This window comes from Girardinichthys multiradiatus, chromosome 11 (genome assembly GCF_021462225.1).
Source record: "Girardinichthys multiradiatus isolate DD_20200921_A chromosome 11, DD_fGirMul_XY1, whole genome shotgun sequence".
NCBI classification, from domain to species: Eukaryota; Metazoa; Chordata; class Actinopteri; order Cyprinodontiformes; family Goodeidae; genus Girardinichthys; species Girardinichthys multiradiatus.
Genome location: NC_061804.1, coordinates 27,152,670 through 27,204,961, shown reverse-complemented (window position 1 = coordinate 27,204,961; position 52,292 = coordinate 27,152,670). Strand labels below are relative to the sequence as shown.

The following is a 52,292-nucleotide window of genomic DNA, read 5'->3' as shown; positions in this document are numbered from 1 at the left end:
AAGCTGATTATTATGATACAATATTTTTGAGGATCTGTCTTCTAAAAATGTTACGATGCTTGACGGGTAGAACTCGAAATCCGGAGAGAATCCATAAGAGTCAAAAAAGCTGGATTGACCATTCTCATCCAATGTCAGAGCTAGCCAGTGTTCCCCCGGCATGTGTGAAGGATGTGTGTTCACAATAAAGTAGCCCGGCCCTGGGAATTTGTCAGCTAGCAGCGGCAGCTGGTCGCACAGCCACACACCGCAAAACAAATCTCCCAGCAGATGACGCATCAGGTTCTCAATTTCATGATTATTCATGCCTGATTAGATTAATAATAATCCACCAGCACACTCCTCTTTGAATCAATCTCTAAAATAGAATCATAACAAGCGTAGATGATCAGCGTGGTGGTATATGGCAACGGGTTTCTGAAGCGCATTTCCAATCTTAAATTCCCACTGGAAACTGGAGATAGAGCATCTGTGTCCTCGCCCGGGTTAAGATTAAATGTGAATAGAGAGTATCCTTGATTAAATTCCTGACGTGTTATACTCAGTGGAAGATCTTTTAGATGTCGTCCTGTAGCTGTACCTTGGTTAAAATTTGGCTGGAAGGCTTTAGCAGGAATTTGTCTGCCATCCTTACACAAAGCTAAATATTCCATATCAAAATGATTAAAGTCAAACGGATTGAGATTGCGTGTTCCTGTAAAAGCGTCATGATCCAGTAACGCAATCACCACATACTTGGGAAAGACGCCTAAGAAAAGATTCTCTTGGTTGCATACCCTTGAATTTTCAGGGATGGAATATGTTTTTACATTCACACGTGAAAGTGGATACAGAGCATTTGCCTTCATTAAAGCTGAAGCGTGCCCCAGTCGTACAGCTGGAGAGACAGTAACTTTTTTGATAAAAAGAGATGCTCCAAATATCCTGAGTTTGTAAGTGGAGTCTCTTGCGGCCATGAGACAAAAGGCATCGTTGGCTCTTGTAAGTTTAATTTTAAGGTCAACAGAGTTTAAAAGAAGTCTCTCGCAGAAAAATATGTCTGCATGCAGGGGGCCTAGGAGATGTACCTCCCTGGAATTTGCCGTAAAGCCTGCTCTGCTGTTAAGACCTTGGTTAGGGCCGTTAGTTGTAACAATAGAGTTCAGAGCACCTGCAGTGTCTTTATAAAAAGACCAGAGCTAAACTGGGTTTTTAAAGAATCCTCAGAAAAGTTTAACAATGTCTCAATCATGGCTCTATATGGATGTGTAGCGCTGGATTGTGAAATCATTCGATCTCCGAGAGTGACGTCACACTGACTGAAGATGGTGTTTAACGGGTAGTTGATGAGCCCTACAGGTGCATCATCTGGCAGGTTTGTTCCATTCTCGTTAGTAATTTTCACTCTGAGATGCAACAGCGTATCGTTGAGATCCAGATACTTTTCTCCGTCTCCCGGAATGAAAAACTCGATCGGCCCTCCATCAGTGATTGCTGATAAAGGCTGGATCTCGGTGTAAATTTTATCTTCGATCGATAGCTGTGTCATCGGGGCAGAAAATAAGTCCAACTCTGCCAGCGTGCACTCTGATGATTTGTTATGTAAAAGAGCCATTATTTAAATATATCAAAACTTGCGGATGACTTCCTTCCTCTTCGTTTGTCAGCTGCGACTGATCTCCTTTTTCGCGTTTGTCGTTGTTTTTTAACCGTCCTTAAACGATCACCAGGGGGTCTTGTTCTGGGTTTTTTGGATAAAACCATAATTCCTGAACCTTCTTGACCTTCGGTGCGTGTAGAACCACTCATTTTACTCACGGCTCTACCGATGACATCCGAAGCGATATTTGATGCAGCCGTTTTAAGATGGGGTTTTGCAATTGCAAATCCTTTTTTAACCAGAGGGGATACGAAGCGGAATAATTTTGAAAATAATGATCCAATTCCGCGTCCGTACATGACCGGGGCCCCATAAAACCCTGGCAGATTACCGCCTGATTGACTTACATAGTAATTTACAAAGCGATTTGGATCACGTCTCAGACTTAGCTGTGCCATGTTCTCTCTTGCCTGCTTGATGCAGTGTTGAATGACCAGCGTAATATGAATGATAACCAATCAATCTTAGAGGTTATATACATATCTCTGGAATAGTTTATACAAATAAAATTTATCTCAGGCTACGTTGTGATATCACCGGTCTGAAGTGTAGTCTTATGACGGTCTTTCCATAGACGAAATTTACAGAAACGTTTTGGTCCGATTTAATTTCTATATTGATATTTTCAATATGTCTTCTGGAGACTGGAAGGTAGTGGGCGGGGTTAAACGTCTGAGTAATCATATCACTGAATTTGCCTTGTACTTTGACGGTCCGCAGTAAAGGTGCAAAAGTGTCGCCTACTATTTGAGGGCTGACCACGTCACTGTAACAGTATAGGTGATAGAAACCAGCCTTTATATCCGCCGGAAAAGGAGCCAGTTTTGGTTCAGAAACATGAATCCATTCCCCAGGTTTCACGCCCATCATATAAGCTAGAGTGCTGAAGAAGCGTATTTCATACGGACTGTTTGCTTGAAATGCAAATCTCTTTTGAACTTTGCTGAATTTAATGCGTAAACCCGATTTCAATTTTTTGAAAAACATTTCCTTCTCTGTCTCGAGTTGAATAACGCTGTTATAGTAGCCACTTCTGATCCTTTGCGTATTGATCTCCACATCACCAACCTTCCTCCATTCAAAGTAGGCATCATAATCCGGTAAATTATGCCATGTATGAGGATATGAAATCTCGGCTAATGCAACCATCCATTGGCCTTCTAAATCAATATGTTGAGCTAAATTTACACGGAAACTTGAACTGGTATTATTTTTAAACACTTCCATGCTAGCATTAGATGGAAGAGTAACGTAAAAGCCATCATCCTCTACCTGACGGTTCATGATGCTGTGTCAACTGTGAGGTTTAGTGCAAACCTTTTTTATACGTTTCGAAGTTCATCAAACTTGATCCAACTGTTGAATTTCTCAGGCCAGTTTTTCCAACTTACAAAAACCTATTTGACTCCCTTGACCGTATGTCGTTTTAATATTTTTTCCACTTGATACATCTTGTCGTTAAATATTTTTACTTTTTGAAGTTCCTCAGCGTAAAAGGAACCCTCGATAGGTTCTCCATCCAAATCTTTGAGTTTGTATACAGGAGGAGAACGGGGTATCCGGTCATACACTGTAAACACTTCATCCGTAAAACTCTGTTCGTATTTTTTGTCAAACACTCCACGGACCATGGATATTCTGACAAGATCCCCTTGTTTAAACGTTGTCACTGAGTCCTTGCAATATCTGTTGGACTTGACATCATACAGATTCTGAAACACTTGAAAGGCATTTTCTGGGGTCACTTCCATAGGGCTCATTTTAATGCTGGAGTGGTAGGAATGGTTGTAGCTTCTAGCTAGGTTTTGCAGTACATCGACGTACCGCCGGGTATTGTTAGCTGTAAAATATCTCCACATCCTTGTTTTTAATGTGCGGTTAAATCTCTCGACCACTGAAGCTTTGCTTCACTCGCTGTGGCAAAATGTTCAATACCGTGTTTCTCCATTAAAACCTTAAATTTCTTGTTAAAAAATTCTTTACCGGCATCAGTCTGAAGTTTTTTGGGGATCTGACTTTCTGTAAAAACTGATTCAAATGCCTTTACCACCTCAGCGGCTGTTTTCCTCTTCAAAACTCGTACATACGCCCTTTTTGAAAAGATGTCAATGACTGTTAATAAATAATTATAACCATCATTTTCCATGGCCAGAGCTTGCATGTCACAGAGATCAGCCTGGAACTGCCTCAATGGTCTGGTGACAAAAACTCTGTTTCTCAGGAACTTTATTCTTGCAGGTTTATGTAGAGTATAGGTATCTTCTCCTGATAAAAAATCTTTAACTTTTTCAACCGCAACCTTCTTTCCCGTTTCATCTTGCATAACCCTCCTCAACCTATCTACACCCCCAAAACTTCCCGGATTTGAAGGGCTATAATATACTTTCTTCATCAGCCGTCTTCCTGCCATCTCTGCCTTATGCTCACTCTGCCGATTACTTGTTAAATAATGAGAAAAAACACACAGGAGGGTAGATTTATCCTTATTTTTTTATTATTATTTTTTTTGTATTTAATATAAACAAAAAACAACCAGAAAACAAAATCAGATAAAATGCAGATGAATTCAAACACTACTAGCTTTTAAACAACACTTTTGGGAAAGGTTACTATGTTCCTACTTTAATTGTATTTAATAGTAAAAAGAAAAAAGAAGAAAAATCATATAATGCAGATTAACTAAAGTACTGGAATACTAAAAAAAAAAATTATACAACAAGTCATCAAACATGTGAGATCAGTTTGTCAGTCCATAGCACTCTGAAACAGAGTTAAGTTGTTTGAGATGTTTCTCATCGACCATGCGATCATAAACGTGCGCTATTGCACTGTGGATGCCTTGTACCGATTTCAGTTCATATAAAACCGTCTTGGCAATCGTCTTCACTCTGAAGTCATCCGCTTGTATGCTTCGAAGTACCAGAAGATTCTGAATAGCAGGAACGAGTTTGGGGGTTACGAGTCGTAACCCCCAAACTCGTTGAAAAACTGCGTTGAAAGTTGACTTGGTAATAATCCTCCCCCAGTACCTCCAGGCAATGGTGTTGACGCTGGCTTGGGTGGTTCGTTATACATCCATAGCAGGTTTCTCTGAGATAGTTCAAAGAGGTTATGTTGAATAAATGAAGTATCGCTGTTTTCACCGTATTGATGAGGGTGGTTGAGAACCAACCGTCAATTTCGTCCTCCTGGTTACTCTCATCCTCTGCTGAAGGCTGAGGGTCCTCCATTGGTTCCAGGGTTTGTGTAGGGGCTTCGGTAGAGGGTGAGTAGCCGGTGGCTACCTCCTCCTCCACGACCACCTTCATGTCTTCAGGCAGGACATTCGCGTCTACAGACTCAGCCATGAATAGCGGTGATGGTGAGCAGAGGTCTGGAGAAAGCGGTGGATATTTCATGTTGTATCCTGTAGGTGATGCAGGACTGTAGTGGTTCTCTGAGAATGAGGATGTTGAGGTGGATGGTGAGAAGAGGTCAGGGGAAGGCGGATGATATGGTCCAATGTTGAAGCTTTCATCGTGCTCAGGAGAGAAGTGGATCTCTGCTCGGTGGTTGTAGAGATCCCTGTATGGTGTCGGTCCACTCATTCTCATGATACGATTCTCAGTGTCTGTGAGCTTGCAGTTATCCCCCCGTATATATATCATAGGAAGGGGCGTGTCCTCAGAAGAGGGTTCGTTCTAAACGTAAAACAGGAAACGTCAGCGTTTTTTTCACTGACATGACATCGATCCAACTTCGTGACTTTTGGAAAAGGTCGGAAAGACGATGTCCAATTTCACTCATCTTCTCTGCCCAAGCTTCAAACGGCAGAGCCAGCATTGTCTTGAATACGCCGCAGTCTTGATTGAAAGCCTCCAACACAAACAGATCTGAGGGACTCGTCCGGTTGTTCCTGCGTCTGCTTGCCCGAAAAGACCAGCGGCCATTTGCTGTGGTTTTTGACCCCCACACTGCGCTAAAGAGAGGTTCTCTCTCAGCTATTTCAACATCGGATGGTATATGAAACATTCTCGCCCGTTTTACAGGTCGAGGAGACAGTTCATTTTCTTCTTCTTCTTCTTCCTCCCTCTCCTGCCTTGAGACTGTTTCAGGGCTATCATTAAGGTGCGGGATTGCAAGCTTTAACATAGCCCAGTCGCTGTGGGTGAGTGTACACAGAGCCAGTGATCCATTAAATACCTCATCTTGATCCAATTGATACAGGCAAAGCTCTCCTATTTCATACATGAAAATATAACCCCAGCTGCCAACCAGGCCATATGGCTCCAAAGACCATTCTTCCTGCAGAGTCTTGAACGGGGGTCTTTGTACCCTGCAGATGTAGTATGTTGATTTCTTAGGAGCATTCAATTCACGGGATGAATACTGGTAGACGGTCACTGGGGTTTCGCACAGAACTGACATACCTCTTGGCTGAACCGAGGTCTGATTTTCAACCATGGTTGTTGAAGTTGAATTTGGATCCTCATCATCGGTAGAGTATGTCACGACGGGAATTCCGATAGGTATCTCCGTTGAGGAAGTATATGATGCAGTTGCTTGTTCATCATCATCATCTTGGCACGCGTTGCGTTTCTCCTCCGCTTGACGATAAACTCTCTTAACTCTAGCCATTGTTGAACGGGTGTTCTTTTTTTCCAACGAATGCTGCATGTAAAGTGCAGAGTTTTATCTCTGTATTTAAAGTAAACACTAAGGCACGCCCTATTGTTTTCATTGGGTTATTCAAGGTTTAACGATGCTTACAAACACACCCCCTCTATTTTTAATTGGTGCTGATGCCAAACAGTTTCCGATAATACCATATTTGTCTTGTTCTATTTATAACAAACACACCCCTGTGTTTTAATTGACTCATTTAAGGTATCGCCCCTAATGACGACAACCAATCAGCATCCACTGTTACGCCCCCCTTGGACACACCACCTGCTTGACCACGTGACCTCCTGCCCACATGGCAACCACATGGCGCCCACATGGCCCCCACCGGAAATCCCGCCCTCACCGGAAGTCCCACCCACCTGTTTGATGAAAGGGTGTACTTAAATTCTCTAACATGCACTGCGGTGTTAGAATATTTTACTCCGGGTGGAGGTTTAGTTAGCACAGTTCTACATGCCCCTGTATCACACAAACAGCTATATGCTTTGCCATTTATTATTATGTTTTTATATGGCAAATCTTGCATCCTTCTTAGTGCTATGAGTTCCAGTGCTGCTTGTATGTCAACGTCCTCCATTTCACTACTGTTTTTCTCTGCTAGTGGAGGAAGAGGTGGGGGCTGTGGCTGTAATTGTCAATTCTGGGTAGAGTTGGGGTTATACACCCGCTTTTCATTACATTCTGTTGCAAAATGTCCTGGCTCATTGCAGATCCAGCAGTTTTCATCTCTTGCGCCAGGGTTTTGTAAAATTGTTCTACATTCTCTAGCATAATGCCCTATTTTTCCACACTTCAGACACGCATTGCTCTGTGTGTAGGTGTGTCGTGGCCCTCCTCCTCTTCCTCTGTGACCTCTGAATCCTCTCCGTCCTCTTTGCCCGCTTGCCCCTGAGCGATGCAAAGCCATTAAACTGTCTTGCATTCCAAACGTATCTGTCTTCCTATCTCGCTGTGTTTTATGAGCGTGCTGCACGTATTCCAAAGCTTGTGTAACAGTTCCTGTATTTTGATGAACCCAGTGTTTGTCTATATACCGTCTGAGTTAATTTTTAAGGCCTTGCAAAAAGGCTCTCTTCAACTGTTGCTGATAGGCTCCTGCCTCTGCTTCATCATATGGTATAGCAGAGTTTGCTCTAAAAACACGTCTCATCCTATCCAAGAAATCTTGTGGGTCTTCTTCGTCCTTCTGTTTACATTGTGAGATTTTACCATAATCTGCTGTCTGTATATAAACTCTTCAAATTCTTTCAAAGAGTAAGCGTAAGGCGTTCCTTAAATCAGGTGAATTATGTGCTAATGTGTCACCATTGTCATCGCATCCAGTGAAACCTCCTGCTACTCTGCACCAGCGGTGGCCAAACAGCTGGGTAAAACACTGGAGCATTTCTCTGCTATTAAGATGGAAGCTTCCTCTGAGTTCTGTAATAGCTGATAAAAACTCCTCTACCCCTTCCTGTATTGGTGGGATACCTTTTAAAGCAGCAGTTCTGTCTTCCTGTGTCCATGGCCTATATACTAGAATAGTTGGCGGCTGTCGGTGATTAGCGTCACCTACATTTGGATTTGCTAACTCAACTAAAGGAAATGTGTCTTCCTCTAAATTTATTTCAGATGGATGAAATTTCTGTTCGTGAGCCATTAAGGCTTCGCCTGGGTATATGCTGGGAATTGTTTTCTTATATTTACTCCTAGTTCACGCTCCTGTGCACCCCCAGGAATTAGGAGACCAGGACTCACTAGAAGAGCTCTGTTCTTCTGGTTTAAAAGGATTGCTTAATTTTTCTTGCTTACTTTTAGGAGTTTTAGGAACTGCTACAGCTCCTTCTATCTCTCCCCCAATTTGTTGTGCTACAGCCTGGCCTGCTTCCTGCTCGGCAGGGGGCTGCATTCCTCGCTGTCTGGATGCGACCACTGTTTCCTCATGTGGGCGCACCAAGACCGCAGCTGTCAGCTTCTCCTTTCGTTTCTCCTTCTTATCTCGCCTCTGAATGTTTCTTAATTTACTTTGTTCCAGCCATTTGTCTGAGAATTTATACTCAACCTTTACGGCGGAACCACCTAGTTGTTTCTAACCTCCTTAGGGCGAGATCATTACCTACATTTATTGCTATTTCTTTGCGGCGAAATAAAACCTATCCAATGCAGTGTCCTTACGGCAACACACTACCAACGACTTTTAAGTACTTTTCTTCTTTTATTTATATAGCGCTTACTCTTATGTCATGTACTGTATTTTAAAACTGTCTCACCTCGGAGTTGACGTCTAGGTGACTCTGACGGACCCCCGGAGTCACCCGGCGTTGAGCAAGACAATAACCCACCGGCCAGATGCAAATGTCACACACCGGGACTTTCAGCCACCAGGCCTAGGTGCGGCTGTGCGGCAGCGCTTAACTCGACGTCAGGCTGTTCCCGGAGATCCGCCAGTCACTGCAAAGAAAGATAAAATCAGTTTAGTTCTTATAATCTCCGGCTCGAAGGACCAAATTAATGTTAGGTATTATTTAATCAACTCAGAGGTAAGGAACGACACAGAGTCAGATGTACTTGCAGCAAGGGTAACTCACACTTTGCAGTGCAAATCTACAAAGTATTAGCACCCCTCTCTCTTTATTTATACATGCTCGGTCACACACAGTTCAACAAACATTCAGGGTGTGTGTGTGTGTGTGTGTGGGTGTGTGTGTGTGTGTGGGGTCAGAAAGGTTAGGGTTCATTTGTCTTGATTATAACCAAACAGAGGAAGTGGGAAGTGGGGACCTGGTGAATAGCCCCCAGATGCTGCTAATAAAAGCATAAAAACATAAAAGCATAACTCATTCTTGTCCACATCTCCCTTCCTGTGACATGTAAGGAGGGAAAGGCACTTAGAGCAGACATGAGTGATAAACAATACAAAAGTTTTCAAACCCTAACAGTTCTAATAATGCCATGTAAGTTCAATGCTTTCTCTGCAAACCATACTGATGATAATAAACAGTTCGAGTGATTCAGCAATCTTTTATTTACTAGTTTCTTTGGGAAGCAGGTAATATTGAAATAACCCTAATAGTTTGTGAAGGTCCTGGGAAGTGGAATAACTTTAGCAAGCTTCATGTCAGAAGGTATCATGCCAGTTTCCATTGATTCAATTTAATTCAATTGAAAAATACTTTATTAATCCCAAAGGGAAATTAAATATTGTTGTAACTCATATGATGCAGGCTAATCTCACAGTGTCTTTTTACTCTGTACACCTCAGACTTCCAGTGCAAGACAGATACCTCTTATCTGCAAAAATACTCGGATGACTCTGCAGTCGTGGGGTGGATCAGAGATGGACAACAAGCTGAGTGCAGTGAGCTGATAGACCACTTAAAGTCATGGTGTGGAAACAATCATCTCAGTCATCTCTTGGATGTGAATACAACAAAGGGGCTGATTGTAGATTTCAGGAGGTTTCAGGAATAGGTCAAACAATGTTTCCATCATGTGAGAAGAAGTAGACGTGGTGGAGGTGTTCACCTTAATAATAGACTAGACTACAGACTCAACAGTTAGGCTGTCTACGAGAAGCAACAGAGCAGACCATACTTTTTGAGGAAGCTTAGGTCCGTCAGCATTTCAACAAGAAATTCTAGAATTGCGCCGCTCAAGGTGGCAGCAGGCTGGAGTAGCTCTGTTACTTTTGATTCTGATTTATTATTTTTTGGGAACTATTCTTCTTGTGGTGGATACAGTTGATTTTTGTTTTGGATGACTGTCCACTCCAGTTTCGGATGCTGTGCAGCTTGGAGGATTTTTCTTAATACTTTCTATTTTTGGACATTTGTTATGATGCATTGCCATGGCAACGGGGTTGTTTCTTACAACTGGGAGCGGGTGATTAATATCTCAAAAGCTCAAATAATACTTCAGCTACAACCCCAAATCCCTGATGAGTTGAAAAGGAGACGCCATGGATGCAGAGCAGGAGCTAAGAGAAGAGAGAGAAGGAGAAAGTTCAAACCATATCTTCCGTCGATTTTGATGGGCAATGTGAGATCGTTGGGAAACAAGTTGGATGAACTCCAAGCCCTACAAAGGACCCAGTCAGAGTACCGGGCATGCAGTATCATGTTTTACTGAGACATGGCTGCAGGATCATATCCCTGACTCCAGTGTCTCTCTGCCGGGCTTTTTAACCATACGAGAAGACAGAGATTTAAGGAGGAGCGGCAAATGTAAAGGAGGTGGACTGGCAGTACTTGTGAACAACAAATGGTGTAATCCAGGACATGTTACTGTGAAGTGTCATCTCTGCAGTTCAGATATTGAACTGTTGGCAGTAAGTTTTCGTCCATATTATTTACCCAGAGAGTTCACCAGTGTTATTTTGGCAACAGTTTACATTCCACCTTCCGCTGTTACCGACCCCGCATGTGATGCCATCAGCTCAGTTGTTGCTAAGCTACAGACACAAAACCCCAATGCTTTTGTGGAAATTTCTGGTGATTTTAACCATGCTTCACTCTCTGCTACACTTCCAACGTTTCAACAGTTTGTCAGCTGCACTACCAGAGAAAACAAAGCATTGGATTAGTTTTATGCAAATGTCAAGGACTTGTACATCTCTACAGCAAGACCTTCTCTAGGCAAATCAGATCACAATCTTGTTTTTCTCTGCTCGAAATATAAGCCCCTTGTTCAGAGGCAACCTGTAATAAAGAGGACTTTGAGAAAATGGTCACAGGAAGCTGAAGAAGCTCTGCAAGGTTGCTTTGAGGCTACAGACTGGGACGCACTGTGCCAGCCACATGGAGAGGACATCAATGCCATGACTGTGTGTAACCAACTATATAAACTTCTGTGTGGATAACATCATCCCCACCAGAACCGTGAGATGCTTCCCCAATAACAAACCTTGGGTCACCAGTGACCTGAAGAACCTGCTTAACAAGAAAAAAAAGAGCCTTCAGAGAAGGAGACAGAGAATTATTGAGGAGTTTACAGAAGCAACTTAAAGTCAAAATAAGAGACAGCAAGGAGGTGTACAAGAAGAAGCTGGAGAGCAAGCTCCAGCAAAACAATATCAGAGATGTATGGACAGGGATGAAGAAGATCACAGGCTTCAGGAATAGGACAGTTTGCGAGAAAATGATCAGTAGAGCCTCAGTAAAAACACTGATTTGATTGGCGGCGTCTCAGTCTTTCCTCTGGGGAAAGCTGAGTTCGCCCGATCTGCATAGGTTCAGCTCCAGAATTATGCGAGGCAGAAGTGGAGAGAATAGTTTCGGGTGTAGAGTTAGAGAGATGAGTCCTAACCGCACTCCGTTCTAAACGGGATTTCTTTCTCTCATTTGATTATCTAATCTGACAGCTAACTTGATTAACCCATTCAAAGTTTTAGGCTCGTCGACGAATGCTAACTCATCCTTTAATGCTTCATTTAAAGACTGGAAGAAAGCGGCTTTAAGAGCGCAGTCATTCCATCCAGAAGCTGCAGCCAGGGTGCGAAAATCAATGAGAACTCAGCAACAGACCGGTCTCTCTGTTCAATCGACCATAGACTTCGAGCGTTGGTGGTTAAGTCTTTCTCAATGGAGAAAACCTGTTGAAACTCCTCCTCAAATTCTGGAAAGGTGCAACCAAAGTCCAAACAATTAGAAAAACGGGCCTCTGCCCATCTCAAGGCCTTTCCAGAAAGTAACCCTAGAACAAAGGAAATCATAACTGAATTATGTGGAAAGGATTGTGGGGAGCGATTTAAAACTAGCGTGCATTATAGAAGGAAACCCTTACAATCTTCTTTCTCTGCAGAGAATTTTTCAGTATTCGGGGAAGTGACGACATGTGAGTGCGGAAGTTGCTGGGAAAATGGAGAGGCTGAAGCGCCCTCTACTGCCGGGGCGGAGAAATTACTCAAGGTGTGCTGAAACAAGGAGGCTAGTTGTTCAATCTGCTGATTGGTCTGTTTCTGCTGTTCAAACAGAGAACGGAGGGAAGAATCATGTGTTATGATTTGGTGGTGTTGTTCAGATAGAGTTCTCCTGAATGCTTCTGCTGGGTCTGGTTGGCCACAGTGTTCTGTCATATTGGTTTTAACAGATTTGACCCACATGCAAAAAGCAATTCAGGAGACAAAGTTTTTCGATAAAGTGTTTATTTACAGTGCAGTGGCGTGGACAGGGAAACTGGAACCGGGAAACCAACTGTAAAATAAACAGGATGGTAAGCAGGAAATACTCAGGGACAAAAACTACAAAATAATTATTTAGCCTTACTGGGTTAATGGAAAGATCCGCCAGGGGGTTAGAGGACAGAGAGACCAACAAGTTGTTTACCCGTGAGACAGATGAAGGTGGATAATGGAGTGCCAGGATGATTAGATGGTCCAGGGTTTTTACAGAAGTGGGTGCAGTGGAAGGAGGAGGGTGGACAGGGTTCTTGAATGGAATCCAAGGAGTGAAGAATTCAGGAGGCTGCCAACCGATGAGGTCCAAGAGATTTGAGCCTTTGTTCATGGAGCAAGATAGCTTCTTTCCAGAAGTGGTAAATCCAGGCAGAGTTCCACACAAAAAGACAAGGTCAGGTTCTGCTAATCCTGCAGGGTGACAAATACAAATTACTAGAAGTCAAGGCAAGGAACAAGACAAGGAAAATGTGGTTTGAGCTGTACCACTAAGGGACAACACTCTGGCAGTGAGTAGCTGGCAGCCTCCTCCTAATATACTCCTCAGCAGGTAATCAAGGGAATGATGAACACCTGTCACCTCTCCTCCAGGTTCCACGCCATCTAGGGGCTAAGCAAAGTAACAGCACCAAACAGACAAAGCACAGATCCTGACAAGTTCCTCATATATCCCCCTGAAGGTGGTGGCCCACTGGGGGATGTTGTCGCGTCTGTTGTTCGAGCTTTGCAGGGCCGCGTCCAGCAAGGAGTAACCTGCCCAACCGGTGCTTGCAAATAAGCTTCGACCCCAGGCATTGCTCCAAGGTGGGGCCCCAGCTCTGCCGTACCGGGCAACGTCTCCTTCCTCGTTTTTTTGGTTGTCATAAAAAGATCTGAACTGCTCTTTGTCTGGCCTGTCACCAAGAGCCTGTTGCCATGGGGGAGATGTGGGGGCTCTTTTGCGTTGTAGAACCCTCAGACAGGATGACAAAACCCAGCAGTTAGGAGGACCATAAGATGAAAATAAAAGGCAACAACAGGCTTCATCAGTATTCCAGAGCTCTGTGTTTTTTCATTTAATTTCTTTCATAAAAAATGTGCATTATCAGCTCACCAGTGCAGATTCTGGTACAGGTCTCTTACATCACAGGTCAGGCAGAAAAATAACTTTGGCACAACCCATCTCAACAAAGAAAACAAAAAAAACCACCCTACTCTGCAATCCTGCTTATAAATACAGGGATGCTAGCACTCTTCAAATTCAAGGGGGATTTCCCTTAAGCAAAACAGCTACATAAGCTATCAGAATTGCTCAGAAGTCATTTTAAACACATACACACACTTGACTAACAATTTATTTAAATATACAAGTCAACAAAAAAAAAGAGCAAATCAAAACAATAGCTTCAGTCCATTTCAACCCTCAGCTTCACCCAGTGGTCTGCCCCAATGAGATGGATGATTAGGGAAGTCCCTCCAGGTGAAGTCATTAGACTGCCATCATGTGTGCACTCCATGAAGCCAGTCCTCAAGAAGTGGACGTCAAAGAAAAAGAAGTTAATCAAAATAAAACATAACAATACCAACTTGCTATTAGTGTTTGTGTGTGCTTCACCTTTGTGAGGTAGATGCTTTCCAGCACCCTCACAGGAGACTACCAGGGGCATTTAACCCCAGACAACATAGCCTCTGGGGTAATCTGAGCACTCAAACCTGTCCAGCACAAGGGGTGGATGGGGGCACTGCGATAATTATTCATTAATTTATTATTATCTTTTTTTATGGTCACGGATTCCAGCACATCATAAATTAATTTTATCTGTCAGTCTTACAAATCGAAATCACTCAGCAGGACTAACACTACTATAAAAAAGGTGCTTGGTCTGCATTTGAGTTGCTGTGCAGGTTAACCAATCAGAGAAGAAGTAAAGAAGTAAAATTATCTAGAAATTGTTCAATCAAGGAAAACTCAAAAATCTATATACATAGTTGTCAGGTTTAACCAACCTAACAATATTTATAACAACACAAAAATAAAAGAGAGACAAAGTATTAGTTCCTTTTACTCGCTTTGCGAGGAGAGACGGTCAAGATTTGCTCAGTTACAGATCTCGCACCGCTCTGAAGCCTATCCGACCGCTTCCTCTTTTTATTGTCTTTCGGGGGTCCCTAGTTTACAAAAACATTGTTCTCTAAAGGATGGGGGGAAACAACAGCTGCATCGTAAACAGGTCATAAACAGCTTTATACATTAACAACACATTTCCACAGTCCCCTTCAACTGGTAGGGTCAGCTGTGACTTTTTGTCGAGTGTAATCAGCCTTCATCTTTATGACCTCCTCAACTGGACTGCTTCCTTCTCTGCTAGTTCAGCTCCATTTATGATCTTTGCCTGCAGACAAACTCACACATCCTTTCTCACACATACATCATGAAAGGTTATATAATCAAATAGTTAAGTTAAAGAATAGGAGAAAATATAAGATAAATCTATATTCAATTATTCCAACATTTCCCCCCTGTTTGTCTTATATGTGCTCATATTCTCATATCACTAAACAGCCACTTCTGTCAAATTTTGTAACTGTAAGTTTATCTTCATGAGTACAAAGACAAGAGGTACTTACTGACATTTAAATCACAGAATCATATAGAAATGGATCTGCATACAGGTCAGAAAATTGGTCAGTCCCATCCTCATCATCTTCATCATCCTTATGTTTAAATAACGGATAGAGTTGTGTAACTCTGCTTTCCATAGGAGAAATAGCTGTGGTGATAAGATGGTTAAGCAGAGTACAAAAGCAGGGCATTCAACAATATCCACACAATGTCAAAATTGCAGCAAACACTGCAAAGGAAATTATTACTCATGATACTAAAATGTTATACTTCCCAAACACATCCAGCCAGGAGTCCCACATCGAGGTGTCTACTCCATAATGCTCTTTCATTTTGCCATTTAGAGATCTCAAACCTTCTATGGCTTTCGTTAGGCTGCCATCAGCCAGCAGCAGTGTTGTTAGGTATGAATGTGCAACATTTTTCTCCAAAAATAGCACAAACTTCTCCTTTTTCAGCTAACAACATGTCCAAAGCAATTCTATTCTGGAATGCTATCAGGGAAGTTGAAGCCAATTAGTCATGGACAGTTCAAACCCGCTTTGTGTCCAATTTCCTCGTTTTTGTACATTGTAATGGATATAATTGATCCTGTCTACGTTTCTGTTCAACGTACACCACCAACAGATACTTGATTCAAATCTTGCAGCTACTTGATCAGTTAATTTATATTCATCTATAGCTTCTATGTATGTAGAGTCTCCCTCAATCTGCCAAGCTGCTTCTCTGCACTTCCTATCACACCAATCATGTGGATTTAACACTAAATAGTCCATCTGTTACTTCATCTACTAACATAGGATATAACCATAAAGTAATTAAGCACAGAGTCCTGTTACTTTTGAAGGTGATCAATCAAACAACCACCACCAAATGTCTCCTCTAGAGACTAGTTTAAAACACTTATTTACTTTTACAATTGTAATACACCATACTGCAATGAGATTTCCCAATTTATTACCTCTCTCTGTCATATTTATACAGGTATAGTTTCCAGTGGTGACTCGCTTATGGAAAACTGATTTATCCTTATCTGCTCTAATTACAGGAAAAACAGAATCCCAGTGTTGACACATTTCATTAGGATTAGTTTGATTCATTACTTCCATCACACAGAGTTGTGGTATCACAGCTGGAATTATTTATAATAAAAGCCTTGAACCCAAACACACAACACAATCTCTTTTAGTCATGTTAGCCTCTTGTTCTACCATCAATAATCAGTTATTATTTGTTCCTGATACTCCAGTAATAACCTGGAACTTAGTCATCTATGGTTAACTTTTCTAACATAATTTTCACTCTCTTCGCTCTGTTACCTGGATTACATTATCAGCTTTATGGAACTTAAACAACTTATTTTAATAACTAGCATAAGCAGTGGTGCTCACTCTGGTGTCCAATTATTTCCTTCATCAGCTACCATCATGGACCATGAGGTGTCTCTTCTGTCATTAGTTAAGTACCATTTATAACTTCTATAATCCTGTCCTTTCCTTCCTCATTTGGTCAAGCTAATGAGTGGGATCAGCACTACAGCTGTGGTTTTAGATTTCACGCACACTTGAATACCATAAGTATAAGAAGTTTATTTAGTGCACATAGTTAGGTTATCTTTCCTACCTTGATTTAGCGCTACTTGTTTCATATAACTCATAGCAGATGTTGTTACATTCTAATTCATCTTGACTGGTTCCCAGAAATACCAGAAAAATAAAAATCAATGTAAGAAAAGAAAAGAAAAAATATATATATATATAACCACCCAGCATTGGAAAGCATTGTTCATTTATCTAAAAGTCATTTTGGCTGAAATTTTCACTCCTCTAAATGGTTCCAGTGTCTTAATTGTCTTCACTGACTTTCGGATCTCTCCAGACTCTAAATGTCTGGGTCCACCCTATTATCAGTCTATAAATCACTTCCCCTGACGGAGCTTTCAACCGAAATGATCTTTTTACAATGTGTAAGGTGAATCCTGGTTGATCTCTCAGTTATTTTACTGCCCTGGCAGTGGTTAATAACACCTAATATGGATCCTCCCACTTAGGTGAATAACAATTGTTGGGAGTATGATTATTGATTGAATAATCTTGATCAATAATTATAATTACAAATCATAATCTGACAAAATCAATTTCTTAACCATAAATCCTCATTTACGAATCGAGACCAGAGAGGTTTCTGGTGTTGTAATTGTGGCTCAACGCCTCTGACAATTACAACCGTTAAATACTCCGTAATAGTTAATAACTATTGCCGGAGATGTCACTGTTTAATCGACCGTTTCTGCCGAAACGTGTGGAACTTGAACCTTATTTTGACTGACACATCACTTTTTGCACACAATGAAACACCAAACGCTCTCTCTTTATCTATGTGAATATTTATTAATTTTCACCTACTCAACATGCAAAATTCTACACACACAGGGGTAAACACATCTAAATAAGCAAAATCAACAAACGGTAGTGGGTATGTATTGAGTCAACCAGCAGTTTATGGCACAACAGAGGAAAGGAGAGGATATGAAAGGGGGGTGTGGTGATGACTGGTGGGGGGTTGGAGCGCAGCTTAGAGTGTCTTTTATGATCTTCTGATCATAAAACTTCCCCCTTTACTCCTGAACACAAAGGATTGATAACTTTTGGCGGCAAGTTAGCACAGTGAGATTGAAGACAAAGGTAAAATGGAGAATTTTACCATGAGGTCGTTTTAACAGTCCAGTTTTGCAACGCACCCGCGTTCAGATAGTAAACACAAACAGCTCTAGGAACACGGCGGATCCCGATATCAACATAACACATCAAAGTTTCAACAAGCAAGGTTACATGCACATATTATTCAGAACACATGAGATCCTAACCAGCGATTCTGATCGCTTCTACAACCTCTGACCCTGCCCAGGCCTTCTAATAAAGAAATAAAAAAAAGAAATGGGTTTTACTTGTGTCGTCTTCTTCCTGAGCGAGGGAATTCGAGCGAGGAAACGTGGGGTTGAGTTAATTGTGCGTCCACAATTAACTTCAGGGGAACGGTCAGTCTTTGTCCTTCGGTCTTCTTGACAAAAGGAAAAATATGATCTGACCATCAAAGTCGACTTGAAAATGAAACACGGTAGCGGTTTGTCTCTCCGAAGCTCCGTGTCTCCAGTTACGTGTTAACTCACGTCTTCGATCGGCAAAAGTGAAACCTGCGGCCTTCTTAGTCCACAGACTTCAGTTATGAATAGTTCGTTGTCCAACGAGAGAGAATGAATGAAACTCTTCACAGAGTTCTTCTCTTAAAGTGGCGCTCTTTAATCATTAGGTCGTTTCCAGCGGAAGACGGCTTTCCAAACATGAGCGCCTCCTATATAGCATCCTGTGACGTCAGACTGGGGACGCCCAGTCATATCAGTCGCAATGCTCGATGGGATATGTAGGAGCGGGCTGTCCTGGGTACAAAATGGCCGATGCCATTGGAGGGGCACGGTGACGTCCAACAACGTGCAGATAATCCAATACTCAGCAAACAAGTGGTCCAACACAATGCTTCTTCTTTACACTCCTTATTAACACCCAGTCTCCTGGTTTCACTAGTTAGTTTTCCTGCTGGGAAATAGAACATTCCTCATTAGTTTAAATTTATTTCTGTTGGTTTCTAACATACTCCTCATATAATCAACTAGGTTAGCTTCTTCATCTAACTCCCACTTATTTTTTAACTGTGGTAATCTGTATGGTCTTCCAAATAACATTTCATAGGGTGTTAGCCCTGAGGTGCTTGTAATGTTTAATTGGAAATAGTTCTATCCGTTTAGAAAATGCATCTATAATTACTAAACAGAACTTTTTCCCTTCACTGTGGTTTAACTCAATAAAATCCATATGAATTGTTTGAAAAGGGTATCTTAGTTTTGCAAATTGTCCCCTTCGTTGTCTTAAATTCCCTTGTGGATAATGTTTTACACATGCTAAACATGTTTTACACAAATTTTTAATAAGAATTTTAGAATTTAATCAATATGTTATATAATATTAATATATCTGTCCTACTATTCCCCCCTGTTGAGACATTATGAAACACGATGGCTCAAATATTGCTTCCATTTATAGGTTCTTTGGTAGGACAGGTTTATTATCTGGTCAAATATAGTTTTCATCTTTTAATGCAGCTCCATGTTTTTTCCACATTGCTATCTCCTGTAGTGAGCTTTGTTGTTGCATCTTTTCTAACACTATATCCATTGTCACCAATGCATATCCTGTTTGTGTCTTCTCCCTCTCATCTTTTTAGATAAATCATTCACATAAACTATTTTGTGATCCTGCAAATCACTTCTAATTTATTTCTTTCTTCTTTTTTTTCCTAATTCTGCAGTATTAATGCTGAAACTGAATGGGAAACTCTTAAGGTTAAAAGGTGAAACAACACTATTGCAGCAATTACAGCTCTCACACAATATAGTTGCGCACACACAACACTATCTAGTTTTGAAAAGAAATAGGCTTTTATTTTCATTTTATCTCCATGTTGTTGAACCAGAACTGAAGTCATAAAATGTCCCTTGCAATCTACCATCTGAACAAATGGTTTACTACAGTCTGGTAATGCTAAAGCAGTACTGGAAACTAGAACTTGTTTTATGTTGGTAAATGCTTCTTCAGCTTCTACACTCCATTTCAGTTCAGACGTCATTTTCAGCTCTTCCTCATACATTAATTTGTTGAATGGAGCTACTATTTCTGCATAATTTGGCACCCAGTTTCTACAATAATTAGTTAGTCCAAGGAAGGACATAATTTGCTTTTTTGTTACTGGTTTTAGAACTTGTAATATTGCAGTCTTTCTTTCTTCTACAATTGTGCGTCCCCCTGCGCTAAGATTATGACCTAAGTATTTAACCTCATTTTTACACAACTGAAGTTTGTTTTTACTAACTTTGTCCTTCTTCTGCTAAATGTTTTAATAATGCTATTGTATCATTTTTACAAGTCTCCTCATCAGGAGAGGCTAGTAGCACATCATCAACATATAATCAACCCTGACTACCTCCTGGAGGGTCAAACTTGGCCATACTTGCACTCATTTCCTGAAAGTATATAGTTGGACTTTCACAGTAACCTTGAGGTAGTCTGGTATAAGTATATCTTTGTCCCTCAAAGGTAAATGCAAACCAGAACTGCCTATCTTTCCTGTTGATGGAGCTTGTTTTTTAACTGGAAAAATGGAGGTGTTACATGGTGAATCCTCACATTTTATTATCACCCCTGCAGTTATTAAATCCTTTATTACTGGTTTTATTCCTTCATGAGCATCATATTTCAAAGGGTATTATTTATTGATATAAGATAAGATATGTGTGGAGGTGACCACATGTTGCAGAGCTTCCTAGTGTCTTTCTCTAACACTACTTCAGCAACTGAGGTACTCTTCCTTTCTGTATAAACATAAGTTACCATGACTTTTATAGGGGTTACTTTATTTAATACTTCTTCATAAATTTGATCTTGTCCAGGAGTATTTTTATACCACGTGGTAATATGTAGATCATCTGGTGTCATCTGATCTTATAGTTGAGTAATAACATTTCTTCCTTCTGTTAGTAAAGCTGTCCCTATGCCTAGGGGTGGCTTATTCAGAACATCCAGTTAATAGTGGTAATAAGGTGGTCCTACTCCTTTTAACATCAACACCCTGAGGTGCATTGTCTGTAATTTCCTCTGCTCACTCCTCTCTGACCCCTGCGGTTTTTGTCCTCTGCCTCTAAATTTTTCTCTTCCATTGTTGTTTTAATAAATCTGCTCTTCTTCTTCTTCTTGCTGAAAAACAAATGTTGCCTATTTATTTATTTATGTATTTATTTATTTTTCCTTCATAACTTTTTCTGCATGGAGGGCATGATTTACATAGTCTTCTAGATTTGCTGTGGGGAACCCTATAAAATATCTCCTTACCCAGGTATTAATTGCATCCCTGGAACCAGCATGTAGTGCATTTTTTAACTGCTGTTAATAAGCTCCTTGCTTATTGTAGACCACTATGTATTTTAAACACTTTTGTCAGTCTAATCCTATATTCTTCAAAAGGTTATTCCTCTTTTTGTTTCACTCTGGCTATTAAAAAGAGTAAAATATTTTCTAAGGTTACACAGAAAAAACCCATGTCATGCCATGAACCTCCGTGACACGCTGTATCAACAGCCTTCAGCATCTCAAAACAGTAATAATAAAAAATAAACACAAATAAAACATACATGAGGTACAGCCATGGTGGGGATGGATTTATTCACCAAAAGGACTCATTTTAGCCCATCTTATCCTGTCAAACCTCATCAGATCTTTGGTACAAAACAAAAACTTTCCACCTGCTCTTTTACTCCCTTTCTTCTGTCCTGCTATTCCACTTTGCAAGTCTATCAAAAATTACTTCTTAGCCCTCTGACCTTTTCTGCTTTCCACAAAAACGTCCATTCTTGTCTCCTGCATCACATCTCTCTCTTTTTAGTTATTTTTAAGCAATAATCTACATCCTCATCTACATTACTGCTTTGTCCATTTTTCTTAAATCACGTTTACTTTTAATGTACTTTTAATTATTGCATCCTATAGATCACCAAAAATTTTTTTTTAGAGTTTAAACGACGATCATAATGATATGTGGTTATCCATTTATCTAAATATTTTAATTTACTCGGATCTTGTGCTTCTATGAACTTCCAATCTTTGCATTGTAGTTCGTTTTTCAATTTATTTTTACTTGCCCCTTTTCCCATGTTTTGATTTAAATTTGGTCCAGCATATATATACCTAGGGTATTCTAAATACTGGATTTTTCTCTTCAGTAGGGTGACAGAAAAATCTCCTTTTGTGGTAATTCTCACTTCAACTCTTTCGAGTGGAGAATTCTTGCCTTTGCTTCCACAAAAGTTAGTCACTTACAATCCTACTGTTTTTGGTATGAGGTAAAACCTAGTGGTTTAAATCCTCCATTTATTTCTCACATACACACATTTAAACGCAGATTTTACTTAGTATTTTTTTTGTTGTTTAAAATACTTAAACGCAGATTTTACTTAGTATTTTTTTTGTTGTTTAAAATACTTAAACGCAGATTTTACTTAGTATTTTTTTTGTTGTTTAAAATACTTAAACGCAGACTCCGCCGTTCTGGAAACACGGAATTTTAGTATTACTTTCTTAATACTTAAGAGGACTCTGTCGTCCCCTATAACCTCGGAATTTTCAGTATTTTTACTAATACTTTAAGCAGAACTCCGGCGCACTGCTGTTACCTGTTAGTGCCTAGGTTCACAGGGTTTCACTTCACGCAATGACCCCCAGTCATTCGTCACACTTTTGTTTTAAATCCAGATTCAACTCACCACTTTGTCCTCTCCTCTCTCTCTCAGAGTTTCGTCAGCCGTCAGACTCCAGCGGGCGGGCCGAAATCCAGTCCCGGAAAGGGTCTGTGTGTCTTCCTGATGAAAACAGCCGTGCGCACGGTCTTTTCCTGGAGTCTACCGACCCGCTGGAACCATCAGGCGTAGTTGGAATCCGGCGCTCGAAGGACCAAATTAATGTCAGGTTTAACCAACCTAACAATATTTATAACAACACAAAAAGAAAAGAGAGACAAAGTATTAGTTCCTTTTACTCGCTTTGCGAGGAGAGACGGTCAAGATTTGCTCAGTTACAGATCCCGCACCGCTCTGAAGCCTATCCGACCGCTTCCTCTTTTTATTGTCTTTCGGGGGTCCCTAGTTTACAAAAACATTGTTCTCTAAAGGATGGGGGGAAACAACAGCTGCATCGTAAACAGGTCATAAACAGCTTTATACATTAACAACACATTTACACAGTCCCCTTCAACTGGTAGGGTCAGCTGTGACTTTTTGTCGAGTGTAATCAGCCTTCATCTTTATGACCTCCTCAACTGGACTGCTTCCTTCTCTGCTAGTTCAGCTCCATTTATGATCTTTGCCTGCAGACAAACTCACACATCCTTTCTCACACATACATCATGAAAGGTTATATAATCAAATAGTTAAGTTAAAGAATAGGAGAAAATATAAGATAAATCTATATTCAATTATTCCAACAATAGTATGGAGCAGATAGGATGGGGAGGAAGAAAGGAAGAGACGTGTCAGCCATGTCTTTAAATGGTACATGTATATTAAGTTTCTAACTAGTTACAGAATGCAGTAAATGGGAACCTAAGATTATCTTGCCCCAGGCCCAGGCAAGGCTGCCACCTGGCCTGCAGGAGTGTGTGACAAACAACTAAAATTGATCCACAAGGCAGGACATAAATGTACATAATGATTACTGAATAATAAAATATAATGCTTCCATAAAGCTTTTTCTCGCCGTTCCTACATTCATATTAAAACATTTTATGCAGACAAGACTGTCTGGCCAACGGGGGCCAATTGGGTGACCATTGTCCCCTAGGCCCCCTTGGTGGTGCCACTGTGGTACCCTCACCAAATTCTGATATTAATTATTCAACAATATGAACAAATGGACTGTGATGAAATTGATGACTGTGAATAAGGAGCACGCGCCAGTGGCTACTTATGCTGTGATCCATTTAATTCTAAACTTGTATCTGGGAATCACATTAAACCTAATGGTATTTGCAAACATGTTTAGCAATCAGGATAATTGATTGGTATGTGGATTGGATGCTCTGTTGCTCTGGGTAACGTGACTTCCTATTTTCGCTGTTGGTGAATTGTTTGGTGTGTGAAGCCCTCTCGTTTGATCTGATTTCTCTCTACTGTGATATCTCTTACTTGTTATAATACATAAGCATGTTAAAACACTTGCTTTCTGTTGCTACTTTTAACATTTGGGGACTCTCCGTGTTTTACACGGTTTTTCTAGTAGTGGTAAGGGGTCGCTAGCTTAGCTTTAGCTCCACCATGGCTATCCGTTCTGCTGTTTCTCTCTCTGAGTCTTCTCCACTCTCCTGCTCTCTGTGTCAGATGTTCAGTTACTCCTCTGCCTCCTTTAGTGATAATGGTACATGTAATAAATGTAGCATTTTTGTAGCTTTGGAGGCGAGGGTGTCGGAATTGGAGGCCCGGCTCCGCGCTGTTGAAAAACCAGCAGATAGCCGAGGCCCCTTAGCCAGCGCGGAGCCACCGAGGGTAGCTCCCCGTAACAGTCCTCCAGCAGAGCCCGCGCAGCCGGAGCCTCAGGCCGGCTGGGTGATGGTACATGGAAAGCATAGTCCTAGATCCCAGCCCACAGGTCACCACCAATCCGTCTGCGTTTCTAACAGATTTTCCCCGCTCAGTGACACACCCGCTGAGAAGCCAACTCTGGTAATTGGCAGCTCCATAGTCAGAAACGTGGCACTAGAGACACCAGCGACCATAGTCAAATGTCTGCCAGGGGCCAGAACGGGCGACATCAAATCCTACCTGAAACTGCTGGCTAAGGATAAACATAAATACAGTAAGATTGTTATTCACGCTGGCGGGAATGACACCAGGTTACGTCAATCGGAGGTCACCAAAGTTAGTGTTGCTTCGGTGTGTAAATTTGCCAAAACAATATCGGACTCCGTAATTTTCTCTGGTCCCCTCCCCGATCTGACCACTGAAATGTTTAGCCGCATGCTGTCATTCAATCGCTGGATGTCTAGGTGGTGTCCAGAAAACAATGTGGGTTACATTGATAACTGGCGAACATTTTGGGGAAAACCTGGTCTGATCCGGAGAGACGGCACCCATCCCACTTTGGATGGAGCAGCTCTTCTTTCTAGGAATCTGGCCGAATTTATTAGTTCTCCAAAACTCTGACAACCCAGGGTCCAGACCAGGAAGCAGGGTCGTAGTTTAACACTCCTCTCTGCAGCTTCTGTACTGCTACCCACCCATTACCCTATTAAGACAGTGTCTCGCCCGCGGCCAAAATTGAATAGATTAAAAAATAATCTAAAAGGAGGAAATCAGGAAAATCTCATAAAAATAAACACAACTCAGACCGAAAAGAAAAATAAAACAATTAAATGTGGCTTACTGAACATAAGATCTCTCTATTCAAAGACATTGCTAGTTAGTGACCTGATTTGTGACAATATTATTATTTTGCCTCACAGAAATCTGGCTGCAGCAAGAGGATTATGTTACTATAAATGAGTCAACTCCTACTAATTATTTAAATTTTCACATTCCTCGAATTACTGGGCGAGGAGGAGGAGTAGCAACCATCTTTCAGTTGGATTTATTGATTAGTCCCAGACCAATCAATAGCTACAACTCTTTTGAATATTTAATCCTTAGTTTTCCTCATCCAAATAGCAAAGCACTAAAACCTCTTCTGTTTGTTGTTTTGTACCGTCCACCAGGCCCTTACTATCAATTTTTAGATCAGTTTTCAGACCTTTTATCTGATTTAGTGTTAAATACAGATGAAGTTATTATAGTGGGGGATTTTAACATTCATGTAGATGCTGAAAGTGATAACCTAAATATAGTGTTTAATGCTATCTTAGACTCAATTGGCTTTGATCAAAACATTAACAAACCTACCCACCTTTGTCTTCATTCTCTGGACCTTGTGCTGACATATGGCATTGAGTGTAAAGACATAACAATATTCTCTCATAACCCTGTCCTGTCTGACCATTTCTTAATAACCTTTGAGTTTAATTTAACCGAGTACTCCACACCTGAAAGAAAATTGCATTATAGTAGATCATTATCAGGCGATGCTGTAACAACCTTTAAAGAATCTGTTCCACTTTTAATTTCCTCATTATCACTGAAAAGCACAATGGAAGGCAATAATTCTGTTTCTGCCCCTTCACAAATTGATTCTTTTATTCATAGTGTTTTTTCATCATTGCGTGATGCATTAGACAATGCAGCCCCCTTGAAAAAGAAGGTAATCACTAATAGGAGGCTAGCTCCTTGGTTTAATTCAGAGCTGCGTACTTTAAAGCACAATGTTAGAAAATTGGAGAGAAAATGGCGCTCTACACACCTAGAGGATTCCTACTTAATCTGGAAAAATAGCCTTCTGTTGTATAAAAAGACACTTCGCCAAGCAAGAACAGCTTATTTCTCATCATTAATAGAAGAGAACAAGAATAATTCTAGGTTTCTCTTTAGTACAGTTGCTAAACTTACACAGAGTCATAGCTCTGTTGAGCCATCCATTCCCTTAGCTCTTAGCAGTCATGACTTTATGGGATTCTTCTTAAATAAAATTAATTATATTAAAAAGAAAATCTTTGACATACTCCCGAAAATGATTACTTCATCCTCAGCAAGTGAGACAACATTGGAAATAACTGCAGAACCTGGTTTGTGTTTGGACTGTTTTGATCCTGTGAAGCTTCCTGAGTTATCAGAAATATTAGCTTCATCTAAACCTTCAACTTGTATGTTAGACCCAATCCCAACCAAATTATTTAAGGAAGTGTTCCCTCTGATTACCAGCCCCATTTTAGATATGATTAATTTATCCTTAGTAAATGGATATGTACCACAGGCTTTTAAGTTAGCTGTAATTAAACCTTTACTTAATAAACCTTCACTTGATCGAGATGACTTGGAAAAATTACAGACCTATATCCAATCTTCTGTTCTTATCTATTCTTGAGAAAATAGTTGCTAATCAAATGTGTGAGCATTTACACAGCAATGACCTGTTTGAAGAGTTTCAGTCAGGCTTCAGAGCTCATCATAGCACTGAAACAGCTCTGCTGAAAGTCACTAATGATATTCTTATGGCCTCAGATAATGGACTTGTGTCTGTTCTGGTTCTGTTAGATCTCAGTGCTGCATTTGATACAGTCGATCACAATATTCTCTTAGAAAGGCTGGGATATGCTGTAGGGATCAGGGGAAGAGCGCTAGGCTGGTTTAAATCTTATCTGTCTGACAGATTCCAGTTTGTTCATGTAAATGATAAATCATCTTTAAACCCCAGGGTTAATTGTGGAGTACCACAGGGTTCAGTACTTGGGCCAATTCTCTTTACTATATATATGCTTCCAATAGGTCAAATTATCAGGCAGCATAGAATAAATGTTCACTGTTACGCTGATGATACTCAGCTTTACATATCCATAAATCCTGATGAGCCCAATCAGTTAGATAGACTACAAGCATGTCTTGAAGATATAAAAACTTGGATGACGTTAAACATTTTGCTTCTAAATTCAGACAAGACAGAAGTTGTCGTCTTTAGACCGGAGTCTTTAAAAAAGTAACTGCTTAGTCAATCACTTAACCTGGATGGCATTAAATTGACCTCCGGTAATAAAGTAAAAAACCTTGGTGTTATTTTTGACCAGGACATGTCATTTAAATCCCATATTAAACAGGTTTCTAGGATTTCCTTTTTTCATCTCCGGAACATTGCCAAAATTAGAAATATCCTATTCAGGAGTGACGCTGAAAAACTAGTCCATGCTTTTGTTACTTCAAGGCTGGACTATTGTAATTCTTTACTATCAGGATGTCCACAAAATGCAGTTAAAAGCCTTCAGCTGATTCAAAATGCTGCAGCAAGAGTTCTGATGAAAATTAAAAAGAGAGATCATATTTCTCCTATTTTAGCCTCCCTTCATTGGCACCCTGTAAAATACAGAATATAATTTGAAATTCTCCTCCTCACATATAAAGCCCTTAATGATCTAGCTCCATCATACATCAGAGATCTGATTGTTCCATATGTTCCTAACAGAGCACTTCGTTCTCAGACTGCAGGTTTACTGGTGGTTCCTAGAGTCTCTAGAAGTAGAATGGGAGGCAGATCCTTTAGTTATCAGGCTCCTCTCCTGTGGAACCAGCTCCCAGTTTTAGTCCGTGAGGCAGACACCCTGTCTACTTTTAAGGCTAGGCTTAAAACTTTCCTTTTTGATAAAGCTTATAGTTAGAGTGGCTTAGTTTATCAGGGAGGGAGCCTTCCTCCCTCCCTGTTGGATGGAGTAAGGGGGAGTCAGGTTGAGCCTAAACCAGCTCAGTTATGGTTGAGGTGCAAAAACACCCTCCATTTCTGCTACCTGTATGACCCCTTCTCTTTTCCAGTGGTTATAATCAGTCTGACAGAGAGAGGTATCCCAATCCTTGTGGTTTTTAGTATAACAATGACCATCAGTGGGACCCTTTGTGGGGTGCCTTGAGACGACATTGTTGTAAATAAGCGCCGTTTAACTAAATAATCTGAACTGAAACTATCTGTGTAGTTATGCTGCTATAAGCTTAGGTTGCTGGAGGACTTAACGACCACTTTCACCCTCTTCGCTACATTCTCACACTACTCTCCAATTTTGCATTATTTGCTGTTATTTCAGCTTTTAACCTTGTTCTCTCTTTCTCTTCCTAGAAGCTACACCTGGCCTGACTCTGTGTCTACTTGTGACACCTTTCTGGAGAGGGGAATCGTCCAAGCTTTTGCTGGCAACAACTTAATGCTCACCCTCTACCGATAATCCACATAGCCCTGTCTTTTAGTGTTTAACCCTTTCTCTCTCCTAGACATGGAAATTGTCTGAGCTTTTACTGTAACTAATTATATGTGCTCTCTTTCAGACTCTAACCTTGAAAACTGGCTCAGAGTTTATCTGTTCTTTCTTTCTAGGTGAAACGACTAAAGGAGCGACATCCATTAACATTTACTTTTCCTTCCCATAGAAAGTACTTCTGGATCAGTGCTTCTGTGTTCTTTTTGTGTCTCTGCTCTGTTCTCTCAAACCCCCAGTCGGTCGTGGCAGATGGCCGCTCACACTGAGCCTGGTTCTGCTGGAGGTTTCTTCCTGTTAAAAGGGAGTTTTTCCTCTCCACTGTCGCTACATGCATGCTCAGTATGAGGGATTGCTGCAAAGTCAACGCCAGTGACTGTCCACTGTCTCTACATGCTCATCCGGGAGGAGTGAATGCTGCAAGTCACTGACTGGATGCAATCTGCTGGGTTTCCTTAGATAGAAAAACTTTTTATCCAATTTGAATAAAAAGCTAACTCCGACTGCACTGTTCAATTGTTAGGATTAATAGGAATGTATGTACCTGACTGTTGTGAAGTGCCTTGAGACAACATGTGTTGTGATTGGCGCTATATAAATAAAATTGAACTGAATTGAATTGAATAACTGCAGTTAGCAATACAGTGTAATCAAAATATTTGTCTTTGGATTGTTTTCTTCCTAACACTGCAGGAACATGCCTACTAAAGGAGTTTGGATATGTTCTGAATGTAAGGCAGTCCTTGCGGATTTTGAGGTTGGTGAGTAACCTCAGGCTTTTCCAAACAATATTCCAACTTTCAGTAAATTATTACAACTACAAACTTGGAAAGCTTGAACTTCTGAGTAAAATTGAACTCATAAATACAACCATATCCTTCAATCATACAGTGCCAGTGGATAAAAGTACTTGTTTTTATGACGAAATACCCATCGTTTATCTGCTTGTCCGTGCAGGGTCAAGGTGGAGCTGCTGCCTATCCTCAGCAGTAATTGGGCGAGAGTCGGGGTACATCCTGGACAGGTCGCCAGTTCATTTCAGGGCAACACAGAGACACACGGGAAAACAACCATGCACACACTCGCTCATACCTAAGAACAATTTAGAGAGACCAATTAACCTAATAGTCAATGTTTTTTTGTTTGTTTTCAGGGAAACAAAATATAAGTCACTATATTTACTAAGGTTGTACAGTTCAAATTATTCCAAGTCCAACATCACTATATTGGTTTAAATAAATTTTGTACATAGCAAATAATTTACTAGTAGGTGTAGTGGACTTATAGAACACCAACAGACCCAATCAATTATGACATACTGTACATCCTACAGATTTTAAATAAATGAATCATAAACTGAAATGGGTGTTGAAGATGTACTGTGTAAAATGATCGAAGAGTCTTTTACCTGTGAGTACTGTGATAATTAGAAGATACCTATGTGAAATCAAGCAAAGTTCTGTTGGGGCCGAGTAGGTCACAATTAGCCAAAAATGCTTTGTCTGACCAAATGAGAAATAGTCGCAGTTGTTAGCATTATTGCCTTGCAGCGTGATGATTCAAATCCCAAACTGGAGACTTTCTGGATGGACTTTGAAGGTTTTCCCCATACATGGGTTCTCTGCAGTTAGTAAAGTTCCTCACACAGTCCAAAAACATACATGTTAATATACAGGTCCTTCTCAAAATATTAGCATATTGTGATAAAGTTCATTATTTTCCATAATGTAATGATGAAAATTTAACATTCATATATTTTAGATTCATTGCACACTAACTGAAATATTTCAGGTCTTTTATTGTCTTAATACGGATGATTTTGGCATACAGTTCATGAAAACCCAAAATTCCTATCTCACAAAATTAGCATATTTCATCCGACCAATAAAAGAAAAGTGTTTTTAATACAAAAAACGTCAACCTTCAAATAATCATGTACAGTTATGCACTCAATACTTGGTCGGGAATCCTTTTGCAGAAATGACTGCTTCAATGCGGCGTGGCATGGAGGCAATCAGCCTGTGGCACTGCTGAGGTCTTATGGAGGTCCAGGATGCTTCGATAGCGGCCTTTAGCTCATCCAGAGTGTTGGGTCTTGAGTCTCTCAACGTTCTCTTCACAATATCCCACAGATTCTCTATGGGGTTCAGGTCAGGAGAGTTGGCAGGCCAATTGAGCACAGTGATACCATGGTCAGTAAACCATTTACCAGTGGTTTTGGCACTGTGAGCAGGTGCCAGGTCGTGCTGAAAAATTAAATCTTCATCTCCATAAAGCTTTTCAGCAGATGGAAGCATGAAGTGCTCCAAAATCTCCTGATAGCTAGCTGCATTGACCCTGCCCTTGATAAAACACAGTGGACCAACACCAGCAGCTGACACGGCACCCCAGACCATCACTGACTGTGGGTACTTGACACTGGACTTCTGGCATTTTGGCATTTCCTTCTCCCCAGTCTTCCTCCAGACTCTGGCACCTTGATTTCCGAATGACATGCAGAATTTGCTTTCATCTGAAAAAAGTACTTTGGACCACTGAGCAACAGTCCAGTGCTGCTTCTCTGTAGCCCAGGTCAGGCGCTTCTGCCGCTGTTTCTGGTTCAAAAGTGGCTTGACCTGGGGAATGCGGCACCTGTAGCCTATTTCCTGCACACACCTGTGCACGGTGGCTCTGGATGTTTCTACTCCAGACTCAGTCCACTGCTTCCGCAGGTCCCCCAAGGTCTGGAATCGGCCCTTCTCCACAATCTTCCTCAGGGTCCGGTCACCTCTTCTCGTTGTGCAGCGTTTTCTGCCACACTTTTTCCTTCCCACAGACTTCCCACTGAGGTGCCTTGATACAGCACTCTGGGAACAGCCTATTCGTTCAGAAATGTCTTTCTGTGTCTTACCCTCTTGCTTGAGGGTGTCAATAGTGGCCTTCTGGACAGCAGTCAGGTCGGCAGTCTTACCCATGATTGGGGTTTTGAGTGATGAACCAGGCTGGGAGTTTTAAAGGCCTCAGGAATCTTTTGCAGGTGTTTAGAGTTAACTCGTTAATTCAGATGATTAGGTTCATAGCTCATTTAGAGACCCTTTTAATGATATGCTAATTTTGTGAGATAGGAATTTTGGGTTTTCATGAGCTGTATGCCAAAATCATCCGTATTAAGACAATAAAAGACCTGAAATATTTCAGTTAGTGTCCAATGAATCTAAAATATATGAATGTTAAATTTTCATCATTACATTATGGAAAATAATGAACTTTATCACAATATGTTAATATTTTGAGAAGGACCTGTAGTGGGTCTAAATTGTTCTTAGCAGTGAGTAAATGCATGCATTGTTTGCCATGTGTGTCTGTGTCAACCTGTGATTGACTGCGGCCCTGTCCTGGGTGTAACCTGTCTCACACACGACAGCTGGAAATAGGCATCAGCGCCCTGCCAGAATAAGCAGGTATAATCACTGAATGAATGGGCTGCAGGCAGCTTGTCAGATGACTAACACTGAATTCAAGTCAAACTAAATGGAAACATGGTGGCTCAGGTATCATGTCATGCTATGGTGTTGGGGCTATTTATTGCAAACCAGTCTGAATATATCAACTTGATTTCTGCTTAAGAGGATATGTTCTTGAAATGGGTCTTTTAACAAGACAACTCTATACGCACCAGTGATAGGAAATAGGTTGATCTCGTTTATCTGGAACCTAACAGACCAGTAGAAAAATAGTCAGGTCACATCAAACATGCTGTTTGTGAGATAAAACCTAAAAATGCAGAGGAACTGTGGAATGTGGCCCAATCAACCTGGGCAGGAATACCCATTTACAGGAGCCAGAAATTAGTAACTTCGTCTGATCTACAAGAGAGCTAAATCTTCAGCCATTTTGAGTTTATAGAGTAAATGGGTTTGTAGAAAAAAATGTGCCCAGTTTTTCTTTTAGCCTATTATTAATATTTTGCCCATTGGTTTCTGTGGCGGAAGAACAAATTTATTAAGTTCTCAGGTTTTGATTTGGAATAGAATGCATATTAATGCAAATTAAAACAATACAAGGCATTTCAAGCTTAACTTTTTTTTAAACTGCTGTTATTTTGGACACAATGGTACTTCTAAAAAGTTTAAAAACCACTAATATAAAAGTAATAATCATGTTTCTTTTGACTATAAAAAGCTTACTTGTGTTTCAAACTAGATGAGCTACAATTATTGTATACTGTGAAGAAAAATGAATACTAGATGGGGGGGAGACAATACATAATAAATATTCTTTATTTACTACATTTTTCACATTGCGCTTAACACACCCCAAATTTATTACAAATGAATATTTAGTCTCTGTAAAATGTTTATATTTATATTTCTGTACACATTTCATGGTGCAACCTTTTAGCACTACATGTAAATGTCACCATAGAGAAGAAAAGAAATGGACACAAAATCATAAAAATATTACTCCTAAAATTCATCCCTATCACAGCTTGCAACGCTTGATTTCTTATTCCACTGTGCTCTAATCCCAACACAAGACCAACAATAAAAAGCTAGGCTTGGTCAAAGAGAAAAACTATGTGTATGAAATGGCAAATAGAGATGAACAACTGTGTCAGTGTACAAGTGCAAAAGAGACAGATACCAAGGAGAAAATAATAATCACATTGATTTTAGAGAAGAAATGACCCAATAAAAGACACCAAAGGGTACACCTGAAATGTATCTTTTCTAACAATTTTGCAGCAGTGGTCATGAGTGTTTTTATTTTCCACATGAAGATGATGTTACTTGACACTGGTTGTTGCAAACCACTTTCCACAGACTTGCTTGGTCTGATCAATGCCACGGCAGTAGTTGGTGAATTTCTCTTTAAGGACCTGTCGATACTTTTGGCGGTTGCTGTAGAAGGACTGGTTTTGTTCTATAAATGCCTGGATTTCATCCTGCGTCAGACCGCTCTCTTCATCAGAAGTTGCCTCGGAATCATCCTGAGTGAGGACCAAATTAAAAAAGGTGATGTATGATCACAATCTAATCAGTACACTCATAACTAGTAAGAAAATTTACTTTCCCTGTTAAATATGCAGTTAATTACTACTTTTCCACTGACGCTGATCATACTAGGCCAAAAAAAAAAATCTTACCAGAAGTTCCACAAGACTTAAATTTGCCTTTGTAGGCCCCATGTGAAGGCTGAGGTTGTTCTGATGTACTGTCCATGGTAACCGTAGTGCAATGTTGGCAAATTTATCGCCACATAAAGAAGAAAATAATTCTTTGGTTTGACAAGTGTTTGCTGATGTCAGATTGTAGCCTGTGGTGTTCTCTTCTGACAGACAACCTTCAGTTTTGGGACCCTGCAGAAACAAAGTGTTACCTTGCACACGTTGCTGAATATTCTGTAAACTACTTTTTCCTTAGTTTGTTCCCTCACCTGATTACTGCAGAAGCTCTTGCCCTTTTTCTTCTTCTTTTTGCTCTTGCACTGATTGTTTTCCTCAGAGTGTGGCCAGCAGTCCACACAGCTGTCTGTTCCATCCTCCTCTTTGTTTTCAGCACAGTCATGGACATGTGGGAAATCCCCTATAGAGGTAAATAAAAACAAATTATGAGACTGATTGAACAACATTGCGGATACTGGGCTTTGCAAAAGTATTCACACTTTGCACCTTTCTTCTTTTTGTCACTTTACAACCACAAATCTTAATAAGGTTAATGGGGTTTTTATAGTGACAAACACAAAGCAGCACATAACTGAAGTTGAAGCGAAATGATGCATGGTTTTCAAAATGTTTAACAAATAAAGATCTGAAAGGTCTGGTACACATTTGATTTGTATCCAGTCCAGTTTAGTCTGATATCCCGAAATAAGATCCAGAGCGAACAATTGCCCCTAAAAGTAATCTTATTAGAAAAGGCAGTCTATCTGTGTGTAACTTGATCGCAGCTGTTATCTGAAGCCCTCAGAGGGTTGTTGTGAACATTAGTGAACAAAGAGCATCATGACAGAAAGACATAAGAGGCTGTTCTCCAAAAGCCATGTAGGACACAAAGTAAACATGCAAAAGAATGTGCTTTGATCATATAAGATCAAAACTGAACTTTCTGGCCTGCAATCAAACCACCATGTGTGGAGCAAATTTAACTTTCTGCATCACACTAGACACAAAGACCCCAGGGTGAAACATGGTAGTGGAAGTCTCTGCTACAGGGATGATCTTCAGTAAGGACAGGGAAGCTGGTCAGCGTTGCTGGGTAGATTAAAAGAGCTAAATACACCGTAATCCTGGAAGAAAACCTTTCAGAGGCTGTAAAAGGCCTGAGACTGGGGCAGAGGTTTACCTCCTACCAGGAAAACATCTATGAACATACAATTTGAGCAACAGTGATCAAAGCATATTCATATATTAGAATAGGCCAGTCAAAAGCCAAAACGTTTATCCAAATAAGAATCTGTGAAAGACTTGAAGGTTTATGCTTGCACAAGGTCTTCATTAAATCTGACTGAACTTGAGCTATTTTGCAACGGAGGATAGGGCAAGAAATGTCAAAGCTGATAGAGATGTACTTTAAAAAGACTTGAAGTTGTAATTTCAGTAAAAGGTTGGCAAACTCTTGACTTATCAGGTCTGAAAAAAGTACATGATATACTTCTGATCTGTGTTTGTTCATTCAAAATAAACAGACCATATTTCCTTTCCTTCCATTTCAAAATTGTCACAATTATGGCCTGCTTTATCACATAAAATGCAAATAAAAAGTGTTTGTGGCTGTAAAATAACAAAATAAGAAAAGGTTTGAGGTGTATGAAGATTCATATTTTGGTGTGTTTATGCTGGACCTGCTTCATGGTTGCATATTCCCTCGGAGCAGGCAACATCAGAGCCCTCTCGTGATCCCACCTCGCTGCCTTCAATACTTGATGAGTAGCCACAGTCGCTTCCATTACTGTTGTGGGACAAATCTGAAGACAATATTTTGTCCCAGCTCCTTATTTGTCTTTATATCCACATACAGTAAGACTTAAAAATACATTTTTTTGTATAACTGTACCTCGCTTGGTGCTATCTGAGCAGTTACAGGACGTGTTTCTGCTGGGGGCAGCTGTCTCTTCAGATCCAGCCTCTTCCTCCTCCTCCTCATGGCGACTACAGGCCTTACAGCTGTCCTCAACAGAATCAAAGGAACCCTACGACATCAAAAAGAGCTCACTAAAATGAAGACGCCCAACAATAGGTTTATCTTAAAAATACAGCCCATTAGCCTCATAATGTTTCTGTTAAAGATTACCTCATCCAAGATCTTCTCCTTGTTCTCTGCTTCCTGTTCAGAAATATCAAAACCACACTTATTTTTGCGTCGATTTTTTCTTTTCTGTCTCTTCTTCTCCAGTTTCAGCTCTTTGGCTCTTTCCTCCTCTGATAGCTCCTCGACAAACTGCTCAAGTCGACTGATCCCCTGCATCTTCTCCACTGCCATCTGGGGTCAGAGAAAAACATTCAGTTAAACACATAGCAATAAAACTGTGTGACATCCTCAAATGAACATGGAGCACATAGCTTAAGGTACCTCGAAGCTTTTCCGTAGTGCATCGATACCCAGATGGAACAATATCTGCCAAGTCTGTTCCTCAGCTCGTAGCTTCTGCCAGATTCTGTGCAGCCGTTCATAGAGATGAATGCCCAGACAGGTCAGAACTTCCTCTTGTGCAATGTCAATTGTTTTGGCATGTCTCTCTCTGCGCCTTAAAAATAAGGAAAGCCATTACTAGCTTAATTGCTGAAAATGCTAAACGGAACAACAAAAGCATGACACAACATTATTTATTCATAATGCATTTACCAAATGATAAATATGAAATCCAACTTACTCGTAACCTCCTGAGAATTCAGGCTCTGCCCTGCCGAGTAGGTGAGCGATGAAATCTGTTTCACAGCACACATGAATGTGTCGTTCATGTGGGCAACAACAGAGACCCTCATACAGAGCAGCACAGTAGCCCTTCTCTTCACCGGAGTCCACATCTCCAACCAGGATGTTATATGCTCTGATCACTTTATTCTTACAGTCTGTGCAAAATCTGTTGAAGTCAAAGCTGGTCAGTTTTTCTTCAATCTCAAAACAGTGTTTTACAAAGGATGAGCAAGCATTTGTAGTGAATAAATGGTATGAATACAGCAGAGTACCTGTGTTTACGCAAGTATGTCTCCAGTGTCTCAAGGAGACAGGCACTGTCAATGAGGACCACCTCATCCCTGCATTCTTGAGACATCAGCTCCCACACATTCATCCAACTCCCCCTGTAGCATTTATAACAATGTTATAGCAACATGTAATGAACACTTCTCAATTGTACAAAAACAGATTTTCTTCTTCCTGGCCTAAGAAATAAGATGTGCACACAACACTGATGTATAAATAATCTGGACATAATAGTATACTTATATTGTCAACAGACATAAAGCACAATAATCAATGAAAACTAACAAACTTGTAAATGTTTGGCGATGGGATTTTGTGGACTGTTTTATGTGACCAGTTGCTCACACAACCAGCTGATGCCTATTCTGGAGTGATGTTAACAATAGGTGGCATGTGCCGTTATGTTCCTATTGTTTGCAGCAGTCATTTTAAGACATCAGAGGATAAACATTTCAATCAACAGGTCAGAAACCTTTATGGCATAAAAATGAGGGACACTTCAATACTTGATGAGAAGCCACAGTTCTTGTCCTTCACTACATTTACTAGTTGTAATAAAACACATTTTTGTCTACCGTTAAACATATTTATCTCATTCTTTATAAAAAACATCAGTGGCCATAACTAAGTAAGTTAATGTAAAACTGGTAAATGTAACTGTGAAACTAGGCACTTTACTTACCCTAATGGTTTAGGTTTGTGTGTGTCTAAGGAGTGCAACTGGCAGCGTTTATTCTTTTTACTTTTGGGAATGGCATCAATCATGTCATTTAACTTTGACCTGCAAACAAAATTACAATATAATGCTTAATAGGATTCATGTAAAATGGGATATAGTGGCTTGCAAAATTAGCCATTGCTTTTGAATATTTTACATTTTGTCATGTTTGCAACCATAAATGTTAATGTATTTCAATGAGTTGTTATTTAATAGACCAACACAAAGTAGTACATAACTGAAGTGAAAGGTTGTCTCTTTTTTTTTTTTTAAAGAAATATAGGTCTGAAAATTGTCACGACTTTGACTAGGCCATTCAAACACTGTAAATTCTGAATGTACAGGGGTTGGACAATGAAACTGAAACACCTGTCATTTTAGTGTGGGAGGTTTCATGGCTAAATTGGACCAGCCTGGTAGCCAGTCTTCATTGATAGCACATTGCATCAATAAGAGCAGAGTGTGAAGGTTCAATTATCAGGGTAAGAGCACAATTTTGCTCAAAATATTGAAATGCACACAACATTATGGGTGACATACCAGAGTTTAAAAGAGGACAAATTGTTGGTGCACGTCTTGCTGGGTCATCTGTGACCAAGACAACAAGTCTTTGTGATGTATCAAGAGCCACGGTATCCAGAGTAATGTCAGCATACCACCAAGAAGGATGAACCACATCCAACAGGACTAACTGTGGACCCAAGAGGAAGCTGTCTGAAAGGGATGTTCGGGTTCTAACCTGGATTGTATCCAAAAAACATAAAACCACGGCTGCCCAAATCACGGCAGAATTAAATGTGCACCTCAACTCTCCTGTTTCCACCAGAACTGTCCGTCGGGAGCTCCACAGGGTCAATATACACGGCCGGGCTGCTATAAGCCAAACCTTTGGTCACTCATGCCAATGCCAAACGTCGGTTTCAATGGTGCAAGGAGCGCAAATCTTGGGCTGTGGACAATGTGAAACATGTATTGTTCTCTGATGAGTCCACCTTTACTGTTTTCCCCACATCAGGGAGAGTTACGGTGTGGAGAAGCCCCAAAGAAGCGTACCACCCAGACTGTTGCATGCCCAGAGTGAAGCATGGTGGTGGATCAGTGATGGTTTGGGCTGCCATATCATGGCATTCCCTTGGCCCAATACTTGTGCTAGATGGGCGCGTCACTGCCAAGGACTACCGAACCATTCTTGAGGACCATGTGCATCTAATGGTTCAAACATTGTATCCTGAAGGCGGTGCCGTGTATCAGGATGACAATGCACCAATACACACAACAAGACTGGTGAAAGATTGGTTTGATGAACATGAAAGTGAAGTTGAACATCTCCCATGGCCTGCACAGTCACCAGATCTAAATATTATTGAGCCACGTTGGGGTGTTTTGGAGGAGCGAGTCAGGAAACGTTTTCCTCCACCAGTATCACGTAGTGACCTGGCCACTATCCTGCAAGAAGAATGGCTTAAAATCCCTCTGACCACTGTGCAGGACTTGTATATGTCATTCCCAAGACGAATTGACGCTGTATTGGCCACAAAAGGAGGCCCTACACCATACTAATAAATTATTGTGGTCTAAAACCAGGTGTTTCAGTTTCATTGTCCAACCCCTGTATGTTGTGCTGGAAAGTAAACCTCTGCACTCAACCTCCAGTCTCTTGTAGCATGTTTCATGATTGCCCTTTATTTTACTTCATCCATCTTCCCAGTCCCTGCCTAAGAAAAAGTATCCCCACAGCTTGATGGTGTCACCACATTTTATGGTGGGAATGGTAGGAAGAGTTAGTTTTCATAACACATAGCACATTTATATGTAGGTCAAAACGGTGTCTTTATGTCCGAAGCTGATGAAGTCATACCTCTGAACACTTGAAGCTATAACTCTAACGCAGTCACAGCTTCGTGGATCTGTTACTGCAGCAAAAGCCAATACTATAAAGTGCTAACTTTGATAAATAGTCAAAAACAAAGTTCAAAGGGTAAAAACACTTTAGCAAAGCCCTGCGATATCAGACCTATGCCTTTCAAGACTACACATAAATAGACCACTAGTGTTTCGTAGCAATGATTAAAAGAATTATCAGTGTCACTACAATTTAAATAACTGAGAGACAAACTAAAAGGGGAGAACAGCGTACATTATGTTGCTTGTTATATCATTCTCATTGTCAGAAAACATTTCTTTCCCTCACCCATGGATGTAGAAGAGAGTATAAAGCTTCTTCATGTCTGCCAAACAAGCCTTGGTGAGAGTGAGCATGCCCTTGGGTTTCACTATGAGGGGCTCCAGGGCTGGGTTCCCCCTTTCCACTGAATGTGAAAAGAGGTGCTCTACACTTCGTCTGCAGCCCACACACGGCACCAACTGAGATAATGCACTGTATACCTCTCTGGATGTCACCATCAAGGCAATATTCAGGTCCTGCTGCTTCAGCTTAGAGTAATACTGGGGAGAAAAAAAAAAAAACTTTTCACCCCCACACTAAATATACCAAACCTCTTTGAGACTGATTGTGTGTGTCTGCTGCATTATGACAAGTTCTGTATAAAAGCAGAATTGCTTACCTCAGAAAATTGTTTCCAATGAGCAGGATTTATTTCATGGCCTTCAACATCCATTACGCTGTCAGGAAACTCCATCACCATCTGACAACCATTAGCACACAACAGTTAATGAACATCAAACTCAACAGTCATGTTTCATCCATTCTGACAGTTTAGAGCAGGGGTTCCCATTATGTCAATCGCAATCTACTAGTCGAAAGATAGTTTTGGTAGATCGCAAGACCAAAAAAATAAATAAAAAACACCATCATGACGTTTATCACTTGATCAACATACAGGACATCAAGTCTGACATCTCATCTCTTTTTTGACACCACCTCAAGCATGCGTGTTGATTTATGCCACCTAGTGGAAAACTAGCAGAGCCGAGCAGTACTGAGTAGCTAAAAAACTTAAGAAAAGGTTTAAAATGAGTGGGGGACCTGGACCAAGCAAGAAGCAAAAAACCTACAACTTCCATACAGAATGGGAGGAGGACTTTTTTTTTCATGATGTTATACTCAAAGTGCGTTTGCCTCATCTTTTTGTCTTCTGTTGCTATTCCGAAGAAGGGAAATGGGGAGCGGCATTTTCAGACTGTTTCCGAAAAAACTTTCCATAAAAAGTATGACATTAACTTTTCTCCTAAAAGCGAACTGAGTGTTATCCAGTTGTCTTTGTTCTCACAGGTGACCACAAAAGCCACCGAAGCATCAACACAAAAAGTCCAATCAAGATGGAGAGATGATAAAAGAAGCTTCGTTAAAGCAGCTAACTCGTTGTTTCGGGATTTTAAAAATAACTATTGTTGTTTTTAAATATTGTCTTCAATAAAGGCTCTTCAACTGTCAAGGAATACAGTTACACGGCGGTCTGAAGCTGTCGCCGAGGATTTAACATAGCTACTTTGGAAGGATATTGCAGACTGCAAGCGTTTCTCGCTGCAATTAGACGAGTTAATGAATGTGATCGACACAGCCCAGTTGTGCATTTGTATCCGAACTGCTGATATGATTGCTAAATAGGAGCTGTTAACAGTACTGGCCATCAAAGAACACACACGGGGACAGGATATTTTTCAGTCTTTCCAAAACTTCACTGAAAAAAAGTAACTTCCAGCACTCCTACGATGGTTGACCGCTCGAACGGGTTTATTGTCAAGTGCAGGGAAGCCGATAGTTTCCCCGACATCCTCAATTATCACTGCATAATACACCAACAAGCGCTGTGTGCAAAAATGCTCAACATGAAAGAAATAATGGATGTGGCATCAAGAATCGCATGTTCTATTTGCGCCAGATCTCTTCAAAGACGGCTGTCTGAGCTCTGTCCGAAGATTAAAGAGTTTTTACATGAAATAAAACATGCAGAATACAACCAACTAAATGACGAAAAGTGGCTTCTAGACTCAACATTTCTAACCGATCTAACAAACATGTAGAATGACCTTAATGTAGAGCTGCAAGGAAAAAACAAAACTGTGATCAGTATGATCAGCTCAGTTAATGCTTTCAAATGGAAAATGCTACATCTGTCCTCAAAGCTGCAGCGCCATGACTTAGCCAACTTCTCGACCATTATCAGAGCTAGAGATGCAAAAGGTGTGTGCACAATTTGACAGTGCACGCTACACAGAGCAGATTGAAAAATGTCTGTCAGAGTTTGACAAACCCTTTCAAGACTTTGCAGTACCTGAGCCAGTTGCTACATTCATGTGCAACCCTTTTCAAGAAGATGCTCAGATTGAGTCACTTTCTTCAAAAATTGCAACGTTATTTCACCTCAATGTGTGCAGTGGAGAATAAAATTTTGACACTACAATCTGACATTCAGCTGAAGTCCAGGGCTCACAGGCAGTTCTGGATGCACTATGCATTCCTATCTGACTGCATCTGGTGCAAATCATCAGAGTAAGCAGGTAAGTACAAAAGAAATAATAATACGGAATGCAAGTGTAACCGACTTGTTTTGAAAGAGTTATTTAACATGTTATGTGAAGAGATGCAAAGTCAGGTTTATCTTTTGCTTTTGTTTTTTTTTATCAAACATAAATAGCTTAGATTAAGTTACATTTTATTTAAAGAATACACAACAAGAACAATAACGATTATATACACATATATATATATATATATATATATATATATATATATATATATATATATATATATATATATATATATATATATATATATATATATATATATATATATATGCAGTACAGACCAAAAGTTTGAACACACCTTCTCATTCAAAGAGTTTTCTTTATTTTCATGACTATGAATATTGTAGCTTCACACTGAAGGCATCAAAACTATGAATTAACACATGTGGAATTATATACTGAACAAAAAGTGTGAAACAACTGAAAATATGTCTTATATTCTAGGTTCTTCAAAGTAGCCACCTTTTGCTTTGATTACTGCTCTGCACACTCTTGGTATTCTGTTGATGAGCTTCAAGAAGTAGTCACCTGAAATGGTTTTCACTTCACAGGTGTGCCTTGTCAGGTTTAATAAGTGGTATTTCAAGCCTTATAAATGGGGTTGGGACCATCAGTTGTGTTGTGCAGGAGGTGGATACAGTACATAGTTGATAGTCCTATTGAATAGACTATTAGAATTTGTATTATGGCAAGAAAAAAGCAGCTAAGTAAAGAAAAACGAGTGGCCATCATTACTTTAAGAAATGAAGGTCAGTCAGTCTGAACAATTGGGAAAACCTTGAAAGTGTCCCCAAGTGCAGTCGCAAAAACCATCAAGCGCTACAAAGAAACTGGCTCACATGAGGACCGCCCCAGGAAAGGACGACCAAGAGTCACCTCTGCTGCGGACGATAAGTTCATCCGAGTCACCAGCCTCAGAAATCACAGGTTAACAGCAGCTCAGATTAGAGAACAGGTCAATGCCACACAGAGTTCAAGCAGCAGACACATCTCTAGAACAACTGTTAAGAGGAGACTGTGTGAATCAGGCCTTCATGGTAAAATAGCTGCTAGGAAACCACTGCTGAGGACTGCTGAGGACAGGCAACAAGCAGAAGAGACTTGTTTGGGTTAAAGAACACAAGGAATGGACATTAGACCAGTGGAAATCTGTGCTTTGGTCTGATGAGTCCAAGTTTGAGATCTTTGGTTCCAACCACCGTTTCTTTGTGCGGCGCAGAAGAGGTGAACGGATGGACTCTACATGCCTGGTTCCCACCGTAAAGCATGGAGGAGGAGGTGTGATGGTGTGGGGGTGCTTTGCTGGTGACACTGTTGGGGATTTATCCAAAATTGAAGGCATACTGAACCAGCATGGCTACCACAGCATCTTGCAGCAGCATGCTATTCCATCCGGTTTGCGTTTAATTGGACCATCATTTATTTTTCAACAGGACAATGACCCCAAACACACCTCCAGGCTGTGTAAGGGCTATTTGACCAAGAAGGAGAGTGATGGGGTGCTGCGCCAGATGACCTGGCCTCCACAGTCACCGGACCTGAACCCAATCGAGATGGTTTGGGGTGAGCTGGACCGCAGAGTGAAGGCAAAAGGGCCAACAAGTGCTAAGCATCTCTGGGAACTCCTTCAAGACTGTTGGAAAACCATTTCAGGTGACTACCTCTTGAAGCTCATCAACAGAATGCCAAGAGTTTGCGGAGCAGTAATCAAAGCAAAAGGTGGCTACTTTGAAGAACCTAGAATATAAGACATATTTTCAGTTGTTTCACACTTTTTGTTCAGTATATAATTCCACATGTGTTAATTCATAGTTTTTATGCCTTCAGTGTGAAGCTACAATATTCATAGTCATGAAAATAAAGAAAACTCTTTGAATGAAAAGCTGTGTCCAAACTTTTGGTCTGTACTGTGTATATATATATATATATATATATATATATTGCATTTTTTTGGTAGGTAGATCTTTGTGACTTGGTCATTTCATAAGTAGCTCGCAAGCTGAAAAAGTGTGGGCACCCCTGCTTTAGAGGCACACATACATCTCAGACTGCAGGGAAAATCCGTTTTAGTATTTCAAATCAGAAGTTTAGTTTCAGACTGTTCGTACTGTAATTTAAAAGCAATCTAATCAGTTCTCAGAGTCCAGATGTCTTTGAAGAACACAACCATATCTCAGCGTTCCAAGATCCTTTCTAACACTGTATGAACTAAAACTACAAAAGTGAAACAAAACCATCTCCTCCAGAAAATCAGCAAGAGTTGTCTTTGGACAGTTATTTTCTATAGAACCTTTTTTGCAGAAACAACACTGATTGTGCTCAGTAACACTTAAAATCAGCAATCAAAATACATTCAACATTTTCAACAATTTCAAGCTTTAAATTCTCTGCATACAATTTACAGTACAATGATCCACAAAGGACTATCTTCTTCGATGGCAACTGTGTCCAAGTATAACAGTTATTTGATGAATATCCTGTGATTATATGAGGACTTACAGTGAGAGTGTCATCAATATACAAGGGAATCTGCCTGGCCAAAAACGGGTAGTCTTCCTCGCCTTCCCTGCAAACTGCTACCAGGCGTGCCATGCCTTCTTTGGGCTTTACAGCAGCTCACCTGCAGGTTACATAAACACACCGAACGAATCACAGACTAGTAAATGATGTGCAGAGCATAGGGCCGATTGAATACATCTTACCTGAACCAAGCTCCACCAAGCTAATGCTACCCAACTCCAGGTCATTGAGGTCTGATTTAATATTGCAACTGGCAATTTATCTCTTAAGTTCTTTATCATTCGAGTATTCTTTAAAATCTTGAATATAAATAAATAAAACCGATCACCAAGTTATAAACTATTGCTATATACCCTAAAGTAACTAGCAGGGTTGTCTTGACCCAGATTTACACTAAGCTAGCAAATAGCCAGGCAACAGAAAGCTTGGATTGGGAAGTTAAAGTTATTAGTTTTACAAAACGTATTTCTAGCATTTGTACAGCTTACAAAACCGGGGTTGGAAACGCTCACCTATATCTCTTGCTATTTAAACCATTACCCACTTATTTCCCAGTTAGCCTTTTAGCTAAGTACACTTGACAGTACAACTTCAGAAATCAAGTATGCCGTTCGGTTAAATTTAAGCGCATTGTTATTTATCAGATAGTGTTCCTTCCACCATCAACAATACATGGAGTAATATTATAGTTTGACTTTGCCCTGTTGACGATAGCAAACCTGGCTAACCTGTTTGTTAACATCGCTCCTCCCCAAAGCTATCGTTAGCAAGCTAATCTAAGCTAATAGAAAGTTGGAACTGTGAATAGCTACTTAGCGGCGGCTAAGTGGAAATATACCTACAGTACTGACAACAGAATAGCGTCTTCGTGACGTACAAGTGCGCCTGGTTAAAATGTTGGGCTGCTTTTACTTACCCTCGTCTGAAACTTATCTTGAAAATAAACAAGTGCGACAGTTACTGAGGCTGCTACGGTGGCGGAATCTTCTTTACGGATTTCACCGTTGCCACTCCGTACGTAATGCGAATGTTGTAATACGCGCTGCCTCCAGGTGGCGTAGGTGAGGAGAAAACTTCTGATTGATGACGATTATCTTCTTCTTCTTCTTCTTCTTCTTGTATTATTTTTGGCGGTTGGCAAATAACTTTATGGTGTATATTAACGCCACCGACTGACATGGAGTGTGGTTCTTCATGGTTTTAAATCTTATTTACTATTCCAACAATCAAATTCTGTTTATTAATTTAGTTTTTTTTTTTAAATCTAACTATAATTTGAATATGCTTGCTACCTAAATTTCTTTGCAAAGTATCTATCAAAATAAAATGTTCTTTAATACCTTCAAATTCTCTCCTCAAAATTGTTCTTTCTTATTCATATTTCTGACACTTCAATATTACATGTTCTATTGTTTTCTCCTCTCCACAATGATCAAAATTTCCTGTATTATGTTTCTTTATCTTAAACGATGTAGATTTAAGTCCTGTATGTTCAAATCTAAATCTTGTAATTAATCTTTCCTCTTTTCTGCTCCTTCTTCCAGTTCTTACTTCTCCTACTATCTTGTTGATTCTGTAAAACCATCTTCCTTTCCTTTCTTCATCCCAACTTTTTTGCCACTCTTTCCTGATTCTCTGTTTAATTATATTTCTTGCCTCTGACTTACTAATATTAATTATAAAGCTAATATGGTTCTGTGTTGCCTTCTTTGCCATCCTGTCTGCCATCTCATTCCCTCCAACTCCTACGTGTGCCGGTACCCATAAAAACACTAATATTAATCCCATCCTTTGTATTCTAAATAAAGTATGTTTTATTTCCAACAAAATGTCTGGCCTACCATCGGATTGATTATATTTTAAACTTAATAATGCTGAACTTGAGTCTGAACAAATGATTGTTTTTAATTGTTTTATATCCTCCACCCACTGCTCTGCTAACAATATGGCTAATAATTCTCCTGAATATATTGATAATCCATCTGTAATTCTTTTTCCTAATTTTATTTTAAATTCTGGTATTATAAATGCTACACCTATTTTTTCATCTGTTTTTGATGCGTCTGTGTAAACCTGAACATATTGATAGTAATTGTTTATATATATTCCTGTATTATATTTGAATCTAAAATACATTTTGGATCCTTTTTCTTTTCCATCAATACCATATCCACCACTGCCTCTGGTAATAGCCACGGTGGCACTACTGGCAAAGGCAACATTGAACTTATTTCTTTTTCATATATTTGAAATTCTTCTTCTATATTATTGATAATCCAACCAAAACTCTTAACTTGTTTTTTTTCTTTTTCCCAGCATGGTTTTAAAATATCACGTGTAGGATGATCCGGATTATTGCTTTGTAAGTTTATCCAGTAATTTACTGCTAACTGTTTCCTTCGTAGATCGAATGGCATCTCTCCCATCTCTACCTGAGGTGCTGCTATTGGAGTGGTTCTGATTGCTCCTGTACTAATTCTTAAGGCTTGATGTTGTATATTGTCTAATTTTATATGATGTGTGTTTGTTGCTGATCCATAAATTATACTTCCATAATCAATATTTGATCTAATTAATCCTATATAAATTATTTTCAATGCTGTTTGATGCTCCCCAATCAATACCAGCCATACATCTCATAATGTTTAAGATTTTTTTGCATTTATCTATGATTTTTTTCTATATGTACTTTCCATATAATTGTTTCATCAAACCATATACCTAAAAAATTTATATTTTTTACTTGTTCTTAAACTTGATTGTATAATTTTAGTTTTATATTTTCTCTTTTCCTTTTCTGTGTAAATACCATTACTTTTGTTTTTTCTACTGAGAATTTAAATCCCCATTGATTTGCCCATTGTTCTATTCTAATAATCTCATCCTGTATTTTCTTTTCAATAAGTTTGATATTACCACCCCTTTTCCATATAGCTCCATCATCTGCAAATAGTGAGCAACAGACTTCCTTACCAATATTTTTAAGTACATCATTTATCATTATTGAAAACAATAACGGACTTATAATACTTCCTTGAGGAGTACCATTATCTACTATATATTTTCCTGACAATTCTTGACCAATTCTTACTTGTATTGTTCTATTTGATAAAAAATCTTTAATCCAGTTAAACATTTTTCCAGTAATACCCATTTTATTTAATTTAATTAATAATCCTTCTACCCACATCATGTCATATGCTTTTTCTATGTCAAAAAATACAGCTACTACATTTTCTTTGTTTATTTGTGCTCTCCTAATTTCATATTCTAAACATAATGCAGTCATTTGTGCTTCTCCATTTTCGAAAACCATTTTGATATCTAGATATATACCCATTAATATTTAAATAATATGTTAATCTATTATTAATCATTTTTTCCATTATTTTACAAATATTTGATGTTAATGCGATCGGTCTATAATTTTCAGGTTTTGTGTTATCTTTTCCAGGTTTAGCTATTGGAATAATTATTGCTTCCTTCCAGCTCTGTGGCAGCTCTCCCTCCTCCCAGACTTTATTGTATAATTCTAATATTTTGTCTTTTGCTTTATCATTGAGATGTTCTATCATTGTATAGTAAATCTGATCTTTTCCAGGTGATGTATTTTTTATTTTCCTGGTTACAAAGTTCAACTCTCCTTTTGTAAATGGCTCATTTATTAAATTATTCGTATCTACGTTATTTCACATTAAGTCTTTATATTTCATCTTTTTGATTTCCCTACCTTTCTTTCCCTCTTCACTAATATTACTTGAACTATGAATTTTACTAAATGTTTTAGCTAATATTTCAGCTTTTTCTTCATCTTCCGTTATAATTGTATCATCTATTTTTAATATATGATATCCATATTCTTTTCTAATACCATTCATTCTTTTAATTGTTTTCCAAATTTGGTCAATTTTTGTTTCTCTCCCTACGGAATTACAAAAGTTTCTCCAATATTCTCTTTTTGCATTCTTAATGATCTTTCTCACCTTTGCTGCTTTCTTTTGTACTCAATTATATTCTGATAAATTGGGTTACTTTTTAACGTTTTAAATGCTTTATTTCTTAGTTTTATTACTTCACTACATTCTTTTACAATATGGTTTCTATTTAATTTATATACATTTATAGCCGAATCTCCTTAAGTTCATTTATATTATTACATAGCTCTATTTATACATTGTTGAGGTATATAGTCCATTGTTCTTGCTGCAAAAAAGAAATATATGTACAAAGTACAGTTTTTAATTGTAAATGGTGAGTTACTAATCACTAGGATGAGCAACAAACAGCCAAGTACAAAAATAAAAATGCTAATAAAAAAAAGGCAACGATTTTCATTTAATTTAAATTATTTCTTTAACTGCACAATTTCAACCAGAGATTTTTTTTTACAGGTTTTGGCAAATGTATTTTTACTGTACATTTTGTAATGTTGTAATCAAAACTTTCCATTTATTGTATTGAAAATTTTTGTTGTGCACAGTAGTGCATACCTTCAAAGTGGAAGGGAAATAATTAATGGTTTTCAAAAATGCATACAAAGAAAATATGACACGTGTGTTGATCTTTGTTTACAACCCTGTTTATTCTGATACCCCTAAATACAGTCCAACCAATTGCCTTCAGAAGTCAACTAATTAGCAATAGAATCCACCAGAGCATAGTTAATTTCCACTCTGAAACATTAGTGGAAACCAAGGAATACATCAGGTCGGTCAGTCCTGGAAAGCTGGGTTAGGTATTAAAAAATATCCCAAATGTTAAACAGCTCTAGCACTGTTCAATATATCATCTGAAAATGGAAAGAGTATGACCCAAGCATAATTTGATTTGGGGCACTCAAGCTGTTCAGAGCAGCCAAGAGGCCCTATGTAACTATGGAGGAGCTCTAGGGATTCACCGCTCAGGTGGGACCAGGGGTGCTTTTAGGGTCTCAAAACATTGGGGCCTTTAGCCCAAATCCAAAATACTTAGATTTCAATAAGACAATTTATAGGTAATTTAAAATTAAAATAATATAGGACATATTGTACCAGTTCTGTGTCTTGGCTGGTTTTAGACTGAATGTAAATTATTGTGAACAAAAAAGGTTTGCAATAATTTTACTTTTTATTTTTGTTAGAAGCTGAATGAAGGACGAGGAGAAACCGAGTTTAGCCCTGATAAAAAAAAAACATTTTGCTGAAGCAAATAATGACACATTTTGAGGTATTTAGAAAAGAACTTAATCAGAATTTTTGCTAACAAATGTTTTTCTTAAACTCAGAGATGTTAACTATGGGCCAGATAAATGAGCTTCTTTTGTCATCTACATAAATGACTTTTTTAAACATTACATTTTTATCAAAGTGTTTCACTCCTGAGGCTCCATTGTCTTTATTCTTATATTTCAAAAAAGGAAAGTGGTATAAAGTTGATTTTCCTAAATCTTAGTCAAATGGTAAAATCCTAAAACACATTTATTTTATTATTATTATTTATTTTAACACATATTATTTCTTAAAATGGTTCCTTCTTTTATGAACTTGTTCTCTTTTATCGCCATCTTTTCAGCCCTTGCTTCCACTTCTGAAGAAATTTGGCCAGCCAAAAATAATAAAATAAACATTTTACAACACAGTCTTTTGTTCTGCACTGAGCATGTGAGACATTAGTGCAGTTCTTACTATTAAACACTTTGAGAGGAAAGAGTGTTAAGTTGTGGTGTTTAAAATATAGCATAGAGCCTCATCCTGGACCTTATCAGTACTAATATTACAGTTATTAATAACTGCATATATATGGTATGTATGTACAGTAAAACTGTATCCTTGTTTAATTAGTTTAGTTTATATAATATTACATGTGTAATTCAGAAAAATAAAATAGTTAACTAATCAATGGTCCACCTGTGATTAATTGCTATGATTTATTTCTTAATTATCCTGCATCTTTAAAGCCAGAGCTTTATGTTTAGAATCAGCACAGAAGATATGAAAGAGAAGAGGGAGGTTTACTTTTGAACTTTCTACTACGTCTTATTGGAACTAGGAGATATTTTCCTGGTTTATTGAGCAACACCTGGTTCTGTCTACATGTAGAACTAGACTCTAAGACCTGCTGCAGCCATGAGTTCCAATGTGTTGATCTGAAGGACCTTTTCATGTGTTCAGCTACGTTAGGATTAAATGCTTTTATTTTGACTGAAGTAAAGGACCAGATATTTTCACATTATGATGCAAATCCCGCTAGAAACTCACAGAGAAGGTATCTACTGTTTTCTATCACTGATCATTTAACTTCACCTGTAGCTCAGGTGAAAGTCCCTCATCATGACCCTGAAGATGCTCATTAGAGTGAACCTCCACCTCATGCCTTGCTGGGTGAATCAGTGATTATCTGTAACATACAATTAGCTCATTCCGAGTCAGCATTCAGGTTTTACTGCTATCTTCTCCTGAGTTATACCGCTCTGCTTCCACCTGTTCCTGAACACAAACCCACCAGGCTCCCCCTCTCCGGTTGGCTCCGCAGTTTCTCTGAAATGATCCCTGTTTGAGACGCTGAGTGTAACTTTTCAGGTAATGAAGGAGGCAGATTGACCCGCAGTAAACTCCTGTTCTGGATTTCTCCAGAATAGAGTCCGTCTCTGGCTGTGCGTGTAGTTGCGCATTCGTGGTGCTGCGAGAGCACAAATAACTATTTCTTGTCTTCTTCTTTTAACTCATTGTCAAGTTAGGTGGAGCGGGACGTGATTATATGGAACACAAGTTAAAAAACCTGATTGTTTTTAAATAAAAATGTGAAGTCCAATACCATTTTGTGGGTGCATCTTTTTAATACTTCTAAATTTCTTCAATCAAGAAGTCAGGGGCTATTCAGAAAACATCCGGGGTCTAACTATCACCTGGGTGGGACAATCTGTGAACAGGCCACTTTTTGATTTTGCACTCCACAAATCTGGCCTTTCAGAAGATAGGGGAGTAGAAGGAAATTTCTGAAAGAAATGAATAAGTTGTCGAGGTAGGAAAACTTTACTGGCCGTCAGTTAATTCTTACATTACTCCTCACCTCTCATCGACTCTTTTTATTTGGCAACCCAAAGGACAATCCTCAGTCAGAGATCAGTTGTAGTTTCCACAAGTTTATTAAAACCAGTCTGAATTCAGAGGAGACACCACACTTACACTGCTACCTGGAAACGTCTGTGTGTTGTCTCACTGGGGGCTGCGTTACATTACATTTTACACCCCACGCTGCTATGCAGTACACATACACAATCATTCTGTCTGTGGATGTCCCCCCAGCAACAGTATCAAAGAAACAGAGATACATTTCATCATTTAATTAAATAATTGTTTCCCACACGTCTTCAGGAATCTTCAGGGAGAGGAGTACCATGCCTCCCTAATACACTGCCAGCATCTCACAATACAGACAGAAAACACCTGCAAGCTTTAGCCTTGAATAATAAACACTCATTGTGTAAAAACTGGACTCTATAATACTAGAGGCTACGGTTAAGGTTTTTTCTCACTATCATAACTAAAAACTCCTAATAAAAATCAATCTATAAACAGCAATGTCCCAAATATATCTAAGTCTTAGCTACTAATAATAAGCCATTTATATTTCCACAATTCCCCCTTTTGATCTCTACAAGGAGATCACTTCACAAATCTGGCCTTTCAGAAGAGAGGGGAGTAGAAGGAAAATTTTGAAAGAAATGCATGAGCCATGTACACAGGACACATTTTAAAAATTTGCTCTGGTCAGATGAGATAAAAATTGACCAAAACGTTTTGGCTGGAAACCACTATGTGTGGTGGAAAACAAGCACTGGACATCACCCTGTTCACATCATCGCCACATCCCTGTCA

The 52,292-nt window shown here is 39.5% G+C and overlaps 1 protein-coding gene across 2 annotated transcripts; it reads right to left on the bottom strand.

Moving 5' to 3' along the window:
* Positions 1 to 32,770: 32,770 nt before the first annotated feature.
* Positions 32,771 to 45,491, bottom strand: ggnbp2 (gametogenetin binding protein 2). Of its 2 annotated transcripts, none has more exons than XM_047378226.1 (14): positions 45,353 to 45,491; positions 44,416 to 44,536; positions 39,993 to 40,073; positions 39,620 to 39,873; positions 37,393 to 37,491; positions 36,695 to 36,808; positions 36,379 to 36,588; positions 36,078 to 36,252; positions 35,799 to 35,987; positions 35,562 to 35,697; positions 35,350 to 35,472; positions 33,943 to 34,091; positions 33,653 to 33,865; positions 32,771 to 33,496 (listed from the first exon to the last, which is right to left on the bottom strand). In XM_047378226.1, exons 2-14 carry the CDS (start codon positions 44,506 to 44,508, stop codon positions 33,293 to 33,295), a joined length of 2,040 nt encoding a protein of 679 aa, XP_047234182.1. In that variant the 5' UTR covers positions 44,509 to 44,536; positions 45,353 to 45,491; the 3' UTR covers positions 32,771 to 33,292. The 2 variants fall into 2 exon arrangements, with proteins under 2 accessions (XP_047234182.1, XP_047234183.1); XM_047378227.1 differs by lacking the exon at positions 45,353 to 45,491 and adding an exon at positions 44,619 to 45,294.
* Between the last annotated feature and the right edge of the window lie 6,801 nt (positions 45,492 to 52,292).

Coding starts and splice junctions, on each gene's coding strand:
- ggnbp2 (XM_047378226.1), bottom strand. CDS start 44,508: ATGGCACGCCTGGTAGCAGTTTGCAGGGAAGGCGAGGAAGACTACCCG. Junction 35,988..36,077: donor CACTACGGAAAAGCTTCGAG/GTACCTTAAGCT, acceptor CTCTGACCCCAG/ATGGCAGTGGAGAAGATGCA. Junction 35,698..35,798: donor AGGAGAAGATCTTGGATGAG/GTAATCTTTAAC, acceptor TTGATGTCGTAG/GGTTCCTTTGATTCTGTTGA.